The following is a 72,089-nucleotide window of genomic DNA, read 5'->3' on the forward strand; positions in this document are numbered from 1 at the left end:
TGATGACACAAACATAGGGTATCTACCCTTTTGGTGTGCTGGAGATCATGCCTTTGCAATATATGAACAGAACCATTTGGTCTGTTCATGATCATATGTATACCTCACTCCAGCTCCTAGAAATAGTGTACGTTGGTGTAGAGGATTGCTTCAGCAATGAATTGGTGCTTGCCCTGCTCCTCCTTGTGCTTGTGATCTTGGTTTGATTCTGTGGTGAATTTGGACAGATAGAACAGCAGTGCTGCTCTTCCTATTCTAGTGCTTTTGCTTTCTGGTGACTTACCCGGTGAAGATGCTTGGTCGATGACTGAGCTAGGTTTACTGTTGGAGAGGGTTTTATATGGTTGGCCTTTGTTTCCCTGGTCGACAGCTCCACCTTTCCCTTTGGTGACTCACTGTGTGTGTGCTGCATGCACACAGCCATGTGAGCAGGCTGTGTGTGTGTGTCTGCTGATGCTCTGCACTTGGCTGTGAGAGTGGATCAGATCGGCGGTCTTGATCATATCCTCTCCTGATTCAATATTTTTGCTAACCTGCCAATTGGCATTGCCACTTGGCACAATGTTCTATTTGTGTGGTTTGTATGCAGGGATCATGAAATTGATCAAGATGAAGATCTTCAAGCTCAAGATTAACTTGTAGCTTAGGATATATTTTTCTTACTTGTAATTTTCTTTTTCTTTTTTCTATTTAAGCAATTCTTGTAATGTGTTGTATTATTCATTTATTTTCTTTATGAATATTGTAATGACAATGTAAATTGTGTGATGATCAATAAAGCTCAAGGTTTTTTTCTGATGAGCTTTAATTATTATGTGTATTATTTATACTTTGTATCTTTAGTATTTACTTAATGAATTTCCTTATAATTAATTTATGAGATATTTATTTTTATGTTTGAATTTGAATTTCAAATTCAATTTTGAGTTGAATTCAATCATACAACTTAACTTTGAATTCAACCAAACAACTTAAGTTTGATGTGATCTCTCCCCCTCTCTTCTCAAAAACCTAATCTAGTTAAATGAGGTACAAGTTTGTCGCACTCTCGAAACCCTAACCCTGTAAGGTGTCGAGAGAGAAACTTGTCCCCCTTCGATGCAGTGTTTATTTAAAAGCGTGAAATTTCCCCAGAATTTGCAATGCAATGCACATCCCTTTCTAAAATCTACCCCTCGATCATCTCTAAACCTGGGACATTACAGCCTTTCCCCCTTAAAGAAAACTTCGTCCCGAAGTTGTGGTTGTAATACCTGAACAGCTCGGGGTATGTTTTCCTCAGGTCTTCTTCCTTTTCCCAGGTGGCTTCCCTCTCGGGATGATGCTTCCATTGTATCTGGCAGTACTTGATAGCCTTATTTCTGAGTTGTTGATACGTCTCCGACGTATCGATAATTTCTTGTGTTCCATGCCACATTATTGATGATATCTACATGTTTTATGCACACTTTATGTCATATTCGTGCATTTTCTGGAACTAACCTATTAACAAGATGCCGAAGTGCCGATTCTTTGTTTCTGCTATTTTTGGTTTCAGAAATCCTAGTAACGAAATATTCTCGGAATTGGACGAAATCAACGCCCAGGGTCCTATTTTGCCACGAAGCTTCCAGAAGACCGAAGAGGAGACGAAGTGGGGCCACGAGGTGGCCACACCCTAGGGCGGCGCGGCCTGGCCCTTGGCCGCGCCAACCTGTGGTGTGGGGCCCTCGTGTGGCCCCCTGACCTGCCCTTCCGCCTACTTAATGCCTCCGTCGCGAAACCCCCAGTACCGAGAGCCACGATACGGAAAACCTTCCAGAGACGCCGCCGCCGCCAATCCCATCTCGGGGGATTCAGGAGATCGCCTCCGGCACCCTGCCGGAGAGGGGAATCATCTCCCGGAGGACTCTACGCCGCCATGATCGCCTCCGGAGTGATGTGTGAGTAGTCTACCCCTGGACTATGGGTCCATAGCAGTAGCTAGATGGTTGTCTTCTCCTCATTGTGCTTAATTGTTGGATCTTGTGAGCTGCCGAACATGATCAAGATCATCTATCTGTAATTCTATATGTTGTGTTTGTTGGGATCCGATGAATAGAGAATACTTGTTATGTTGATTATCAATTTATATCTATGTGTTGTTTATGATCTTGCATGCTCTCCGTTACTAGTAGATGCTCTGGCCAAGTAGATGCTTGTAACTCCAAGAGGGAGTATTTATGCTCGATAGTGGGTTCATGTCTCCGTGAATCTGGGGAAGTGACAGAAATCTCTAAGATTATGGATGTGCTGTTGCCACTAGGGATAAAACATTGGTGCTATGTTCGAGGATGTAGTTACTGATTACATTACGCGCAATACTTAATGCAATTGTCTGTTGTTAGCAACTTAATACTGGAGGGGGTTCGGATGATAACCTGAAGGTGGACTTTTTAGGCATAGATGCATGCTGGATAGCGGTCTATGTACTTTGTCGTAATGCCCAATTAAATCTCACAATACTCATCATAATATGTATGTGCATGGTCATGCCCTCTTTATTTGTCAATTGCCCAACTGTAATTTGTTCACCCAACATGCTGTTTATCTTATGGGAGAGACACCTCTAGTGAACTATGGACCCCGGTCCAATTCTCTATACTGAAATACAATCTACTGCAATACTGTTCTACTGTTTTCTGCAAACAATCATCATCCACACTATACGTCTAATCCTTTGTTACAGCAAGCCGGTGAGATTGACAACCTCGCTGTTTCGTTGGGGCAAAGTTCTTGGTTTGTGTTGTGCAGGTTCCACGTTGGCGCCGGAATCCCTGGTGTTGCGCCACACTACATCCCGCCGCCATCAACCTTCAACGTGCTTCTTGACTCCTACTGGTTTGATTAAACCTTGGTTTCTTACTGAGGGAAACTTGCCGTTGTGCGCATCACACCTTCCTCTTGGGGTTCCCAACGGACGTGTCAACTACACGCATCAAGCAAATTTCTGGCGCCGTTGCCGGGGAGATCAAGACACGCTGCAAGGGGAGTCTCCACATCCCAATCTCTTTACTTTGTTTTTGTCTTGCTTTATTTTATTTACTACTTTGTTTGCTGCATTATATCAAAACACAAAAAAATTAGTTGCTAGTTTTACTTTATTTGCTATCTCGTTTGCTATATCAAAAACACAAAAAAATTAGTTACTTGCATATACTTTACTTGATTCATCATGTTTCCTTTTAATTTTACCACGAAAGACATACCGGTAGGACGTGGGTCTATAATTGGGAGAAATAATATAGAAGAATTTTTCAATCATGTCAGTACCGTCGAAGATTTTGAAGATAGACACCTGGTAGAACTTGCTCCTACTTATGAAATTGCCGCTGCTGCTTTAGTTCATATGATGGAAACTAAATTTGTTAATCTCAATCCTATAATCCAACACATGTTTCTTACACTCGGTGATATGGAAGAAGGGGAAAAGAAAGACTTTGTTTTAGAAACCCTTCTTAGAGAATTTGGTGGTATAGCAAGAGAGGCTAGAAAGTTCTTTGCTAAATATAATATGCTTGGTTCTTATACCAATTTTGTTAGTCTCCTTGAAAAGATGGATATGGATAGAATAAAGTACACTAATAATATTAATGATGGTGGGGAGATCAAAGCACCAATACCATGTAAGCTCCTAGCAATGAATGAAGCGTTAGAAAATAACTATGCTTGGCTTGTTCCTGAAAATTTGTTTGATGAGAGTAGCAAGCCCAAGACTAATGAAAAGGGAGCCTCTGAAACTTATGTATCCAATATACTATGCATGGTTGAGAAAACTCCAAACCCCGCTGAAAATTCACCGTCTCTCGATAATACTTGATTTACACTTTCTGCGCCTAGCTGAAAGGCGTTAAAGAAAAGCGCTTATGGGAGACAACCATGGTTTTTACTACAGTACTTTGTTTTTATTTTGTGTCTTGGAAGTTGTTTACTACTGTAGCAACCTCTCCTTATCTTAGTTTAGTGTTTTGTTGTGCCAAGTAAAGTCGTTGATAGTAAAGTTCATACTAGATTTGGATTACTGCACAGAAACAGATTTCTTTGCTGTCACGTATCTGGGCTGTTTTCTCTGTAGGTAACTCAGAAAATTATGCCAATTTACGTGAGTGATCCTCAGATATGTACGCAACTTTCATTCAATTTGAGCATTTTCATTTGAGCAAGTCTGGTGCCTCGATAAAATTCGTCAATACGAACTGTTCTGTTTTTGACAGATTCTGCCTTTTATTTCGCATTGCCTCTTTTGCTATGTTGGATGAATTTATTTGATCCATTAATGTCCAGTAGCTTTATGCAATGTCCAGAAGTGTTAAGAATGATTGTGTCACCTCTGAACATGTTAATTTTTATTGTCCACTAACCCTCTAATGAGTTGTTTCGAGTTTGGTGTGGAGGAAGTTTTCAAGGATCAAGAGAGGAGTATGATGCAATATGATCAAGGAGAGTGAAAGCTCTAAGCTTGGGGATGCCCCGGTGGTTCACCCCTGCATATTCTAAGAAGACTCAAGCGTCTAAGCTTGGGGCATCCCCTTCTTCATCGACAACATTATCAGGTTCCTCCCCTGAAACTATATTTTTATTCCATCACATCTTATGTGCTTTTCTTGGAGCGTCGGTTTGTTTTTGTTTTTGTTTTTGTTTGAATAAATGGATTCTAGCATTCACCTTGTGGGAGAGAGACACGCTCCGCTGTTGCATATGGACAAGTATGTCCTTAGGCTTTACTCATAATATTCGTGGCGAAGTTTCTTCTTCGTTAAATTGTTATATGGTTGGAATTGGAAAATGATACATGTAGTAAATTGCTATAATGTCTTGGATAATGTGATACTTGGCAATTGTTGTGCTCATGTTTAAGCTCTTGCATCATATACTTTGCACCCATTAATGAAGAAATACATAGAGCATGCTTAAATTTGGTTTGCATATTTGGTCTCTCTAAGGTCTAGATAATTTCTAGTATTGAGTTTGAACAAGAAGGAAGACGGTGTAGATTCTTATAATGTTTACAATATGTCTTTTATGTGAGTTTTGCTGCACCGGTTCATCCTTGTGTTTGTTTCAAATAACCTTGCTAGCCTAAACCTTGTATCGAGAGGGAATACTTCTCATGCATCCAAAATCTTTGAGCCAACCACTATGCCATTTGTGTCCACCATACCTACCTACTACATGGTATTTCTCCGCCATTCCAAAGTAAATTGCTTGAGTGCTACCTTTAAAATTCCATCATTCACCTTTGCAATATATAGCTCATGGGACAAATAGCTTAAAAACTATTGTGGTATTGAATATGTACTTATGCACTTTATCTCTTATTAAGTTGCTTGTTGTGCGATAACCATGTTTCTGGGGACGCCATCAACTATTCTTTGTTGAATATCATGTGAGTTGCTATGCATGTCCGTCTTGTCTGAAGTAAGAGAGATCTACCACCTTAATGGTTGGAGCATGCATATTGTTAGAGAAGAACATTGGGCCGCTAACTAAAGCCATGATTCATGGTGGAAGTTTCAGTTTTGGACATATATCCTCAATCTCATATGAGAAAATTAATTGTTGTTACATGCTTATGCATAAAAGAGGAGTCCATTATCTGTTGTCTATGTTGTCCCGGTATGGATGTCTAAGTTGAGAATAATCAATAGCGAGAAATCCGATGCGAGCTTTCTCCTTAGACCTTTGTACAGGCGGCATGGAGGTACCCCATTGTGACACTTGGTTAAAACATGTGTATTGCGATGATCCGGTAGTCCAAGCTAATTAGGACAAGGTGCGGGCACTATTAGTATACTATGCATGAGGCTTGCAACTTGTAAGATATAATTTACATAACTCATATGCTTTATTACTACCGTTGACAAAATTGTTTCATGTTTTCAAAATCAAAGCTCTAGGAAAAATATAGCAATCGATGCTTTCCTCTATGGAGGACCATTCTTTTACTTTTATTGTTGAGTCAGTTCACCTATTTCTCTCCACCTCAAGAAGCAAACACTTGTGTGAACTGTGCATTGATTCCTGCATACTTGCATATTGCACTTATTATATTACTCTATGTTGACAATATCCATGAGATATACATGTTACAAGTTGAAAGCAACCGCTGAAACTTAATCTTCCTTTGTGTTGCTTCAATGCTTTTACTATGAATTATTGCTTTATGAGTTAACTCTTATGCAAGACTTATTGATGCTTGTCTTGAAGTACTATTCATGAAAAGTCTTTGCTATATGATTCACTTGTTTACTCATGTCATATACATTGTTTTGATCGCTGCATTCACTACATATGCTTTACAAATAGTATGATCAAGGTTATGATGGCATGTCACTCCAGAAATTATCTTTGTTATCGTTTTACCTGCTCGGGACGAGCAGAACTAAGCTTGGGGATGCTGATACGTCTCCGACGTATCGATAATTTCTTGTGTTCCATGCCACATTATTGATGATATCTACATGTTTTATGCACACTTTATGTCATATTCGTGCATTTTCTGGAACTAACCTATTAACAAGATGCCGAAGTGCCAGTTGCTGTTTTCTACTGTTTTTGGTTTCAGAAATCCTAGTAACGAAATATTCTCGAAATTGGACGAAATCAACGCCCAGGGTCCTATTTTGCCACGAAGCTACCATAAGACCGAAGAGGAGGCGAAGTGGGGCCACGAGGCGGCCACACCCTAGGGCGGCGTGGCCTGGCCCTTGGCCGCGCCGACCTGTGGTGTGGGGCCCTCGTGTGGCCCCCTGACCTGCCCTTCCGCCTACTTAAAGCCTCCGTCGCGAAACCCCGGTGCCGAGAGCCACGATACGGAAAACCTTCCAGAGACGCCGCCGCCGCCAATCCCATCTCGGGGGATTCAGGAGATCGCCTCCGGCACCCTGCCGGAGAGGGGAATCATCTCCCGGAGGACTCTACGCCGCCATGATCGCCTCCGGAGTGATGTGTGAGTAGTCTACCCCTGGACTATGGGTCCATAGCAGTAGCTAGATGGTTGTCTTCTCCTCATTGTGCTTAATTGTTGGATCTTGTGAGCTGCCCAACATGATCAAGATCATCTATCTGTAATTCTATATGTTGTGTTTGTTGGGATCCGATGAATAGAGAATACTTGTTATGTTGATTATCAATTTATATCTATGTGTTGTTTATGATCTTGCATGCTCTCCATTACTAGTAGATGCTCTGGCCAAGTAGATGCTTGTAACTCCAAGAGGGAGTATTTATGCTCGATAGTGGGTTCATGTCTCCGTGAACTGCGGGAAGTGACAGAAATCTCTAAGATTATGGATGTCTTGTTGCCACTAGGGATAAAACATTGGTGCTATGTTCGAGGATGTAGTTACTGATTACATTACGCGCAATACTTAATGCAATTGTCTGTTGTTAGCAACTTAATACTGGAGGGGGTTCGGATGATAACCTGAAGGTGGACTTTTTAGGCATAGATGCATGCTGGATAGCGGTCTATGTACTTTGTCGTAATGCCCAATTAAATCTCACAATACTCATCATAATATGTATGTGCATGGTCATGCCCTCTTTATTTGTCAATTGCCCAACTGTAATTTGTTCACCCAACATGCTGTTTATCTTATGGGGGAGACACCTCTAGTGAACTGTGGACCCCGGTCCAATTCTCTATCTTGAAATACAATCTCTTGCAATCTTTGTTCTACTGTTTTCTGCAAACAATCATCATCCACACTATACGTCTAATCCTTTGTTACAGCAAGCCGGTGAGATTGACAACCTCGCTGTTTCATTGGGGCAAAGTACTTGGTTTGTGTTGTGCAGGTTCCACGTTGGCGCCGGAATCCCTGGTGTTGCGCCGCACTACATCCCGCCGCCATCAACCTTCAACGTGCTTCTTGACTCCTACTGGTTCGATTAAACCTTGGTTTCTTACTGAGGGAAACTTGCCGCTGTGCGCATCACACCTTCCTCTTGGGGTTCCCAACGGACGTGTCAACTACACGCATCATTTGTTTCCAGCTCTCCTCGAGAATCTTGGCTGGCTTCTCAATGTAAGTCAAATCTGGTTGTAACTCGAGCTCAGCATGTGATACTGGCTCATCTGGGGTCTTTAAGCATTTTTTGAGTTGTGACACATGGAATACATTGTGAACTTGAGCTAGCCTTCCCGGTAGATCCAATTCAAAGGCTAACCCTCGGGTTTGACTCAAAATCTTGAAAGGTCCGATGTATCTAGGACTGAGCTTTCCTTTTACTCCAAACCTCTGGAGTCCTTTCATCGGGCTTACCTTAAGATATACCATGTCTCCAACTCGTGGCTCCCATGTTCTCCTCTTCTGATCGGCGTAACTCTTCTGCCGACTTTGGGCTATTTTCAACCTATCTCTGATAATGTCAATTATTTGTTGCTTTTCCTTGACATAATCAGGGTTGAACTCTTTGCTTGCTCCGGCTTCATACCAACATATCGGTGATCTACACTTCCTTCCATACAAAGCTTCGAACGGTGCCATCTTTGATGCTGCTTTGATAGCTATTATTGTATGAAAACTCTGCTAGTGGCAAGTGCTCCTCCCATGATCCTCCGAAATCTAGGGCACAAGCCCTGAGCATATCCTCTAAGATCTGGTTGGTTCTCTCGGTTTGTCCACCTGTCTGGGGATGATAGGCGGTACTATAGTCCAACTTGGATCCTAAAGCTTCGTGTAGTTGCTTCCAGAATGCTGATGTGAACACGGATCCTCGATCCGACACTATCTTCTTGGGCACTCCATGCTTACTCACGATCTCTTTGATGTAAAGATCGATGAGTTTCTCTCCTTTGTCCTGATGATTTACCGCTAAAAAGTGTGCACTCTTCGTCAACCGGTCCACGCTTACCCATATCATGTCCTTCTTTTTATTAGTCATGGGTAGTCCGGTGATGAAATCCATCCCTATTTCCTCCCATTTCCATTCTGGAATAGGTAAAGGTTGTAACTTTCCTGCCGGACTCTGGTGTTCAGCCTTCACTCTCTGACAGGTATGGCATTCTGCCACATATTGTGCTATCTCTCTCTTCATATTATTCCACCAGAATAACTCCTTTAGGTCCATGTACATCTTTGTACTACCCGGATGAATGGAGTATGGTGTTTGATGGGCTTCCCGGAGTATTACTTCCTTAATTTCAGCAATATCCGGAACACAAATTCTTTTCTGGAACCATAATGATCCAGATTCTCCTCGGTGAAATTCTGATGGTCTTCCCTCATCTATTCTTCTCATCTCCTCCACGATGAATGGATCGTCCAGCTGACCCATCATGATCTCATTCTTCAGGTTAACATTTAACTCATCGGCTACTTGCAACGCCGATAATCCTTCATGGGCTTCCTTCTCCCAAAGTTGTATTTGGGCTTGACTTATTTCCTTTCTCAACTCCGGTGAGATTTCTTGTTCCACTCCTCCGGTGCTCTTCCTACTCAAGGCATCTGCTACAACATTGGCCTTTCCTGGAGTATAATTGATGGTTAAATCATAATCCTTGATCAATTCTAGCCATCTCTTCTGCCTCATGTTGAGTTCCTTCTGAGTGAAGAAATATTTGAGACTCTTATGATCTGTATAGAGCTCACACTTGGCTCCATAGAGAAAATGTCTCCAAGTTTTGAGTGCAAATACGACTGCTGCTAATTCCAAGTCATGTGTTGGATAGTTTACTTCATGAGGTCTGAGTTGCCTCGATCCATAAGATATCACTTTCCGATCTTGCATGAGTACGCAACCCAATCCATGCTTGGATGCGTCACAGTACACGGTGTAATCCTTGCCAACTTCCGGAACTGCTAACACCGGTGCCGTGGTGAGTTTCTCTTTTAGAGTTTGAAAACTCTTCTCACACTCCTCTGACCACACGAAAGATGTGTTCTTTCTTAACAGTTTCGTCATGGGTCCTGCTATCTTGGAGAATCCTTCAATGAATCTCCGATAATATCCTGCCATTCCTAGGAATCCTCGGATCTCCTTGACAGTCTTGGGTGCTTCCCATTCTAGAACTGCTGCTACCTTACTCGGGTTAACAGCTATTCCATCTTTACTAATAACATGACCAAGGAATTCCACTTGATCTAGCCAAAATTCACACTTGCTAAATTTGGCATAGAGTTGATGTTCCCTTAGTGTTTGCAACACTAACCTCAAATGTTCAGCATGTTCGGCCTTGTTCTTGGAATATATCAAGATATCATCGATGAATATGATGACAAACTTGTCTAGATATGGCATGAAAATCTTATTCATGAGATTCATGAATATTGCTGGGGCATTGGTTAATCCAAAAGGCACTACAAGGTATTCATGATGTCCATACCTTGAGACAAAGGCAGTTTTCGGAACGTCTTCCTTCTTGATCTTTATCTGGTGATAACCGGATCTTAGGTCAATCTTGGAAAAGACTCCCGCGCCTCTAACTTGATCAAATAGATCTTGTATTCTTGGAAGTGGATAATTGTTCTTGATTGTGACGTTGTTCAGATTCCTGTAGTCTCCGCACATCCTTCTTCCTCCATCTCTTTTATCCACGAAGATCACAGGTGATCCCCATGGTGAAACACTCTCTTGTATGAATCCCTTTTGTTCTAAGTCATCCAGTTGCTCCTTAAGTTCTTTCAACTCCTTGCGCCCCATCTTATATGGTGCCTTAGCAATCGGAGCTGTTCCTGGAATTAGGTCGATAGTGAATTCTATCTCCCTATCTGGTGGCATACCAGGTAATTCCGCAGGAAACACATCCTGGAATTCATTCACTACAGGTATATCTTCCAATTTCACTTCCTTCATGATGTTCAGCTGTAGCTCCACTTCAATCTGTGTATGTTTGTCGCCTTGGTAAATCATTCTACTTCCATCGGGGCTTTTCAAAGATACCGTCTTGTTCACACAGTCGATCAATGCTCCATTAGCTTCCAACCAGTTCATACCAAGAATGACATCAATGTCCTTCATCGGTAAAATGAACAGGTCCGCGTCAAACGTGCACTTATTGATTTTGTTTGGCATCAATGTTTTTGTTTGGCATGGGTTACTACTATCGTTCCCCCCGCAGAAAGTATGGTTATGGGTGTATCTAACTTAGTGCAACTAATCCCATGTTTGGTGATGAATTGTTGAGAAATGAATGATGTAGTTGCACCAGTATCGAAAAGTACTTTGCCAGGATGAGTGAGTATCTGGAGCGTACCTATCACCTCCTGATCGGAGTTGACCACCTCCTCCAGACTAGTGCAGTTCAGCTTGCCGAAGGGCTTCTTATTCTTCCAGTTCCCTCCTCGGCTTCCTCCTCCTCCTGACTGACCTCCTCCAGTATTTCTCTTGGGGCAGTCCTTCAGCATGTGCCCCTCCTGGCGACAACCAAAGCATATGATCTTTGGCTTCTTGCAATCCTTGGCAAAATGCCCTGTGAATCCACAGCTTCTGCAAACTATTTGATTTGCAGTCTGGAATGCTTGGTTCTTCCTACTACCATAGTAGTTGCTGTTGTTGTTGTTGTTGTTGTATCTTGGCTTGAAATTCAAGCTGGTGTTGGGCTTGTTATTGGAAAATCTTTTAGGCTCAAACTTGGCCTTCTTCCTCTTTTCCTCCTGCAGTTGCTTAAAATCATCTTCCAGAGTGATGGCTGCATCCACCAACTCTTGAAACTCGGTTGCCCTCATCATACAGAGCTGTACTTTGAACTGGGGACTTAACCCCCTCAGAAACCTCTTCTTCTTCTTGTCCTCAGTGTTGACTTCTTCAACCGCATACCGGGACAGCTTTGAAAATTCCCTGACATAAGTCAGGATGGCCTTGTCTTTCTGCTCGAGACTTTCAAACTCTCGACGCTTCAGTTCCACAATACTTTCAGGGACATTGGATTCCCTGAACTTCCTTGCGAACTCCTCCCAGGTAAATACCTTTCCAGCCGGATAAACGGCTACGATATTGTCCCACCATGATGCGGCAGGTCCACACAGCAGATGGGTAGCATAGCGAACCTTCTCTTGGTCGTTACATCCAACGGTATTGAGCTTTCGCTCAGTATCCATAAGCCAATCTTCCGCGTCCATTGGCTCGGGCGCGTATGCGAAAGATATAGGCTTGGTGTTTTGGAAGTCTGCTAAGGTGACTCCCGGATTCTCGGGTCTCTCCACCCTGTTCTGTTGCAGCAATTCTTGGAAGAATTTGTTCTGCTGCTCCAACGTTACACGTTGTCTTTCCTCCACCAGCTGCATGTACTGTACAAAATTCTGCTGCGTCATGGGTGGTGGTGGTGGTGGAAACTGATCTCTGGCTGCTCCCTCAGCCTCTTCCTTTTGTTTTGCTTCGCGCTCCATGCGCTGCGCTTCGGTCTCCTCTCCTAACGCTCCCGACATAACCCCCTAGTTCTGCAACACAAGATGATACTCATAATTACTCCATGCGCAAGTTTTCTGAGCTCAACTTTGTGCACAGAACTAGTCACGCAATGGAAATCAAGAAGCAAATCCAAATCATACAAAACATATACCATGTATATACATACTTAAGTGGTCTTATTACAATACTCAAGTCGATGTGAGTATGCAAACTCACTTATTAAAGTATATGTACAAATTTATACAAGTATTACATACTATAATACACGTGGTACTTGTGTATTATAGCCTCGCCTCCCTTGGTGGACTCTAGTCGATCTTCACTCCCGGTACATCCTAGGCTTCCATCCGGTCGAACGTGTCGTCCTCCTGATAGACCCAGGAACATAAGGTCTCCCCGTTGGCTGGTAGTTCGAATCAGATGATGATCCTAGGGAGAAATCAGTGTTCACAAACTGATCGTTAAGTGCATCATAGTCCACCCATCGGGTGTACTCCCCTGTAGCTCCACCATAAATGTTTCCAACACTGCGTGCAGACCCAACCTGTGTCGGATACCCTCCATCAACTCCTTCATTACTAGGATAACTCTGGTTCTGGGTTGTGGCGTCATCATTCATCTCCCCATCATAATACACATAAGTACTATGAGTTCCAGTATCAGATCCCCAACGCCAACCCGTGGAATTTTCTATAGGAGTCTCGGAACGCTGATTGTTTCTGGATTCCTCTCCGCCCTCATATCCCCCATAGGAACTTCCCAGATAGTTCCTAGGTGTAACATGTGTCGCTTCACGCTCAAGAGGATCAATACTAATGTAGTCACCAGCTGAGTAAACTGGTGTGTGTACCACATTCTCCATAGGTTCTTTCCCCCTAATCTCCTCCTTGGGTTCAGTAAACTCCTCTAGCATCGTATCAATTGCTCCAGTCAGGTGATGGTTCAACTGAAAGAGTAATGATATGAAGTTGCGACTATTGTCCATGTATTTTGCAGCTGCTATAGGTTTGCATTTTGCATATTTGTAGTGGTTAAGCATGGGATCCTCTTCCTCCTGATTATGAGGAATGTGGCCGAATTCAGAACCCATAAGATCTTTCGTCTTATGCTCCCGAATATCAGTTATGGCTCTCATAACAGCTATATGGTAGGCTGTGTTGATAGTCCTGGCTTCCCCTGCTGGCATGACTACGCTCATTCCCAGAGATTCGGGAAGTCGCAGTCCTACCCTACACTTGGCCAATACAGTACCATCATAGTACATGTATTTTTTTACTTGGATCTGGGGATCACACCCAAATTCAAGTAACATGGCTCGTAGAATATCTGCAAGTCCTCCTTCGTATTCACTCAGTGTGGAATCCATCACTTTCACGTTTCGTCCGGGACGTGAACTTCCCATGTTGGCTGTAGAAATAGAAAGATTATGAGATTAGTAATAATGCATCATAATAGAGATAATAAAGAATTATCGCACTAAAAGATATGATTGTTGTATTCTCAATTGAATATACACCATATTTTTAGAGAATTCTTTACTAGTCCTATTTGACTCCTAACGTTTTCGTCCCATTTACTAGGTTCCAACCTAAGGTCAAAGCTTTGGCTCTGATACCAACTGTGGTGACCCTGCATACCACTGCATGTTGTAGTATGCCAGTCATTGATATAACATTCACGAAGTACCATTCCGCAAATATTACATCCCTCAGAGTAGTACAACAGAACATAGCAGGTCCATAACTCATTCATTTATTATTACAAATATCATACACATGTCGTCTCGGAGCTCCTCTTGGGTCCTAAGAGGAATACTCCTGGGTTCGAGACGAACCCAACTAAACTTACAATATAAGAGTCTCATTAGGTTATACATTTATTTCCTCGAGCAGCTAAATACTAAGAGTTCGGGCTGCTCGGTTACTACTACTACTGGCTGTCTCTAGGCTTGATCTCCTCCGGAAGCCTCCCCGGATCCGTAGACGATGAGGTAGTCTACGCCTTCTATACCTCCAGAGAGGTCTGGTTCTTCATAGCCGATGATCTCGGCCCCTTCATTGTTGTCGTAGTCCTCCTCCAGACGATTCAGACAATCTAAGCATGGGATTTAAGAGTGGTATGAGTACGGGCGTACTCAACAAGTTCATTATAGATAAGAGGTGTTTAATGCACTAGCTACGATATTAGACCAGAAAGTCTAATACCAATGCAAGTTTTGATAAACATTTCTTCAAGAGATTGCTTTTATTCCAAAGAGCTATGTCTGTCAGCCTTCACCGGTTTACTAGAACTTCATGGAGCTCCTTTCCGGCCGCGTTCGCGATTCCTCATCCCGGAACAGGGAGTGACAGATCACAGTTCTTTACACTCTGCAGAGGTGTGTTGCTTTACCCATAAGAGATCTTAACCTTGGTGCCAACCGGGCAGCTTTCCCGTTCACACTTCCTTCAGTGTGAGGCCCGGTATAAGGTCATAGCCAATCATATTCCTCCGCTACCTCGCACACCCACCCGTTGTTGCAAACCCCGACCCTGGGTCCTCGTCGGTCCACTTACACCATTTAAGGACGGACCCCGACCACGACAACAGTCTGGGATCGAACCAAACTCCTTCGCCGGTAGCTGCAACCCATCATAGACCACATTACCGTGGGGAATTAGAGTGGGATCCCCACCCTCAAGTTGTTCCGCAAGCCGCAACCGCTACGGTATGCACAGCATAACCGTGGGGACTTAGAATGGGTTCCCCACCCACAAGTTGCTCCGCAAGATACAACTGCTACGGTAAGCGCATCCGTTGATGTACAAGAGGTGGAAATACGATTGACTAGTCCGTCCCATTTCAGATCTTATGGTTAACACGGTTATTACGGCACAAGAATCACTGGCGACATTTGTTGTTAAATCCTAGATGGATATAAACCCTTGCAATGGAACCTCCACCATATCAACACAATCCATGGTTCCATTGCCCACCACTTAGTCATATTCATAGTTATGAAAATAGTGGTTTTGGTTTTTATGCAATAGTGATAATCATAGTACTTTGCAAGTAATTTGATAAAAGTACTCAAATGACATGAGCAAGTGATGAACTTGCACGAACAACGCAAAGTGTTGCAGTTGGATGGTGTGGACTGACCCTTGTCCTCTGTTGCTGAAAAATAGCATCATTGTCCGATAAGGGCAATGGTTAAAGAAGCAATTATGCATGATTCAGCTTTTAGGGTTGTCCCCCCCTTTCTGGTGTTTTATTATTTTATGTGGAAGGTTAATACTAAGAACAATTTAGGGATACTCTGTTTAGGGTAAAATACAACCTTGAAATGTTGTCAAGGTGTTTTTATAGTCCAAAGGCATTATTGAACTAATTTTCATTATTGAAAATAATATGAGTGATTTAAATGATTATTTAAATCATCAAATTAAAACTTATTCTTAGTTGTCTTCAAAAATTCCCTTTGATATTTTATTCAGGTAGAGAATTTTATGCTGATCAATTTTCATATTTTTAATTATTTTTTTAGAGTTATTTAAATATTTATTGTGATTTACCAAAGTTTATGTAATTTAATTGAATTGTGAAATGGCAAAAATGCCCACAGGCCCACCTGTCGGTGCAACCCAGTGGGTTAGGTCGAACCGACCGGCCTGGTCCGGCTCGACCAGCCCCACTTCTCTCTCTCCCTCTCACGCGCGACCGAACCCTAACCCTAGCCCGCTCTGGCGACTCGCGTCGCCTCCGCCGTCGCCGCTCGATTCCGGCGAGATTCGCTGGACCTGGCCCCCGCCATGGTGCGCAATCGACGCGCCCCACGACGGCGGTCAATCCTATCCGCGTCGATCTGACGTGGGCGACCTGCTGCTCTCGGCCTCGACCCCTTCTGGTGCTAGGGTTACGGGATCCGCTCGATCCCGCCGTTCCTGGCGCTCCTGGTGCTTGGACTCCGCCCTGGCTTCGCCGCCGTGGTGCGGGTGGTGCCGTGGTGCCGCCATGGCCTGGCTTGGCTTGGCGCCGCCGCGCTCTGGCGTGTGCCGCCATGGCCGCCATGGTCGTGCCTATCTGCTCGACCACGGTAAGTGCGCCACTCCTTCTTCTCCTTTGTGTTCTATTTCTTCTCCTCCTAGCTTGAGATGCGGCTACTCCCCTTCATGGAGAGACCATCTCGTGCTACTGCTATTGCTCTACTAGCTGTTGTTGCTGTGCTTGCTGTTGCGATGCTTGCTGTTGCTGTGCGCATGCTGCTAGGCTTCTCGCTGCTATCCTGGATGCTAGCTACTGCTGCTCTACTGCTATGCATCTGCTGTTGTTGTGCAATTACCATGGCCACTGCTACTGTATCCACACTTGTGCTTGTGCTTGTGCTTCTCTGTGCCTCTGTTCTTGATGCTATTCTTGCCAATTACTCAAGTGTATTCATATGTATTGCCCTGACTTGATTGCAGTATGCAATCCTTGCAAGTTTGCAAGAGCCAGTGCCTTTTGGTGCGATTCAGTGTGCTACAATTCATAGACATGCTCCCTTGAGCATGCATGTGGGCTAAACAACACCATCCCTTGATGGTGTGCTTCTGCATATAATTATATGTCATGTTTATGATTATCTGCTTTGCCATTGTTCCTGTTCTGTGGCTAATTCACTTGTTTGACATGTGTTGGTGCTATAATTGATGTTTAGCATACTGTAGCATGCTCTTGCATGCTTCTGGTGGTCATATGATCACCAGTTGCTTGTAGAAACTGCTCTATGTTGTCTGTGCCTCACTGTGGTTCACTCTGGTGCTCATCCAGTGCTGTTTGTGCTACATACAGGCTTAGCCTGTGTGTGCTGTTGCTGGCTCAAGCATCATCTGATGCTTGCAGTGATCCTCTGGATCATTTGCCAAGCTCTGGTGTATTGACTTCTTGTATATTCATTTATCTGTGTTGTTTTGCTTGACCAAGTGGATAAATGATGTGAACTGCTAGCAGTTGTGATCATCTTACAGTTAAATTGAATGAGCTAGAGGGACGCCAACATCTGTTGGGTACCCTAGCTCTTACTGAACCCCCCTTGGGTGATGATGTGCTGGCTGGAAGTGTGGGCTGTGGGTTGAGGTGGCCTTGACAGCCACTTGGTGCTGTCATGGTAGCTCCCCCTTCTCAGGGACTTGCTGTGGTGGATTGTTGCTTACTGGCCTGACCATATTTGGTTGCCAGATTCTTTTGATGTTGACAAACCTAGATAGACACATGATAGTCTATCATGTCTGATGGCTTAACTAGCTCTAGGTTGTCAAGTGAACCTGGTAGCTAGCCAGGGTTTTGAATCCATGTTGGATTTCTCTGGTTGTGTCCCTGTGTGGACACAACCAATGTTCCCTGGATGATCTCTACTGGCTGTTCTCTATGTTTGCTTGAACCAAATGACTAGATAGCCATATGATGACACAAACATAGGGTATCTACCCTTTTGGTGTGCTGGAGATCATGCCTGTGCAATATATGAACAGAACCATTTGGTCTGTTCATGATCATATGTATACCTCACTCCAGCTCCTAGAAATAGTGTGTTGGTGTAGAGGATTGCTTCAGCAATGAATTGGTGCTTGCCCTGCTCCTCCTTGTGCTTGTGATCTTGGTTTGATTCTGTGGTGAATTTGGACAGATAGAACAGCAGCGGTCTTTGCTCTTCTGTTCTAGTGCTTTTGCTTTCTGGTGACTTACCCGGTGAAGATGCTTGGTCGATGACTGAGCTAGGTTTACTGTTGGAGAGGGTTTTATATGGTTGGCCTTTGTTTCCCTGGTCGACAGCTCCACCTTTCCCTTTGGTGACTCACTGTGTGTGTGTGCTGCATGCACACAGCCATGTGAGCAGGCTGTGTGTGTGTGTCTGCTGATGCTCTGCACTTGGCTGTGAGAGTGGATCAGATCGGCAGTCTTGATCATATCCTCTCCTGATTCAATATTTTTGCTAACCTGCCAATTGGCATTGCCACTTGGCACAATGTTCTATTTGTGTGCTTTGTATGCAGGGATCATGAAATTGATCAAGATGAAGATCTTCAAGCTCAAGATTAACTTGTAGCTTAGGATATATTTTTCTTACTTGTAATTTTCTTTTTCTTTTTTCTATTTAAGCAATTCTTGTAATGTGTTGTATTATTCATTTATTTTCTTTATGAATATTGTAATGACAATGTAAATTGTGTGATGATCAATAAAGCTCAAGGTTTTTTTCTGATGAGCTTTAATTATTATGTGTATTATTTATACTTTGTATCTTTAGTATTTACTTAATGAATTTCCTTATAATTAATTTATGAGATATTTATTTTTATGTTTGAATTTGAATTTCAAATTCAATTTTGAGTTGAATTCAATCATACAACTTAACTTTGAATTTAACCAAACAACTTAAGTTTGATGTGATCTCTCCCCCTCTCTTCTCAAAAACCTAATCTAGTTAAATGAGGTACAAGTTTGTCGCACTCTCGAAACCCTAACCCTGTAAGGTGTCGAGAGAGAAACTTGTCCCCCTTCGATGCAGTTTTTATTTAAAAGCGCGAAATTTCCCCAGAATTTGCAATGCAATGCACATCCCTTTCTAAAATCTACCCCTCGATCATCTCTAAACCTGGGACATTACAATCTATCACCGCGATCCTGCGGTTGGGGCATGGAAGCCGACGATGGTGTCGTCGGTGGAGGGTTGGATTGGCCAGCCCGGGATGGTCGCCGACGTGGGGGTCCGACCTGTTTAAAGGCGGCGGTCCTAGGGCCGCTCTTGCGTGAAGAGGAGGACCTACCGGAGGCCTGGACTCGTGATCTGGCCGGGGGGGTTGAGTTCCGGGAGACTCCGCCGGCGAATGTAACAGTGCTTTGCCTGGAGTTTGCTGGATCGGAGGTATTCGGTCTTGCGCACCCATGTTTTTATTCCGACCGATTGGTTCTGGAGGGAGCGACACGAAGCTCTTTTTCTGTATTGACATCAAGTGGCTATGGATCCATGATGAAAGTCGGAAGAAGAGAATTTCATGAAGGCCAGAGGGGAGGACTAGCTAAGGGAGGTTCAAATCTTCGCGCTGTTGAGAGACTTGATTGGTGTTCCGGGCTTCACAGCAGCGGTATGAAAGTGGGGGCGACAACATAGGTGAAGTGCAGAGTCCTACCTTTCAGGGTGAAAACCCAAGGTCTGACCTTAACTGGTTGTGCCTGGCAATGGCCTTGGTGGAGGCATTGTTTCAAGAGCGGGGACTATCTTCAGGGTGAAAACCTAAGATCTTTGATCGGTTGACGACGGTGTTTGAGCACTATTCTCTTCTTGGAGGCGTTGTTTTTTGGAGAGTCTGTAATTCAGGTATTGTCTTGGCGGTGGATGTATTGTTGTTGTTAGGCCCGAGATACTGTAGCGGGACTTTTGCTTCTTAGTTTTCTTTTCCTTTTTTTGACTGTGTGCATCCGTAGTGTCATTAGGATGGTGCGTTGTTGCAGAGCTGGGTGTAATTAGTATCTTATGATATTAATATATATTCCCTTTATCGAAAAAATGAGTCAATAGAAGCACAGCCATTTGCGCATGAACTAGCTAGTATCTCGAAGGTTTGGAGTCAATCTGCCTGGCTGAATGATCCACTAATATCTTTACTACCTTTATTATTTCATATGTAACTTGCATTCATAATAAGTTGTCAAAAAATCATGCCCTTAGATATTTTCTTTCAAATATTCTGTCACAACACAAGTAAGTTGCAAACAATAATTTAACCAAATGCAATTATTCAACTAAATAAATAACATTATTTAACCAAATTCAAACATAGAAATAGAATAACTAATGCAATACTTAAATAAATTAAAATGCGAGAAGTTTAAATAGGTCAAGACTCATGCGCTTTTTTCTCTCCTCACACACAAATGTTCCACTAGATCACATTGTAATTAGCTATGAATTTGTTTGTCGTGGATGTATTGATGCATGGCTCCAAACTCGGTTCGCACCTTATGATATGGCAATCAACTCCACTTCAGTATCGGCTTCATCTTTGCATCAACTGATGGATCATCATCTCGTAGGCTATTTATCGAACAACAAAACAATCAAATACAGAACAATATTGTTCCAAGAAAATAAATCTTCCAAAGTCATGTATACCTAGGCAAATAGCCAAATAGGGGTGGATCAAGATCCCACTGCCCGGTAGTGTGGGTGTGTCAACTTGCCACTTCTGCGACGACTAGGTGCAGGTCGCTTATTATGGTAATCAGATGGCGTTCGCGAGGAACTGGCCGGAGATCGTCCACATATACGATCTCCACTACAACGACATAGTGAAGTTCAAGATACAAGCCTTCATCATGAAGATGACAATTTACAAGGCCAAATGATCCACCGCCAAGCTCTACACCTGCCTTGATCACGGCTAGGCAACATCCGCCGATGTTTTATGTCTACGTGTTTGTCTAGTTGTCTACATGTCGTAGTTAAGTATGGTGGCTTTTGATCCGGGTTCGACCCTGATATTTTAGGCATTCTGCTTAGTAAATATGTTGTGATATAGTTACGTGTGGTTGGTAACGGCTATAAGCTTGGTGGTGGTAAGAGCCTACCAATCTTCCCTTACGATGAGTTATAGTGTTATACTTCCTAACAGCATCTCCACCGACGGCCTTCAAATAGGCGCCAGCACTGCCGTACAGGGGTCGCCGGCAGAGCATCCTCTATTTGGGGATGCTACTCCTACATCGGTGCCCCCGCCAGCCCCGATAGTTGAAACTTGGAATGACATTTAAAACCGGAATTCATACAAAATTTATACAAAAATTACTCGAATTTAAACCTAAATAAAACTTAAACTTAACCCTAATCTACTGGCCGTCGGTTGGACGCGCGATGGGCCTGCCTCGTCGTCGTTCTTCCCCTTTGTCGCCTGCGTCCGTGCCCACCTCTCGGCCCTTGCTTCGCGCATCTGGCTATGGAACATGGCGACCGGCGTCACAGGAGCTTGCCAGCGGCGCTGTCCCCGCGATGTCAGCCTTTGCCGAGAAGCCTCGTTATCAGCGCGCCTCGCTTGCTCGCAGGCGAATGCCTCGTAGTGGCGATGAGCCTTTGTCGCTCCGCCTCCATGAGGAGGCGTCCCGCCTCCTCCGTGGCCGCTCGCTGGCACGAGATCTCGAGGTTCGCGTCGTTGACGAACTCCCGCTCCTCCTCCTTCAACCTTCGAAAGCGATGCGCGTTCAACGACGCCAGGATCGCCGTCTGCTCCGGGTCAGTGGGGGCCTACAGCTGCTCGCCCCACTGCGCCGCCTCCTTCGCCGCCTCAGCTTCCGCGTCTGCGACATAGGCCTCGTGCCACACCGTGAACCATTGGTCCACTGCGTCGTCGGAGTTGTAGTCCTCGTCGGGCTGCGGCTCAGGCTGCGGTGGTGGTGGAGGCGATGCAGGCAGCGAGCGGTCGTTGAGGCCAAGCATGGAGTACGTCGTTTTAAGAAGGCGCGACATTTTTGAGTTGGAGAAGACAGATTGGCGCGGCGGTGGTGGTGGAGATGAGAGGATAGCACCGCTGCGGTGGACGGCGTACGCACTAATAGGGGTGCCAACTACCCGCATTTGCGGCGGCATAGGTGAGTGGACCCCGCGCGGCCAGTCGACGCCCTCATCGCCGCCTTGGTTTCCGCGTGGGAGACCATTAAGCACCGACGACTAACCTTCCTGCATCTTTTCCGATGCGAACCATCACGTCCTCTCACTGACAAGGCGCCCCCACCGCGAAAATCATCGTGTCGTGAGGGGTCCTTCGTGAAGGGGCCAACATGGGGTTGCCGGGGCTTCTATTGGACTCGAAAAATCATCGGCGCTATTTGGAGCGCGCTAGTGCGAGCCCATTTTCGATGCTAGCCCCCAAAAAGCTGTCGGGGCCGCTATCGAGGCCGCCGATGGAGATGCTCTAAGTACATCTAAATTCCTCCTATAAAAGCTCCAAGACTACCTGGCCAACCAGGCCATCTGAGAGGGGCAAACCAATCTGGGTCGTCCAATCAGGTTGCAACAGTAAATCTCAAGTCCCACTTTTCACCACAGCCGTTCGATCGGTGGATATTTTTCTCACTTGTTCAGTTTCCGACTAAGTCAGTGACGCATGGGGCCAGCTACGTGCGGGGCCCGACTGCTGGAGACTGCGAAGCTGCTCTCGTTGGCGTCGCCTTCCGTCTCGAGCCGCGCGGAATGGTGAAAACCTAGATCGAGATTCACTCCCCAATCCCGTCCATCCTTTCCTCCCCAATCCTCGTCTCTCCTTCTCCCCAACCGTGGCGGCGCGCGTGGAGGAGCGGAAAGGGACGGCGGTGACCCGTGCGGCGCCAGCGGTGGTGGACTCGCCCTTCCCCGTGCGCGAGGAGACGAGATCGGGGGGCGGGCCTCGTCCTGCGCGAGTGGCGGCGTGCGGCTCCTGTCCTCTCGGCTGCGCGCCTAGCGACGGCGGCGGCTGGACGCGGCGGTGGCAGGCAGCGCGCGCGCAGGCGGCGGCGCGTCCACTGCCGGTGGAGCTCAAGATCTCCGGCCGCTGGACAAGGAGGGAAGGAGCATCGCCGCCTGGATTCGCGCCGCTTCCAGCTGGAATCGCGCCGTCGCCGGCCAGAATCGTGCCTCCTCCGCCTGGAATCGCGCCTCCTCAACCTGGATTCGTCCCTCCTCCACCTGGATTCGCCCTTCCCCAACGTCTGGCGTCGCCTCTGCTGCTGGTCTGCTGCCTCCCCAAGGTACTGCATCCGCCTCTGTTTCTTAGCACGTACCTGAGCTTGCTTGCTGCTGCTTGCTTGCTGCTCCCCCTTTGGTGGTGGTGCTGATGGTTTGACCCGATTGCTTGGCTGGCTAGGGAGTGATTGAGGGCAGTGGTGATCCTTCAGACTCAGTCATCAAGAAAAGGCAGAAAATGGGGCGGTTCTTCTATCTCATATCATGTATTTACTTTATTATGATTTTTTATTTATGATCTGTTATATTATTGCATTTATACTATACTTGCCGTATCGCCGTTTCGCTGTTTTTTGAAATCACCGTATGCCGTATCGCCGTATCCGTGTTGCCGTATCGGTGCTTCGTAGCCAGTATGTAATCTTGGTAGCAGAAAATAATTCAAACTTGACTTAGCTTGTTTTAAATATCTATTGTTCGTTGGCTGTCCGTTGTTACTTTCCAGCCGCGGATTCATACGAGTTGGATATCACCCTGTTTTAACGGTAGCATAAATTTTCTGTGGTGAATTTGTTAGATATCTATTGTAGCTAGGCATAATTATTGTTATTTTATATGAATATTTGCAGTAGGAACTTTTTTGATCATACAAAGTCATTCTTCTGAAAACTGGCTTGAACTTATACGTGGAAGCATGCCTATATATAAATTCCGAAAGATTATTTTCAGATTATCACCTTTGATCTCCCGCACTCCAAGCTTTTGCTTCTATGGTAAGACAATCCATCACTTAGTTGCTCTGAGGAAAAGGGCAAGATAGTTGTATGCTTGCCAACTGTGCAAGGCCTTACTTTACAAGTTTGTCAAACCAGGAATAAATGATGTAGAACGAGTGAACCAATTAATTATTCCATCTGTATATACAATTTCACATGCTTCGTAAATATGAATTTTGTAAGTGAAATTATATTGCCACTCTATATCAGTCTTTCACTTTCAGTGGTCAGGCACATTTTTTATGCATCCTGCTCATATCATGTCATGCTAATATGCTGTGTTCAGCAGATACACATATTTGTCCCTTGTTTCTGCCGTGCTGCAGGAAATTTTAAATCTTCATTATGCGTGATCGCAAGTGATGATATATTTCTTAGAAATTAAAATGTTGCTGGGCCCTACATGGCAACATCCTAATACTTACTTATGCATACAATGGGAAGTGTATTGCTTCTGGTCTGTGATGTCTTTAATTTTAGCTCCAGGTTATGCAAAGCTTATTTTGTATGTACCTAAAAGTTGTGTTTTGTAAATGTTGAAGATTTATAATTTCTGGAATGCGCCCTATTTTACACTAGCTTATTTGCAAATAATGGTTTTGTGATCTTTGGTATTAATTAGAGAGAATGCTAAAGTATATAGAAGAGTGGTATCTGTAATCATGGGATGTTGTGGTTTAAGCTTGCTTGAATCTTGTTCCAGCCGATGTGCATATCCATTGCCTCTTGTTTTGTTGATTGCTTTGCCGTCTTTCAGCACCTCAGTAAGGCTTTGATTTTTTTGGGAGAATAGAATCGGTGAATTGAGTCGTTGTGGCTATTCGGTTCATATTGCCCTATTTTATTCATTTGTTCATTTTTTTGATCATACAAAGTCGTTCTTCTGAAAACTGGCTTGAACTTATACGTGGAAGCATGCCTATATATAAATTCCGAAAGATTATTTTCAGATTATCACCTTTGATCTCCCGCACTCCAAGCTTTTGCTTCTATGGTAAGACAATCCATCACTTAGTTGCTCTGATGAAAAGGGCAAGATAGTTGTATGCTTGCCAACTGTGCAAGGCCTTACTTTACAAGTTTTTCAAACCAGGAATAAATGATGTAGAACGAGTGAACCAATTAATTATTCCATCTGTATATACAATTTCACATGCTTCGTAAATATGAATTTTGTAAGTGAAATTATATTGCCACTCTATATCAGTCTTTCACTTTCAGTGGTCAGGCACATTTTTTATGCATCCTGCTCATATCATGTCATGCTAATATGCTGTGTTCAGCAGATACACTGTAATATTTGTCCCTTGTTTCTTCCGTGCTGCAGGAAATTTTAAATCTTCATTATGCGTGATCGCAAGTGATGATATATTTCTTAGAAATTAAAATGTTGCTGGGCCCTACATGGCAACATCCTAATACTTACTTATGCATACAATGGGAAGTGTATTGCTTCTGGTCTGTGATGTCTTTAATTTTAGCTCCAGGTTATGCAAAGCTTATTTTGTATGTACCTAAAAGTTGTGTTTTGTAAATGTTGAAGATTTATAATTTCTGGAATGCGCCCTATTTTACACTAGCTTATTTGCAAATAATGGTTTCGTGATCTTTGGTATTAATTAGAGAGAATGCTAAAGTATATAGAAGAGAGGTATCTGTAATCATGGGATGTTGTGGTTTAAGCTTGCTTGAATCTTGTTCCAGCCGATGTGCATATCCATTGCCTCTTGTTTTGTTGATTGCTTTGCCGTCTTTCAGCACCTCAGAAAGGCTTTGATTTTTTTGGGAGAATAGAATCGGTGAATTGAGTCGTTGTGGCTATTCGGTTCATATTGCCCTATTTGATTCATTTGTTCATATTTTTTAAAATAATTTTATTTCGGACCAGCCATTTGACTAAAATAGATTGTTACTTTTTTAGATATGATGCCATTGGCCAGCATGCAGTTCCAGTACCTTATGGTTGTGGAAAAGTTATATAGAGATCTATCCAGATATGATGCCACTGCAACTGCTCATGTGCAAAATTTACTCTGTTTCACATTGCACTATCATCATTGTCACTCCATGGGGTACCACAGGTTGTCTCTTGTGTATAGTATTTCGTTCAGTAGCAAAATAGTCTGTACATGTTGGAATAAATGCACAGCTCATACTCCGGTTACTCATTAATTGCATTTTGCACACAGTATTAGTTGACGAAAGTGGGGTTCGGAACTCTAGCAGAGAAACTGAAGAAAAGTGGTGTTTCAGCTGATCGATATCCCCTTGCTCATTAATTACTTTGTCAAGTGAAATATGGTAAATTGGAGCTGCAAACTAGACAGAATCAATCCCCTTGCTCATTAGTCATTGTTGGTCATCCTTTGTTTACTGTTCTTATAATGCTATGCATTTACATTTATGGACAAAAATACGCAATCGGACATATATCTTAGCTGCGTTTACTTTTGGTTATCTCTGTCCTTTCCATCCTTTCTTTCTAGCCTGGATAATCTCTCTATAATCTAAAAGCAAAATCAGGGCTATGGCATTATGCTCAGTTTATCAAGGATCACTTGCATAAAAATTACATATGTTTACTATGCAAAGTACTATGAATGTTTGAACTCATTTTCTAATTCTCATATATTTTTATCTCATGATTCAAGATGATGTAAAAATATATAGTTTAGAATTTAAACAAGCAAATTTGCATGGGATTTCAGTCTAGCCATATGCTACGCGACTCCTGCTGATTCTAACTTGAGGAGGACATATTAGAGGTTATAATGTACTCCCTACGGTCCATAATTCTTACCATGGTTTTATTTCTGGATTTTGTTGCTTGATGATTATGTACGATTTTATTTCTGGATTTTGTTGCTTGATTATCATGTAAGGATTTTAATATTCATAATTACTTGATGATTATGTTTGAATGCTTGCAGATTCCGGTTTTAGTTAGCCTAGATTAATTATTGTCATGTCTTTCTGTCGGTTATCAGGATTAGTGCTTTTGGTGGTCCAATTTGGCAAGAACACGAAGAAGGCCGAGTTGGTGATGGCCCCTTATGAGAGTGGCACTGGTAACGGGAAGCTTCTATGACGTCGAAGAGGCTGCTGAGCAACCCACAGGTAATGTAGCTTACAGAACTGAATTATGAATGTGTTTAACTTAATTTTACATTCTTTGCGGGACCTAAATTATTTATTAACATGTATTTCCTGTCAACATTATTTGGTTTGCTGGTTCAGTTTATCAAGAATAATGTTGTATATTTTTCTACTTTAAAGTGCTAATTTTTTGCTGAAACTACTGTATTTTGCATAATGTCACGCTGAGCCATCATTAACAGGATAGTTAAAAACATGGAAATTGAAGAATTTCTAAGCTGTTTACTAATCTTCTAGATTTGACTAATTTGATGATTATGAAGTTTGAACTCCGCTAATTCGTCAAGGCCGATCAGAGTACAATATGATGTCAAGAAACCCTGCAATCTTATTGAACCAGTAGGAAGTTTCAATATGGTAAAAGGATTCCAATTCTGAATTCTGTTGCAACAGAAAACTTGATGCATCCTCTGTAGAATGTGCACTTATCATGTGTTATATATGTCCTACCTTGTTGGAATGAAGCTTTCTTAGATTGAGATTGCCTTTTAAACTCCACTTGAGTAAGAATCTTTTGTCGGTAACACTACAACTTTGTGTATATCACGGCTTTTCCACTAAATTGATAATGCAGTAACGTATTATCACTATCTCCATTGTATTTGACATTGTCTTCACCTCTCTGAATACAGTTCCCCTAGGATGATTTATCTTGCAGATGGACTTCCGTTATTAAGTGAGGTATCATATTTACTCACTGAACAATATGCACTACTTTACCATCATACAGTGTCTTCTCTGCAACTGGAAAAAAGTTGCTGTAATTTATACAGATGTTCTACTACTTTACCATCATATAGTATCTTTCTGCAACTGGAAAAAAGGTTGCTATAATTTATATAGATATTGTACAGCATATAGAGAAAGGTTCTACTAGAAATCTGATTTCTTCCGTTCACTTTACCAATCTTTAATTTGCCCTAGACAGGGGCCTTATTCCTAGATGTACCTGGAAGGCAGGACTTTGAAAGAAAAGAAGTTGTTTCACGTTTAAATCTGTACTGTCATTTATTAAAAATGGTAATCTTGATGGAGGTTTCAAACGTGAAGCATCAGTTTAAAAATACGTGTACATGCTATTTTTGTTCAGTCTCCATATCCTTAGAGCACTTGGTTTTGCCACAACATTAATTAATTTGGCTCGAGCTGTCTGTTTACCACGAGTGCATCATGAATATCTGTCTTTTTTAAATGCTAATTTGTGGTTTGCATCTGGCTGAACAGGTTTTGTATGTAATCCTTGCTCCACCAATGACAATATAAGCTTGCCATATTTTGGTAACTGAGTTCAAGCATATGCATAATAAATTTTAAATGGCATATCATTTTCCATTTCAAACTGTGTCCTAGAAATAATATTGATAACAGACCATGTAGAAGACCCAACAGTTTTACTAATTTTTTTCTAGGCCCGCTCATTGGTATTTCTGTGAGCTTCCGGTTTCAGTTTTCCAATAGTATTATTGATGCTTTAGGTTTGGTATCATCTGGTTCAAGCACTCACAAGAACGACACTTATTGTAGGTGCACAGTACAATACTTAAGTGCGATAAAATCACGATAAATCCAGAGCAAGGAGAAACTTTGCCATCCACAGTGATGGAATGCTATAACACATGTGTTGATCTGGAAGCACATGATTAGCAAATTTCTATGAAATCATCTGAGAGCTTCAACTGTTCCGTATAGGAGCTTCAACCCGATCTGATCATCTGATCATCTGATCATTTTATAGAGTGGTGTTGGCTGCAGGATGGTGTCGCTGCAGGATGACACATGATTAGCAAATTTCTATGAATATTACCACATGTGCAATTATCCCTCCTCCCAAAGTGGATTGTTTATTTCATTATGGAATCCATTTTCTCCATTATGTTTACTTGGCAACCATTTATTGATCGCCCCCCAAGTCAGATGACGACGAGCCCGTGAATCAATGGAGGAGGAGGCCATGGAAGAGAGAAAGGATGCGTGAAGATGTTGTGTTTACCGACGGAGCGCTAGCTGTGGGCGACGACCGGGCTAGGCAAGTTCATCTCATCCCTCTCCTCTGAGTCTCTCTCTCCTGCGCGGTAGTGCAGACTCATGGCGTGTGGTAGTATCTGGTGGCGCGTGCGGCAACACTCACCCAGATCGACTCGATTCTTTTACCTTCGTAGCAGCAGTAAACAAGGCATGCTATTTTTATAGATTAGCTACTTTTTTTCTTGGTATAAATTTTTGAAGTGTTAGGGAGTTGCAGATTCTGTGATCGCGCATTTGATTTTTTGAGAGTCCAACACTCTGGTTCCTAATTAATAATTAATGCGTTTTCTAAACATGGTGTGTGCCGGATATCGAGGTAGTCTGGGTGAGGCCGGTTCAGCCCTGACCCATGACCTCCTTCATGCTCCAGACCAAGTGGGACATGCTAAATTTCAGATGCTTTGTTCACCATTATCAGAGGTCATCATGTACTTTGAGGCACATAATATGTTCCTTGGCAGTTTCAAATGGAATTGACATCAATTCTCTCGTTTCACAGGTCAGAAGCAGGCATGGAGATCTGCACCATAGTGCAAGGGGAGAGGGGGATTTTTCATTTTATTGTCAGTTATCTAGGGTACGTATGCAACCATGGGAATATACCTAATGCCAAGGGAACTTTTGTGGTTGCTGGATATGTCTATTTACATTAAAATTCATGTTTGGTGGCCGATATTGACATCAGGTCTGAGAAATAGAGGTGGATGGGGAGCACGCGCTTTAAATTTATATGTGTAACCTTATTTTGAACGTTTTGGATGCACATGAATGATGTTGTATTTCATCTTGTACGGAGAATTGGCTTGCTCTTCTTTTGGATGCTCCTCTGCAAGCTTCTGATAATACTTTTGAACGTTTTTCATTATTGTAGCCTGGTGAGTAGCGCGAGGGCTGGCACGGGGAGCCATTGGGGTCGCGCGCCCTCTGCCTCCTCGGCACCGGCGCGCCTGCCGCTAAGTGCCGGCCATGGCGCCGATCGCCGGAGCACATCGTCGTCTCGTTGATCGCCTGGCCTACCTCCCCGTGTAAGTTCTTCCTTTCCACTTTTTTTAATTATAATTTACTATTTTGCACAGCTGTGGAGGTGGATCTGCCCAGCCTTGGAGGTGAGCAGAGAACACCATAGCCATCTCTAACTAATTTTGTGTTGTTCCATCCTCATTTGGGAGGACGATCCTGATGAACATGCTGAAGAAACACGCATGCTCTCCATCAGGAGAACACTTATAGGTATGCATTTTTATAAAGAAGAGATATATAGTGCTGGTCAGATGGTTATTGCAATTCCTTTCGTTTGACGGAATTAGAAATATTCTTCATTGGAAACAATTCCTATCACGATTCAGGTGTCGACTTGCTCCAGCATGGAAATGAGGTGATCGATAGCTCTGCCTATTAATGGAAGAGCACACGGAGGTATTCCTCAGCCTAATGGTGCAATTCTCGTATATATTGTTCATTTATGCTTCATTATTGTTAGGATATGTATTTTGTAAATATGCACGCGGAGGTGTTCCTCACCCGCTTCAAGTATTTTTTTTGGGTGCATGCTTTGGTATTTTTAATGAGGTACCTTCTTCCTGCAATTGGACCTCCAGCATGCCTTGTTTGCCTCTATCTCGCAGAGTTCGTCAACTGTTGCTGCTAGCGGGGCGGCTCGTTGGGATACTGCTTTAGTTTGTGTCTCCGTTTTTGCGTGGTTGATCTTGAGGTTGTACTTCTTAAGATAGCAGGATTATTTTAGTTTGATTGTTTGTTATTCAGTGTCCAGCTTGATATTTTTTCAGACATTCTGTTGCTGAATACCTTAGCTTAAGACATAAAAGAAGCTTGTAGGTTGAGGATAGTGTTGCTCTTTTCATGTCTAATAATGCATTAGTTGTTTAGGAGCAATGCGGTCTTAGGATTGATGTGCTTAATAAAGAAGTATATAAAAAATGTTTGTTGCGATGATATTCGAACTCTATGAAAAATAAAAAGTATATCACAGTGGTAACATTGATGTTCAAGCTATATCATAGGTGGGCTTGCAATATTTGATCAAATTGTGTCTAGCTATTTTCAATTCTGGACCAAAGGCCCTTCTGAAAATCCAGTGGTTGGGAAGCGTGATCCATTTTCAAAGAACTTCATCATTAATTAAAGTAGGAAATCCAGGTGATACTACATTCATAATTCTGCCATTTATGCTGGCAAGGTATGTTTCTCCTTCATGTGCCCATTATGTATGATGCATTTTTCATTTCATTGATTCTCTTGTGTGTACCCCAATACTCATCATAGATTTGATCATGTGGCAATAACAAGAAGGGGTTATTGAAATACCTATTGCAAAGGATGGACCTGAAGCTTGGGTCTTCAGGCTTGTGTTAGCTCAATTTGCACAACGGACAGTGGATAGAGAGGTGGTACCAGAGGTGGCAGGTACCAGGGAGTAGTGGTCCTGTAGGTTTTTGCGGCGGATATGAGTGTGGCTTGATAGCCATTGTAATCACTCTGTCTCTCTCTCTAAGCTACCACGCTACCATGTTTTAGTTCTGTCCAATGTACTTAACCCTACTTTGCTACCATTGCCTTCTTGATGAATCTGATGACCAAGCAATGTATAAGCTATATCATATAAGCTTCTTCGATCAACCTCATGTACAATAAATTGTATCACCGTGTTGCCTTATTTTTGATTTCATGTAACTCTAAATGTACATGTGAGGGCTCTATGTGTTAATACATCGTCATCTTCTAAGGGAAGGCTTATGATTTTGGAATGGCTAGCTTCAGCTTTTGTGTCGAGGTGCACCGGGTTAGCCGTAAAATTTAAAGGGATAATAAATAAGCGTTATAAAAGATGTGTATAGCAAGTAAAGATGTAAGTATGGAAATAAATTAATTGTTAAATTATCATCCTATAAATGGTAGCATCAATTGGCATATTAACATGTTTTTGTTGGCACTGATTTAGCCGTTTCTTGCTTTGGAAGCACATGGTTAGTAGTTATGAATTGATTCTGCCATAGCCGTTTCTTGCTTTGGAAGCATGTGACTTCTTATTTCGTTTTGCCCTTGTTAGTATATTTTAGTATAGTTTTTTCTATTTTTGAAAACCGGTTTGGAAACATACTATGTGTGATAAGGAGTAGACCGGCAGGGATTGAGCAAATTCTTAAAAATTTGACTTTAATATATTTAATTTAGAGAACACACACATCCGTCCTCCTCTCCTCCCGCTCCACCAATTAATTCTTGGTTAGATCCCAGCAAATCTGCAGCGAGGGCGTGACTTGTCTTGGCACTGCAGCTTCCTACAGCGGTAGGCGCCTATGCGGCGTAGAGGTACGCAGCGAGTGTCAGGCACCACCAACGAGAATCAAGCTGTGCAGAGGACTAAGGAGAGATGATTGGGTCATGTGGTTGAGACACGGTGGAACAAGGGATTGGGACCGGTGGAGTCGGTCCAAGGTGGCCGGGGAGAGAAATTGGCGGGCATAGCCGCAACACATTGGAGAATTTGGTGGGGGACAAGACGAGACCACCGAAGAAGAAAGGGGAAGGTCAGTGACCGGACAATTGTGTGACGTGTTTATTCCTTTTAATTTTCAGATAAGAGACAAAACATGTAGACTCTTAGCAATTAGCTTATTTCAACCACAGTAAAGTGTGTGTAAAATTTTAGACGATAGCATGTGGATAGTATCCCGACTCTTTGTTGTTGATAAAATATTTAAGTCTTAGTTTTATTTTTGAAGTCTTTGCTTCAGTTGAATGTGCGTGCATTGGTACGGCCTTTATTATTTTTGTTGATTTATTTTTAGGGTTTTCAAACAACATTATGTGTTTTCTTAGTTTTTTTTTGAAATGTTGAGACTACCTTTTTTTATTTTGACCAAAATTAATGAGTTAGTCTTTTAATTTGGTCATATAGAACATGTATAAAAAAAGAAACACAACTTATTTGATTGTGTATAACCCATTTTCATTTTTTATTTCACTTTCTTTCCTCAAAATTATAGCAACCGCAGAGCATGGAAAACAAAACTTTTGGCTTAAGTATTGACGGTTGCGCCAAGTGACTTATTAGTTGGAAACAAAATAAAATATATTGTTGCAGATAAGTACATATGTCAAACAATCGTAATACTGAATGGCTATTGAGATAAGGCCCGTGCTTTAGCAGTTCTACGTGCCCCGCGACGAGTGCTTCAACCACGTCAAGAAGGCCGACTTCACCTCCTACCTCCTTAAGGCAATCAGCGCCGGCATCCTCCCCCTCGCGACAAGATTGGGAGGAGACGAGCGTAGGCCGAAGGTCGGAGGCCCCACTCAAGGAGGCCGTCGGGGTGGCGGCAGCAGCAGCTGTGGCAGGGGCAGGGCATGCGGCGGCGGGCCGAGCGCGAGGTGCGGCAGGAGTTCCTGTTGTTGTTGCCTGCCGCGGCAGACAAACTACCAGAATTCCTGCCGTGGCAGCCTGCCGCGGCAGAGAAAACGCCGAATTCTCTGCCGCGGCAGAGGACCCCGCTGGGCGAGGCGGTGTCGAGGCGGGGGCACTCGAGGCCGGGGCTGGCGCACTTGGGGCCGGCGCTAGGGTGCGTGGGGCCAGTGCAAGAGCTCGCGTTGGCGGCACGGGCGGCGTGCCGAAGAGGTCGTCGAGTCCGCGCGCATCGAAGACAACATGTCACGAGACGAGTATTCTTCCAGTGACAGGGTTAAAGCAGCGGTAACTCAGATGGTTAGAGGGATACCCAAGAAAGACACATGCCATGGAACGAGCACTAAGCTTATGTGGAGCGGTGGACGCGATTTTAGGATAACAAAGACAACCGAAGACACGAAGATCAATGTATGAGGGAGGATGACCGTGGAGGCATGTGTACGGAACATGGGACTTTATGGTTGTACTAGGACAACGATTAAGCAGGTATGTGGCAGCAGCCAGAGCATCGGCCCAGAGAGGAGCTGGAATGTGAGCCTGGAACATAAGGGTGCGCATGTAGGGATTCATTGCATAAAAAACAAAAAATTTCCTACCGCGAACACGCAATCCAAGCCAAGATGCAATCTAGAAGACGGGAGCAACGAGGGGATGATCAAGACTAACCCTTGAAGATTTCCAAAGCCTATAAGAGTAGGCTCTTATTGCTGCGGTAGATGATCACTTGCCGCTTGCAAAAGCGCGTAGAAGATCTTGATCACGGTGCCACGATCGGGCAGCACCTCCGTACTCGGTCACACGTTCGGTGTTGATGAAGATGACGTCCTTCTCCCCGTTCCAGCGGGCAGCGGAAGTAGTAGCTCCTCCTTGAATCCGGCAGCACGACGGCGTGGTGGTGGTGGCGATGGAGAACTCCGGCGGAGCTTCGCTAAGCGTGCGGGAGAGGTGGAGGAGAGAGGGGGCGGCTAGGGTTTGGGAGAGGGGATGGCCGGCTCAAGGGGTGCGGCGAAGCTATGGCTCTGTGGTGGCTGTCCCCCTCCCCTATGCCCCTCATTATATAGGTGGAAGCCCCAAGAGTTGTAGTCCAAGTCTTCGAATAAGACCCAGACACCAAAACTTCCCAAAGGTGGGAAACCTACTCAAGGAGGGAGTCCTACCCAAGGTGGGACTCCCACCTTTTCCTTAGGTGGGGTGGCCGGCCACCTCAGGTGGAGCCCACCTGGGACTCTTCCCTTAGGGTTTGGCCGGCCAAGCTTGTGGAGTCCCTCCGGGACTCCACTTTCCATAGTGCCTTTCTTCCGGACTTTTCTAGAACCTTCTAGAACCTGCCATAAATGCACCGGATCATTTCCAAACTTGGAATATGACTTCCTATATATGAATCTTATTCTCCGGACCATTCCGGAACTCCTCGTGATGTCCGGGATCTCATCCGGGACTTCGAACAAAACTTCGAACTCCATTCCGTATTCAAGTTCTACCATTTCAACATCAAACCTTAAGTGTGTCACCCTACGGTTCGCGAACTATGCGGACATGGTTGAGTACTCTCTCCGACCAATAACCAATAGCGGGATCTGGAGATCCATAATGGCTCCCACATATTCAACGATGACTTCAGTGATCGAATGAACCATTCACATACGATACCAATTCCCGTTGTCACGCGATATTTTACTTGTCCGAGGTTTGATCATCGGTATCACTCTATACCTTGTTCAACCTCGTCTCCTGACAAGTACTCTTTACTCGTACCGTGGTATGTTGTCTCTTATGAACTTATTCATATGCTTGCAAGACATTTAGACGACATTCCACAGAGAGGGCCCAGAGTATATCTATCTGTCATCGGGATGGACAAATCCCACTGTTGATCCATATGCCTCAACTCATACTTTCCGGATACTTAATCCCATCTTTATAACCACCCATTTACGCAGTGGCGTTTGATGTAATCAAAGTACCTTTCCGGTATAAGTGATTTACATAATCTCATGGTCATAAGGACTAGGTAACTATGTATCGAAAGCTTATAGCAAATAACTTAATGACGTGATCTTATGCTACGCTTAATTGGGTGTGTCCATTATATCATTCACATAATGACATAACCTTGTTATTAATAACATCCAATGTTCATGATCATGAAACGATGATCATCTATTAATCAACAAGCTAGTTATACAAGAGGCTTACTAGGGACTCCTTGTTGTTCACATAACACACATGTATCAATGTTTCGGTTAATACAATTATAGCATGGTATGTAAACATTATCATAAACTTAAAGATATTATAATAACCATTTTATTATTGTCTCTTGGGCATATCTCCAACAGTTTCCCACTTGCACTAGAGTCAATAATCTAGTTTACATTTGTAAAGATATAACACCTTGGCCTTCCGGTGCTTTATCATGTTTTGCTCACGGGAGAGGTTTTAGTCAACGGATCTGACATGCTCAGAATCGTATGTATTTTGTAATTCATTTGCGTCTTAACGCATCACTCATTTCCAAATGAGTCGGCATTAAATATGTTTGGTCTTCTGGTGGAACCTTAATTCTGTGGTCTGAAATATGTAACTAATATTGTCACACACAATATAGCTTCAAAGTTCTGACTCTGTCGGAACTACACCAAGTTCTAAAAGAACATCTTGACTTAACATCCTTTGTCATTGTCAAAACAATGACATACTCTGCCTTCTTTTGTAGAATCCGTCACAATATTTAGAACTCTTCTAAATCTAGCATAGACAACTTCTAGCTCATTGTGCTACCTTTTAAACAACACTTAGTCTAATTTGAAATTGAAATTTTATTTTCATATGTGACAAAACAAATATCGGTGCAACACTTTACAGCGATTTGTTTGTCATTTCTTCATACAAAAACTATATATATATTCTTGGTTCTTCTTAAGTACTCAAGAATATTCTTACTGTTTTTCAATGATCATCACATGAATCATTCTGGTATATGCTCCTAACCTTTTAGAGCACAAGATATCTGATTATGTACATATTATTCATGATTTAAAATCACTCATGTGTTTTTACTCATCGAGTGTCAGATACACTCAAGTCTTGTTAAACCTTCACATGACAAGAACATTTTCTTAATATTTCTATATTGAACTACTTCAATATCCATTCTATGTACTTTGACTTAAACTTATTATGTGTTTCAATCTATCTTCATAGATCTTGACACTAAATTTGTTTCGGTCCATATCCTTTCATTGAAGTTAATTTCTCAATGAAACCTTTTTAATCAAGTATATAATTACATCATTTATAACCAACTATATGTCATCTACATAAAGTATTATAAATATGTCTCAGCGCTCCCACTTAATTTCTTGCAAATGCAAGCCTCTTCATCGTTTCTGATGAAATCAAAAACTCTTTGACTATTTCATCTGGTGAAGATTCCAACTCCGTGATACTCACTTCATCCAATTGAAGTTCGTACACCTATCTAGTATTCTACGGACTAGCAAAACAATTGGTTGTATCTTGTATACACCTTTACACACTTCTGTTAAGTAGTGTATTTTGCCATCCTACTAGCATATCTCATAAAAGAAATATGTAGTGATTACTAGAATAATCCAAATAGACTATAAGCATTGCTACAGAAGATCTAATCTTATTGTATTCAACTCTTTGAACTTTATCGCAAACAACTTTTCGACAAGTTGAGCTTCTTCAAGGATGTTTCATCCAAGTCCATTAATTTTATAGATCTATTTACTTTCAAAAAGTATTTATCTATCTTGGATTTCATGGCGTATAGCCATTTTAACGGAGTCAGGGCCCATCATAACTTCTTTGTTTGTAGTTGGTTTATCATTGTTCAAAATCAATGCTTTGTCCACAAATCATTTATTTGATCACAAAGTAAACCATACCTACAAGGTTCAATATGTACTTCGATCTCCATGGCTAAAACTCTTTGTAGTCATGGGAGCCATGATCGTCGTGGCCGCTTCCGGAACCAATTCCGATGCTACGCTATTCTGATCATTATGCTCAGGTTCATAAACCTTATCAAGTTCTATTGTCCTCCCACTCAAATACTTCGTTAGAAAACAATTTCTTGGAAATAAGAAACATTGACAAACACTTTTGTCTTTGTCTCGTGGGAAGAATTCCCAATCAAATTTCTGGGATAACCAATAAAGACATTTATCCGATTTTGGTTGTAAACTTATTTACTTATGCTATGCATACCAAAATTTTAAGAAAAGACTATCAGGGTTCATACCCATGCCATAACTCGTATGGTGTCATTTCAACGGATCATAATGATGCTCTATTCAGTGTAAAAGCGATAGTCTCTTAAGCATAATCTACAAAAAATATAATGGCGTCATTATTTTATCCCATCATTGACCCAACAAGGTTTGGATACATTTCTTGGATACATCATACTCACTATGATACTCCAAGAAACGTGAGTTGTAGAACAATTTCATAACTCTCTTAGATGTTCGCTAAAACTCGTAATTCAAATATTCCCACCATGATCCAATCATAGATATTTGACTTTTCTATTACGATGATTTCCATTTCATGCTGAAATTTATTTGAATCCATTCAAATGTTTCAAACTTCTTCCTTATCAAATATATCCACATATATATACTCAATTCATTGTTGGAAGTTTTCATGAAGTAGAAGAATCTCCCGCACACAACTATGCCCAGTGAACCACATACATCATCATGTATTTTTCCACTAAGTTTGTTGCCCGTTCAACTCTTGGCCTATGAACGGTATTTTAATCATTCTCTTTAGAAAAGATTTGCAAGCGCCAAATGATTCAAAAATCAAATGACTCAAAAAATCTATTTGCATGGAGTTCCTTCATGCGTTCCTTTCTAACATGACCTAAATGGCGGTTCCACAAATACGTGGAATTCAAATCATTTGCCTTATGGCATTTTAGCGTCAGTGTTATGTATGTGTGTTTCACCATTAAGATTTATAATAACTTATCCATCGTACATGGAGTAAAGTCATAATTTGAACAACTCATTGTTTTCATTTGCCTAGAGCAAAATAACAATTATTAAGTTCTTTATTATAAATTCTCAGGGCTAGATAGAATGCTAACGACGAACATAATAACACTTTATTTTCTTCCAGACGTGCATTCCTATCATATTCCTTGTCAGTCACTTAGGCCTTTGTATTCTTGTATTGCGTTGTTTTGTATGACACTTCATACCAACCAATATAGTACTAATACCCAAGAATTTTATTGTGTGACCTAACTAGGAATACAACCATAACATGTATATCATTTATATACACCTGAGCTAGACATTCTAGTCTTTTATTTCTTTCTGCCAATAATCTTTTGTAGTTTCTCTTTTAGCTTTCCTCATTATTCAGAAAAACACATCAACTTCAATAACTTCTCGGTTTGTTGGTCAAATACCAATAACCTTGAGGTTCTTACTTTGAAGTTGATCATCATATGACAAGTGTTCCGGATTTCACTATTAGTAACCTTGTAATATGATGAACAATTTCACTCATAATTTTATCCATTGTATCATGATGACTTTCTGAGATCATGTATGTTCATGCTAAGCTCATAAAGTTTAACCTTAGTATTCGCATGTGCAAACCTGGCTTGCACCCGTTGTATGCACACGTAGAATCTATAACACCCGATCATCACGTGATGCTTCGAAACGACGAGTCTTAGCAACGGTGCATACTAAGGACGATTACTTCATTGATATGCGAATATCGTTAGTGCCCCAATAGTTGGAGGATTGGGACGCCTTGCATCTTCAACCTTCGTACATTCCCATAAAACTTATGAGTTTATGTAGTCTCACCAAAATATATTCTATCATCTTGCAATAAGGTCTTAGATATCACATATATCTCATACCTTGATTATTTCTGAAAACTAAATTTTCAGCTCCTTACTTTTCAAACAGATTTGAACTTCAAGTTTCATGGAGACAAGATAACTTTAGGTACTAATTAAAACCATAGCTCATTGAATCAACAATATGAGGTTTACCAAAAAGTTTGCAATAGGACTTAATCAATTCTTGATTCTTTAACAATACGGTACCAATCCGTAAAGTTTCTTGTCAGATTTTAACAGTATTTCTATCTCAATAACAAGACTAGCGCATGGTAGAAAACGGATGCCAATACTACAAAAATTAATTCAACATACTACTCAGACTATGTTTATGATAATTAGTTCATGTTTTAATCTAATTACTAATGAACTCCCACTTAATACAACATCCCTCATAGTTGTTAAGTGGTACACGATCCAAATCCACTACACCAAAACCGATCATCACGTGAGATGATGTAGCTTCAATGGTGAACATCAACATGTTGATCATATCATCCATATGACTCGTGTTCAATCTTTCAGTTTCCGTTGTCCCGAGGCCATGTCTGTACATGCTAGGCTCGTCAAGCAAACCCAAGTATTCCGCGTGTGCAACATGGCTTACACCCATTGTATATGAACGTTGAATCTATCACATCCGATCATCACGAGATGCTTTGAAACGACGAACTTTGGCAACGGTGCATACGAGGGGAGAACACTTTATTATCTTGATATTAATGTGAGAGATCATCTTATAATGCTACCGCCGCGTTCTAAGCAAAATAAGATGCATAAAGGATTAACATCACATGCAATTCATATGTGATATGATATGGCCCTTTTTGTCTTTGCGCCTTCGATCTTCATCTCCAAAGCACGGACATGATCTCCATCATCAACGGGCATGGTCTCCATCATCGTCGGTGTAGCGTCAAGGTCCATGGCGCCGTCTTCATGGTTCTTCACCTCATGTAGCAACTATTACAACTACTTTGAAAAACTACTCAACATGAAAATTAAAGACAACCATAAGGCTCCTGCCGGTTGCCACAATACAATAATGATCATCTCATACATATTCATCATCACATTATGGCCATATCACATCACCAAACCCTGCAAAAACAAGTTAGACGTCTCTAATTTGGTTTGCATATTTTACGTGGTTTAGGGTTTTCGAGAGAGATCTAATCTACCTACGAACATGAACCACAACGGTGATACTAATGTGTTGGCGTCCGAAACCCACCGGCCAGCAACGGCTGGCAACACGTAGAGCCGGGAACAACTCAGAGCTGCGGCTGGCCCTAGTCCCTCGAGCGATGGCCCGCAAAGCCTCAGCACGCACGTCCGATGCTGGTGCAAGGGCGTGCCACCTGATCTATACCTGATCAGGAAGGTGATGGATTTGCTTCGCTTAGTTTCCTGCATGGCATACACGTAAACATTAAATACGAGCCTCGATCGGCTCTCAGGTTGTCCTGTGAATCGGCTCAGGGAGCCGATCCACCCATGGTTCGTATGAGGTCTACGATCACATGGTGGTCCTGCTTGATCGATATAAAGCTAAAACGACCTACGACGATTTAGGGTTTTCACCGCATAATCGGAACATCCTACGCGTGATTGAGCCTGGCAGCCACGCACGGTGATAATAAACCAGCCCTAGACAAGGCCTAAAAACCAACATGAAGTTGATCCACGGAACATCTTATCTAGGGCTAGCAAACTACACCCTACGTGCTACTGGATCCTTCAACCCGTTTGCAAGGCCTAACTACGCAGATATTAAACTAATCCTTGAAGAACAAGGAGCAATCATAACGGATCGGATCTACTAGATAATGATCAAGCAAGGTGCCGCCCTTACACCTAGGATAGGTGTAAGGGCGGCTAGACCTCTAAGGGTTGCATGGACGGAAGCATGTAACACGATAAAACAATGCTAACCCTAAACCATCTATGATAACTATGTTGCTCGCCATCAACAAGGCTTCAGCACGAGCAACGCATGAACAACGAATAAACGTGTACTGCCTAGATCGCAAGATGCGACCTAGGCAGCATGATGCTTACCCGGAAGAAACCCTCGAAACAAAGGGGTTGGCGATGCGCCTAGATTGGTTTGTGATGAACGTGATTGTTGTCTTTCTAAATAACCCTAGATACATATTTATAGTCCGTAGACTTTCTAACGTGGGAATAATCCCAACCGTGCACGAGCCAAATTCTATCTAACCAACACGTATCCTACTATATTTACAGATACAAGGGCAAACTAGCCCAAACTTCGTGTACAAGGCCGGTTCACGTATTTCTTCCATGTATATTCTTCAAGCCCAATCTTGATCGCGGCCCACCTCTGATCCAGTCAAATTCTGGTGATAACACATGCCCCCCTGGTTTTGGAATTGATAATTCCAAAATCACTCTGCTTTTTTGATGACCCACAAGTATAGGGGGTGTATCGTAGTATTTTTGATAAGTAAGAATGTCGATCCCAACGAGGAGCAGAAGGTGTTGACAAGCAGTTTCGATGAAGGATTCACTGTAAATGCTCACAGACAAGTATTCAGGGGGTTTAGATGTAACAGTTGAATGAAGTACGAGTAAATAAAGTGCAAGAGTAACAATTGCAGCGAGTGGCCCAATCCTTTTTAGCACAAAGGACAAGCCGGTTTGTTTACTTATAATGACCAAACGTTCTCGAGGACACACGGGATTTTAGTCTAGTGCTTTCGCTACATACGGCTAAATAATCTTCATTGTTATGATAAGTGTTGTGTGGGTGAACCTATGCTAATGCACCGCCCTTCCTAGGACTAATACATACTTGTGATTATACCCCTTGCAAGCATCCGCAACTACAAGAAAGTAATTAAGAATAAATCTAACCACAGCCTTAAACTCTGAGATCCTGCGATCCCTCCTGCATCGATATACCAACGGGGGTTTAGGTTTCTGTCACTTCGGCAACCCCGCAATTAGCAAACGAATACAAGATGCATTCCCCTAGGCCCATAAATGGTGAAGTGTCATGTAGTCGACGTTCACATGACACCACTAGAAGAATAACACCACAACTTAAATATCATACCATTGAATATTACTCAACCATAGTTCACTACTAACATTTAGACTTCACCCATGTCCTCAAGAACTAAACGAACTACTCACGAGACATCATATGGAACATGATCAGAGGTGATATGATGATGAATAACAATCTGAACATAAACTGGGTTCAATGGTTTCACTCAATAGCATCAACAACAAGTAGAGATCGATACCGGGAGAGTTTCCCCTATCAAACAATCAAGATCAAACCCAAATTGCTACGGTGATGATGGTGTCCAGCGGTGGAGACGGTGGTGATGATGGTGTAGATGATGATGATGGTGATGGAGATGATGTCCAGCTCGATGACGGTGACGATGGCGTCGATTTCCCCCTCCGGGAGGGAATTTCCCCGGCGGATTCCTGCCCGCCGGAGAGCTCTTTTCTCTCTGGTGTTCTCCGCCCCGCAGAGGCGGCTGTAACTCTTCGCGAGGTACCCTCTGTGGCTTAGGTTTTCGGGACGAAGGATTTCGCGAAGAAAAGGAGGCGAAAGGGGTCGTGGGCCCCCCAAACCACATGGCGGCGCGGCCAGGCCATGGGCCGTGCCGCCCTAGGGTGTGGGCCCACCCTGGGTCCTCCTGGCTCCTCCTTCTGGCTTCCTTCGTCATATTGAAAAATAGTATTTTTGGTATAATTTCCTTCCACAGTTGATCTTCCGAAATATTGCGTTCTGACGGTGCTTTTTCCAGCAGAATCCTGGCTCCGGTGCTTGATCCTCCAATAATGATGAAACATGCAAAATAGATGAAATAACATAAGTATTGTGTCCCAATATGAAATATATCAATGAATAACAGCAAATTATGATATAAAATAGTGATGCAAATTGGACGTATCAACTCCCCCCAAGCTTAGACTTCGCTTGTCCCCAAGCGAAACTGAACTCGATAGACAGGACCACATGTTTATGGAGTGAAGAGTCGATAAATAAAATACGGACAAGAAGCATCATATTCTTTCACACAAGACATTATAGTAAACAACCTCTTATAACTCAACTTGAAACAAGTATAAGGTAATCACAAGTAAAGGTGCATAAGAAATCATAATTGGTGATGGCAAACTTCGTTCTTGGTCAGAGAACAATTAACAGATTATATTTATCTCATTGAGCAGCGCTCTCATGTTAAAGTTTATAAGGCACAACTTGCATACTCAATCATAATGGTCTTTTCATAATCATTGATAACTTGCAAAGCTATATTCATTCAGATAAAACTTGTACTAAACAAGGAAGAATAAAAGACATGATGAAGCAAATCACAGTATAATGGTTTGATCACAACTACTCAAATGCTTGCTTGAGATGGAGGGAAATAGGTTTACTGACTCAACATAAAGTAAAAGACAGGCCCTTCGCAGAGGGAAGCAGGGATTAAATCATGTGCTAGAGCTTTTTCAGTTTTTGCAATCATATAAAGAGAATTAAAGTAACATTTTGAGAGGTGTTTGTTGTTGTCAACGACTGGTAGCGGGTACTCTAACCCCCTTGCCAAACAACCTCCAAAGAGCGGCTCCCATATTATTTTCATTTTACTTGGCACTCCTTCCAACCTTTTCTTTCACAAACCATGGCTAACCGAATCCTCGGGTGCCTGCCAACAATCTCATACCATGAAGGAGTGCCTTTTTATTTTGGTTTTATTATGATGATGACATTCCCCCCAACCTTTGCTTACACAAGCCATGGCTAACCGAATCCTTCGGGTGCCATCCATCAATCACATACCATGGAGGAGTGTCTATTTAGTTTAATTAATTTGGGACTGGGAATCCCATTGCCAGCTCTTTTTGCAAAATTATTGGATAAGCGGATGAAGCCACTAGTCCATTGGTGGAAGTTGCCCAACAAGATTGAAAGATAAAACACCACATACTTCCTCATGAGCTATGAAACATCGACACAAATAAGAGATACTAAGTTTTGAATTGTTTAAAGGTAGCACATGAAGTATTTACTTGGAATGGCGGAAAATACCATGTAGTAGGTAGGTATGGTGGACACAAATGACATAGGTTTGGGTTAAGGTTTGGATGCACGAGAAGTATTCCCTCTCAGTACAGGTCTTTGGCTAGCAAGGTTAATTAGCAAGCATAAGAGTCGAGGGAAACAAACAAATATACATATGATAGAAACAATCATGCATCTTCCTTGTAAGCACAAACAATTTTAACTTCAGAATAATAAGCTATGAGCTAACAAGAAAGACAATGAAACATCTACATGTATTTCTCTTTTCTACTTAAACCTCAAAGTGTTGTTGCTATTGACCAATGCTAAGTTTGCCAAAACCAAATAGATTTATTCAATGCTCCCAAAGTGATACCAATACTAACAACAAGGTAAATCATATGATAGAGATTGCAAACTAGAATAAGATGTGCAATATGTAAATGATAAGACTTCTCATTAATATTCCATAACGATAACTCACACCAAGGGATACATAGATAACCAACTAAAGGAGAGATACTTCCAACTGCAACCCATCTTATATGATAACTTCCCTACTCATGATATGACACTACTTGACAATAAAAGTAAAAGGTAGTGATAATGTGATACCGCGGCACTCCCCCAAGCTTGGAACAAACCAAGGGGATGCCAATACCGATGATGAATTACTCCTTTGGCGATGGTGGTGATGAATTCCTGACAAGCTTCTCAATAAGCTCCTGAAGCTCGTCAATCCTGTATATGAGATTGCGAATCATCTCTGAATTGTGCTCGACGCGGTTAAAGAGTCTGTCTGACGGCGAGTCCCAGCTCTTTGAGTTATTTCCCCACTCTTCAGCCTCAGGCTCCTTCTCTCTGCGAGTTGTTAGAGCGATCTATATCCCACTGGCTAGGCAATGCTGCCTTGGGAGTCCCTTCAATTTGATTATTGAAAATTAGATTGTGGAAGGGGTGATGAGTGCCTGATAGAGATGTTTTCGAAGCTAGGTAATGATGTGGAACCCCTCCTCCAGTGCGAATTCTTGCGCTCTTGTTTGCACTAAAAGGGTTGTCCACCACCTTGATGCTTGCGATAGTAGCACGCGGGTGTGTGCGCGAATCTTCCTCCACCTCTTCTTCATCCTCTTCCTTGACGTCCTTGTCTTTGGAGACCATGGTGCTTCTAAACTGAAAACAGATCCTGGCAGAAACAGCTCGAAACAAAACACGTCGAGAAAGCGATATACGGACCTCCAGGGGTCCGGGGGATTATATAGCAAAAATTTTCACGACAAACGGAAAGTACCAGATCGAACCAGAGTCGGAAAGGGGCGACGGGGCGGCCAAACCATAGGGCGGCGCGGGCCCTGGCTTGGCCGCGCCGGCCTATGGTGGCGCCCCCTCGTGCGTCCTTTCCACTCCGTTTCGAACTCGTAATTTTTCATATTTTCCAAAAACAGCAAAAATATTGTTCGAAAAGTAAATCGCGTACTTTTCATTACCAGTACTGTTACCTATTCAAAGTCGAGTTCTGGCGGACTGTCAATTTGTCCTTTAATGAAAGCCTCCGGTGTTTCCACTTGAATAATATCAACATCAACATTATAAGAATCACCCGAGATATAATGCTTGAGTCTTTGTCCATTCACCACTTGCGTAGCATTGCCTTGGAGAGAGCTAATTTTGATTGCTCCTGAACGATACACCTCCTCGACAACATACGGTCCTTCCCATTTCGAGAGTAATTTCCCTGCAAAGAATCTGAGACGAGACCGATACAATAGGACTTTATCCCCAATATTAAATTCTCTTTTGATGATCCTTCTATCATGCCATTTTTTAACTTTCTCTTTAAAGAGTTTAGCATTTTCATAAGCCTCACTTCTCCATTCATCTAGAGAACTTAATTGCAACAACCTCTTATCACCGGCAAGTTTAGGATCTTTATTTAATTCTCTAACAGCCCAATAAGCTTTGTGCTCTAGTTCTAAAGGTAAATGACAAGCTTTCCCATAAACCATTTTATAAGGTGATGATGACCCACAAGTATAGGGGATCGCGATAGTCTTCGAGGGTAGTATAACCCAATTTATTGATTCGACACAAGGGGAGGTAAAGAATACTTATAAGCCTTAACAACTGAGTTGTCAATTCAGCTGCACCTGGAAAAGCACTAGCAACAGGGGTGATGTGAAAGTAGCAGTAATATGAGAGCAATAGTAACAAGAATACAAAGAGCAGTAATAGCAATATGAGAGCAATGGCACGAGAAGATAGTTGATACTACTTCCAATGACATGTAGAACAAGTATATGATGATGAGAGATGGACCGGGGTTCCCAGCGATCTACACTAGTGGTAACTCTCCAATAACAAGTGTTGGGTGAACAAATTACAGTTGGGCAATTGATAGGAATCAAAGCATTAAGAAAGAACATCAGGCTTATTAATTATGTAGGCATGTTTTCCGTATATAGTCGTACGTGCTCGCAATGAGAAACTTGCACAACATCTTTTGTCCTACCAGCCGGTGGCAGCCGGGCCTCAAGGGAAACTACTGGATATTAAGGTACTCCTTTTAATAGAGTACCGGAGCAAAGCATTAACACTCCGTGAAAACATGTGATCCTCACATCACTACCATCCCCTCCGGTTGTCCCGATTTCTGTCACTTCGGGGCCATTGGTTCCGGACAGTGACATGTGCATACAACTTGTAGATACAATCTAAGCAACAATATAGAGCTTAAATCTAAGATCATGCCACTCGGGCCCTAGTGACAAGCATTAAGCATAACAAGATTGCAGCAACAATAACTTCACAAACTTTATAGATAGACTAATCATAATGTATCATCCATCGGATCCCAACAAACACAACACCGATTACATCAGATGAATCTCAATCATGTAAGGCAGCTCATGAGACCATTGTATTGAAGTACATGGGGGAGAGTATACCGACATAGCTACTGCTAGAACCCGTAGTCCATGGGGGAACTACTCACGGAGCATGATGGAGGCGGTGGCGTTGATGGAGATGGCTTCCGGGGGCACTTCCCCGTTCCGGCAGGGTGCCGGAACAGAGTTCTGTCCCCCGAATTGGAGTTTCGCGATGGCGGCGGCGCCCCTGGAGTCTTTCTGGAGTTTCGTCAATTGGTACGGTGTTTTTAGGTCGAAAGGACTTTTATAGGCGAAGAGGCGGCGCAGGGGGGGCACCTGGGGGCTCCACACCATAGGGTGGCGCGGGCCCAGGCCAGGCCGCGCCGCCCTATGGTCTGGTGGCCCTCTAGCCCCTCTCCGACTCTTCTTCGGTGTTCTGGAGCCTTCCGGGAAAAATAGGAGGTTTGGCGTTGATTTCGTCCAATTCCGAGAATATTGCCCGAACAGCCTTTCTGGAACCAAAACAGCAGAAAACAGGAACTGGCACTGTGGCATCTTGTTAATAGGTTAGTTCCGGAAAATGCATGAAATCATCATAAAGTGCAAGCAAAACATGTAAGTATTGTCATAAAACAAGCATGGAACATCAGAAATTATGGATACGTCGGGGACGTATCAGCATCCCCAAGCTTAGTTCCTGCTCATCCCGAGCAGGTAAACAATAAAAAGAATAATTTCTGTAGTGACATGCTACTTACATAACCTTGATCATACTATTACAAAGCATATGAAATGAATGAAGTGACTCAAGGCAATGATCTATAGTTGCTAACAAGTAGATAACATATAGCAAAACTTTTCATGGAGAGTACTTTCAAGACAAGCATCAAAATTCTTGCATAAGAGTTAACTCATAAAGCAATAAATTCAAAGTAAAGGCATCGAAGCAACACAAAGGAAGATATAAGTTTCAGCGGTTGCTTTCAACTTTCAACATGCATATCTCATGGATAATTGTCAACACAAAGTAATATGATGAATGCAAATATGCAAGTATGTAAGAATCAATGCACAGTTAACACAAGTGTTTGCTTCTAAGGTGGGAGGAAATGGGTAAACTGACTCAACATAAAGTAAAAGAATGGTCCTTCAAAGAGGAAAGCATCGATTGCTATATTTGTGCTAGAGCTTTGGTTTTGAAAACATATAGAGAGCATAAAAGTAAAATTTTGAGAGGTGTTTGTTGTTGTCAATGAATGGTAATGGGTACACTAACTACCTCGCCAACCGGACTTTCAAGAGCGGCTCCCATGAATTATTGCATATTTATTTTTGGGTGGCACTCCTTCCAACCTTTCTTTCACAAACCATGGCTAACCGAATCCTCGGGTGCCTGCCAACAATCTCATACCATGAAGGAGTGCCTTTTTATTTTAGTTTTATTATGATGATGACACTCCCCCCAACCTTTGCTTACACAAGCCATGGCTAACCGAATCCTTCGGGTGCCGTCCAACAATCACAAACCATGGAGGAGTGTCTAATTTTGTTAATTAATTCGGGACTGGGAATCCCATTGCCAGCTCTTTTTGCAAAATTATTGGATAAGCGGATGTGCCACTAGTCCATATGAGAGTCCGTCAAAAGTAAATGACAAGGTTGAAAGCTAAACACCACATACTTCCTCATGAGCTATAAAACATTGACACAAATCAGAGGTGATAAATTTTGAATTGTTTAAAGGTAGCACTCAAGCAATTTACTTTGGAATGGCAGGAAATACCACATAGTAGGTAGGTATGGTGGACACAATTGGCATAGTGGTTGGCTCAAGGATTTTGGATGCATGAGAAGTATTCCCTCTCAATACAAGGTTTAGGCTAGCAAGGTTGTTTGAAGCAAACACAAGTATGAACCGGTACAGCAAAACTTACATAAGAACATATTGCAAGCATTATAATACTCTACACTGTCTTCCTTGTTGCTCAAACACTTTTACTAGAAAATATCTAGACCTTAAGAGAGATCAATTACGCAAACCAATTTTAACAAGCTCTACAATAGTTCTCCACTAATAGGTTTAAACTACATGCAAAAACTTATGATCTACTTGAGAGCTCAAAACAATTGCCAAGTATCAAATTATCCAAGACATATGAGGCATTTTCTTTTTCCAACCAAAAGTATTGTAGCTTCCAACTTTTATCATTGAACATTAAAAGTAAAACGAAGAACAAGTGTTCATATGAAAAAGCGGAGCGTGTATCTCTCCCAATCAAGGATTGCTAGGATCCGATCTTATTCAAACAAACAAAACAAAAATAAACACACAGACGCTCCAAGTAAAGCACATAAGATGTGACTGAATAAAAATATAGTTTCAGGGGAGGAACCTGATAAGTTGATGAAGAAGGGAATGCCTTGGGCATCCCCAAGCTTAGACGCTTGAGTCTTCTTGAAATATGCAGGGATGAACCACGGGGGCATCCCCAAGCTTAGACTTTTCACTCTTCTTGATCATATATCATCCTCCTCTCTTGACCCTTGAAAACTTCCTTCACAACAAACTTCTCATAAACTTCATTAGAGGGGTTAGTACTCAAAAAATTTGAATCCACCTTGGTCCTGTAGTGGCACATTGCAAGAACTCAATAAAACATTAGCTACAGCTCTCTATGTCTAGAAAAGCTCGCTTAAAGTCCACAAGAGACAATGCAAAAAACAGAGACAGAATCTGCCAAAACAGAACAGCCAGTAAAGACGAATTTTAATAAAATACTTCCGTTGCTCAAATCAGAAAACTCAAAACTAATGAAAGTTGCGTACATATCTGAGGAACACGCACGTAAATTGGCATAATTTTCTGAGTTTCCTACAGAGAGTTGGACCAAGATTCGTGACAGATAGAAATCTGTTTCTGCGCAGAAATCCAAATATAGTATCAACCTTCGATTAGAGGCTTCACTTGGCACCACAAAACACAAAACTAAGATAAGGAGAGGTTGCTACAGTAGTAAACAACTTCCAAGACACAAATATAAGACAAAGTACTGTAGCAAAATAACACATGGGTTATCTCCCAAGAAGTTGCTTTCTTTATAGCCATTAAGATGGGCTCAGCAGTTTTGATGATGCACTCGCAAGAAATAGTATTTGAAGCAAAAGAGAGCATCAAGAGGCAAATTCAAAACACATTTAAGCCTAACATGCTTCCTATGCAAAGGAATCTTGTAAATAAACAAGTTCATGAAAAGCAAAGTAACAAGCATAGGAAGATAGAATAAGTATAACTTCAAAATTTTAAGCATATAGAGAGGCGTATTAGTACTATGCAAATTTCTACAACCATGTTTTCCTCTCTCATAATAATTTTCAGTAGCTTCATGAACAAACTCAACAATATAGCTATCACATGCAGCATACTTTTCATGATCCACAAACATATAATTTTTATCAAGTTCAAGAATAGTGGATTTAATGCTTTCAAACTTACTTTTATTAATAATATAACAAGGTAGTTGATCATTCTCAAGAGATATGGGACTCATAGAATAAGTCAAGAACTCTCCAATCCCATTTTCATTAGTAGCACAATTAATATTATCAAGTAACATAGGACCATCATCTAGAGATTTATCATAAACATTTGCCAAGCAAAATTCTTTAGTACCATGCATTTCGACATCAGGCACAAACAAAGCATTATCATAAGATTTATCAAAGTAGCATGGATTATCATAAATAACAGTAGCATAATTATTCTCACAAGTATTACTCATAGGTACTATTTCAAGAGAATCCACAGGAACATAACATTCAACCTCTTCCAGTAAGCATGGAGGACAATCAAATAGTGTAAGGGATAAAGAGTTACTCTCATTAGAAGGTTGGCATGGGTAGCTAATCCATTCTTCCTCCTTTTGTTCGTCGCTCTCCTCTTCTTTTTCATCCAATGAGCTTTCAGGTTCATCAATTTCCTCCTCTTTTTCATCCAATGAGCTTTCAGGTTCATCAATTTCTTCTTCCACCGATTCCTGCAAATTGTGAGTGCATTCTTGTGCATTAATGTGTCTCTCTTTATAATCAATGATATAAGGATTATTACCGAAGCATTCTATGCAACAATTAAGGATAGAAGAGACATAATCTTTAAGGTCCTTACAAACAACACAAGTTTCATAATTCTCAACCATGAAGGATTCGATCTCGGAGGCTCCCATAAACACGACAAATTGTTCTACCTCTTCGAACCCATAATGAATATAGCAATTCCGATTATAGTTCTTAATTAAAAATTCCTCACTAAAGCCACATTGAAATTTAAGATGTTTAGTATCCTGTTGAGAGCAACAGTTTATATCATGGCGTTTAAGCAAGATTTTAGCAATTGTATCCACTTTTTCTATCATAGCACTCATTATTTCACCAGCTCTTGATTTCCTATAATTATTATAACATTCTATGAGCTCCAAGTAGGTTGTTGGTTCTCCCATAACAGTAGTTTTTAATTTTTTGGTTTTTCAAATTTTCATGGATTTTTGGGTATATGAGACAAATAAAACAAGACAAAAATAAACTAAGCAAAAGTAAACTACGCAAACTAATACTAGACAGAAATAAACTAAGCACAAATAAACTAGACAAAAGTAAACTAAGCAAAACAAAAGAAAAAAAAAAAGAGAGAGAGGTAAAGTGTACTCCCAGGTGAACTTATGAGTAGAGCTATGCCTCCCGGCAACGGCGCCAGAAAACAGTCTTGATGACCCACAAGTATAGGGGATCGCGATAGTCTTCGAGGGTAGTATAACCCAATTTATTGATTCGACACAAGGGGAGGTAAAGAATACTTATAAGCCTTAACAACTGAGTTGTCAATTCAGCTGCACCTGGAAAAGCACTAGCAACAGGGGTGATGTGAAAGTAGCAGTAATATGAGAGCAATAGTAACAGAATACAAAGAAGATAATAGCAATATGAGAGCAATGGCACGAGAAGATAGTTGATACTACTTCCAATGACATGTAGAACAAGTATATGATGATGAGAGATGGACCGGGGTTCCCAGCGATCTACACTAGTGGTAACTCTCCAATAACAAGTGTTGGGTGAACAAATTACAGTTGGGCAATTGATAGGAATCAAAGCATTAAGAAAGAACATCAGGCTTATTAATTATGTAGGCATGTTTTCCGTATATAGTCGTACGTGCTCGCAATGAGAAACTTGCACAACATCTTTTGTCCTACCAGCCGGTGGCAGCCGGGCCTCAAGGGAAACTACTGGATATTAAGGTACTCCTTTTAATAGAGTACCGGAGCAAAGCATTAACACTCCGTGAAAACATGTGATCCTCACATCACTACCATCCCCTCCGGTTGTCCCGATTTCTGTCACTTCGGGGCCATTGGTTCCGGACAGTGACATGTGCATACAACTTGTAGATACAATCTAAGCAACAATATAGAGCTTAAATCTAAGATCATGCCACTCGGGCCCTAGTGACAAGCATTAAGCATAACAAGATTGCAGCAACAATAACTTCACAAACTTTATAGATAGACTAATCATAATGTATCATCCATCGGATCCCAACAAACACAACACCGATTACATCAGATGAATCTCAATCATGTAAGGCAGCTCATGAGACCATTGTATTGAAGTACATGGGGGAGAGTATACCGACATAGCTACTGCTAGAACCCGTAGTCCATGGGGGAACTACTCACGGAGCATGATGGAGGCGGTGGCGTTGATGGAGATGGCTTCCGGGGGCACTTCCCCGTTCCGGCAGGGTGCCGGAACAGAGTTCTGTCCCCCGGATTGGAGTTTCGCGATGGCGGCGGCGCCCCTGGAGTCTTTCTGGAGTTTCGTCAATTGGTACGGTGTTTTTAGGTCGAAAGGACTTTTATAGGCGAAGAGGCGGCGCAGGGGGGCACCTGGGGGCTCCACACCATAGGGTGGCGCGGGCCCAGGCCAGGCCGCGCCGCCCTATGGTCTGGTGGCCCTCTGGCCCCTCTCCGACTCTTCTTCGGTGTTCTGGAGCCTTCCGGGAAAAATAGGAGGTTTGGCGTTGATTTCGTCCAATTCCGAGAATATTGCCCGAACAGCCTTTCTGGAACCAAAAACAGCAGAAAACAGGAACTGGCACTGTGGCATCTTGTTAATAGGTTAGTTCCGGAAAATGCATGAAATCATCATAAAGTGCAAGCAAAACATGTAAGTATTGTCATAAAACAAGCATGGAACATCAGAAATTATGGATACGTCGGGGACGTATCAGGTGACATTCCCATGGGATTTTTATAAGCAGTTCTATAAGCCCATAGTGCATCCTTCAATTTACTAGCCCAATTCTTTCTAGTTTTATTAACAGTCTTTCCCAAAATAGATTTAACCTCTCTATTTGATAATTCTACCTGACCACTAGTTTGAGGATGATAAGCGGAAGCAATTCTATGATTAATACCATACTTAGCAAGAGTTTTTCTAAAACCTCCATGAATAAAATGAGAACCTCCATCAGTCATAATATATCTAGGTACTCCAAATCTAGGAAAAATAATATCTAAAAGCATTCTTAAAGAGGTCTCACCATCAGCACTTTTTGTAGGTATAGCTTCCACCCATTTAGTAACATAATCAACAGCAACAAGTATGTGAGTGTTACCTTCCGAAGACGGAAAAGGTCCCATGAAGTCAAATCCCCAACAATCAAACGGTTCAATAACAAGAGTATAATTCATTGGCATTTCATTACGCCTGGAGATATTACCAACCCTTTGGCATTCATCACAAGATAAAATAAACTTTCTCGCATCCTTGAAGAGAGTTGGCCAATAAAAACCTGATTGTAGAACCTTTTGCGCGGTTCTTTCTCCGGCGTGATGTCCTCCATAAGCACTACCATGACATTTACTCAATATCTCTTGTTGTTCATATTCGGGAACACATCTTTGCATAATACCATCCACTCCTTCTTTGTATAAGTGTGGGTCATCCCAGAAATAATGCCTCAAGTCATAAAAGAATTTCCTCCTTTGCTGAGCTGAAAAGGTTGGAGGCAAGTACTTGGAAACAATAAAGTTAGCATAATCAGCATACCAAGGACTGTCTCGCGAGCTCACCTTTATTACAGCCAATTGTTCATTTGGAAAACTATCATTAACAGGAACAGGATCATAAGCAATATTTTCCAATCTAGACAAATTATCAGCAACAGGATTATCAACACCTTTCCTATCCACAATATGTAAATCAAATTCTTGCAAAAGAAGTACCCATCTAATAAGCCTCGGCTTAGCATCTTTCTTTGTCATAAGGTATCTAATTGCAGCATGATCAGTATGAATAGTAACTTTTGAATCAACAATATAAGATCTAAATTTATCACAAGCAAAGACTACAGCTAATAATTCTTTTTCAGTTGTAGCATAATTTCTTTGAGCAGCATCAAGAGTTTTACTAGCATAATGAATAACATTCAGTTTTTTATCTACTCGTTGTCCAAGAACAGCGCCTACAGCAAAATCACTAGCATCACACATAATTTCAAATGGTAAGTTCCAATCAGGAGGTTCAACTATAGGAGCAGTTGTTAAGGCTTTCTTAAGAGTTTCAAAAGCTTCCTTACAATCATCATCAAAAACAAATGGTACATCTTTTTGAAGAAGATTAGTAAGAGGCTTTGAAATCTTGGAGAAATCTTTAATAAATCTCCTATAAACCCAAACATGACCAAGAACACTACGAATACCTTTAACATCCCTCGGATAGGGCATCTTCTCAATTGCTTCAACTTTAGCTCTATCAACTTCAATACCTCTCTCAGAAATTTTATGTCCCAATACAATTCCTTCATTAACCATAAAGTGGCATTTCTCCCAATTAAGAACAAGGTTAGTTTCTTCACATCTCTGCAAAACTTTATCAAGGTTTCGCAAGCAACTATCAAAAGAATTCCCATAGACGGAAAAATCATCCATGAATACCTCTACAATACTTTCACAAAAACCATGAAAAATAGCAGACATGCATCTTTGAAAAGTAGCAGGAGCATTACATAAACCAAAAGGCATGCGTCTATAAGCATAAGTTCCATAGGGACAAGTAAAAGTAGTTTTCTCTTGATCTTTAGCTTTAACAGCAATTTGTGAAAACCCAGAATAACCATCAAGAAAGCAAAAATGAGTATTTTTAGACAATCTTTCTAGCATTTGATCAATAAATGGTAAAGGGTAATGATCTTTCTTAGTAATTTTATTAACTTTTCGAAAATCAATGCACATTCTATACCCTACAACTACTCTTTGAGGGATGAGCTCATCATTATCATTAGGCACAACAGTCATTCCTCCTTTCTTGGGAACGCAATGCACAGGACTAACCCATCTACTATCAGCAATAGGATATATAATACCAGCTTCAAGAAGTCTTAATACCTCATTCCTTACCACTTCCTTCATCTTCGGAATTAGACGACGCTGATGTTCAACAACGAGCTTTGCATCATCTTCCATATTAATAGCATGTTGGCAAATAGAAGGAGAAATCCCTTTCAAATCATCAAGAGTGTAGCCAATAGCTCCTCGGTGCTTCTTCAATATTTCCAATAACCTTTCTTCCTCAATCCCTGAAAGCTTAGAACTAATAATAACAGGATATATTTTCTTATCATCAATATGAGCATATTTAAGATTATCAGGCAAAGGCTTTAAATCAAAAACAGGATCTTCCTTTGGTGGCGGTGTTGTACCCAGATCTTCCACCGGTAAATCATGCTTGAGAATAGGTTGGCGAAGAAAAATTTCCTCAAGCTCATCTCTTTCTTTCCTAAAAACTTCACTCTCGCTATCCTCCAAATGTTGCTGCAAAGGATTATTAGGAACAAGAACAATAGATGCACACTGCTCCATTTTAAAATCATTACTAGGCAAATCAGCTTTATAAGGAGTTTTAGTAAATTTAGAGAAGTTAAACTCATAAGATTCACCAGCAAATTTAGTCAAAATTTTCTCTTTCTTGCAATCTATAATAGCTCCACAAGTATTTAGAAAAGGTCTACCAAAAATAATAGGACAATAATCACTAGCAGCAGAACCAAGTACCAAAAAGTCAGCAGGATATTTAATCTTACCGCATAAAACTTCCACATCTCGAACAATACCAATTGGAGAAATAGTTTCTCTATTAGCCAGCTGAATAACCACATCAATATCTTCAAGTTCACAAGAATCAATTTCGTGCATAATCTCCGTGTAAAGCTCATAAGGAATGGCACTAACACTTGCACCAATATCACATAATCCATAATAGCAATGATCACCAATTCTAACAGATAGCATAGGAACACTAGCTTGTTTGGGTTTATTAGGATGTGAAACAATATTAGAAGCATCTTCACAGAAAATAATATGACCATCCTCTACATTTTCAATCACAAGATCTTTAACTATTGCAACAGCAGGTTCAACTTTTATTTGTTCTTCAGGTTCTACAGGTTTCTTTTCACTTTTATGAACCGCACTATTTATAACAGAGTACTCCTTCATTTTAGCAGGGAAAGGAGTTTTTTCAATATAAGCTTCAGGAATAATATGATCAGCAGTTTCAACTACAACGCATTTATTAATAGATGAATCAATTTTATCTTTATAAGGTTCATAATACTTATCAAAATTCTTCTTTGGCAATTCATAATGAGAGGCAAAAGCTTTATAAAGATTTACAGCAACTTGAGAATCAAGACCATATGTAGCACTCATATTACGAAATTTATCAGTATCCATAAAAGCTTCAATGCATTTATAATCATAAATTATACCTGATTCTCTATCCTTGTCGTTCTCCCATCCTTCAGTATTTTCTTGGATCCGATCAAGAAGGTCCCTCTTAAACTCTTCTTTGTTGCATGTAAATGATCCAGAACAAGAAGTATCCAGCAAGGTCTTGTCTTGAAAAGAAAGTCTTGCATAGAAATTATCAATAATAACATTACCAGGAAGCTCATGAATGGGGCATTTGAGCATTAAAGACTTCAATCTCCCCCAAGCTTGGGCAATACTCTCTCCATCATGAGGCCAAAAATTATATATGCGATTCCGATCCTTATGAATTTCACTTGGAGGATAGAACTTAGAATAAAACCGGGGCACAATATCATTCCATTCAAGAGAATCCCCATTATCCAGTAATTTATACCAATGCACTGCCTTACCAGACAGCGATAAAGAAAATAGTTTCTTCCTCACTTCATCCATAGCAATACCTGCACATTTGAATAACCCGCATAATTCATGCAAAAACAGTAAATGGTCACCGGGATGGACAGTTCCATCCCCTTCATAGCGGTTATCCATAACACGTTCAATAATTTTCATAGGTATTTTATATGGTATCACTTCCTCACCTGGCGCCTCATCTACTACCGTTGCAGTAGTAGTAGATTTTCCAAATAAAAATTGAAGAGAAGATCTCTCCATAATGACTTATAGCAGCAGGCAGAAATAAAATCAGCACAACAGTAAAAGTTTTCCTTACCAATTCCACTTACCAATAGCGCTTCACTCCCCGGCAACGGCGCCAGAAAATAGTCTTGATGACCCACAAGTATAGGGGGTGTATCGTAGTATTTTCGATAAGTAAGAATGTCGATCCCAACGAGGAGCAGAAGGTGTTGACAAGCAGTTTCGATGAAGGATTCACTGTAAATGCTCACAGACAAGTATTCAGGGGGTTTAGATGTAACAGTTGAATGAAGTACGAGTAAATAAAGTGCGAGAGTAACAATTGCAGCGAGTGGCCCAATCCTTTTTAGCACAAAGGACAAGCCGGTTTGTTTACTTATAATGACCAAACGTTCTCGAGGACACACGGGATTTTAGTCTAGTGCTTTCGCTACATACGGCTAAATAATCTTCATTGTTATGATAAGTGTTGTGTGGGTGAACCTATGCTAATGCACCGCCCTTCCTAGGACTAATACATACTTGTGATTATACCCCTTGCAAGCATCCGCAACTACAAGAAAGTAATTAAGAATAAATCTAACCACGGCCTTAAACTCTGAGATCCTGCGATCCCTCCTGCATCGATATACCAACGGGGGTTTAGGTTTCTGTCACTCCGGCAACCCCGCAATTAGCAAACGAATACAAGATGCATTCCCCTAGGCCCATAAATGGTGAAGTGTCATGTAGTCGACGTTCACATGACACCACTAGAAGAATAACACCACAACTTAAATATCATACCATTGAATATTACTCAACCATAGTTCACTACTAACATTTAGACTTCACCCATGTCCTCAAGAACTAAACGAACTACTCACGAGACATCATATGGAACATGATCAGAGGTGATATGATGATGAATAACAATCTGAACATAAACTTGGTTCAATGGTTTCACTCAATAGCATCAACAACAAGTAGAGATCGATACCGGGAGAGTTTCCCCTATCAAACAATCAAGATCAAACCCAAATTGCTACGGTGATGATGGTGTCCAGCGGTGGAGACGGTGGTGATGATGGTGTAGATGATGATGATGGTGATGGAGATGATGTCCAGCTCGATGACGGTGACGATGGCGTCGATTTCCCCCTCCGGGAGGGAATTTCCCAGGATTCCTGCCCGCCGGAGAGCTCTTTTCTCTCTGGTGTTCTCCGCCCCGCAGAGGCGGCTGTAACTCTTCACGAGGTACCCTCTGTGGCTTAGGTTTTCGGGACGAAGGATTTCGCGAAGAAAAGGAGGCGAAAGGGGTCGTGGGCCCCCCAAACCACATGGCGGCGCGGCCAGGCCATGGGCCGCGCCGCCCTAGGGTGTGGGCCCACCCTGGGTCCTCCTGGCTCCTCCTTCTGGCTTCCTTCGTCATATTGAAAAATAGGATTTTTGGTATAATTTCCTTCCACAGTTGATCTTCCGAAATATTGCGTTCTGACGGTGCTTTTTCCAGCAGAATCCTGGCTCCGGTGCTTGATCCTCCAATAATGATGAAACATGCAAAATAGATGAAATAACATAAGTATTGTGTCCCAATATGAAATATATCAATGAATAACAGCAAATTATGATATAAAATAGTGATGCAAATTGGACGTATCATTTTTCTTCGTCGGGTCATGTCGTGGCAGGGCAAAACCATCGCAGTATCCTTCATCATGATACCTTGCCTTCTCAACTTCTCCGCGTGATTTGACCGTTGTTTTTTTTTTGTTGGGGCACCACTTCCTCGGAAACTGCTGTGGCATTGAATTTCCACTATATCCCCTTTTATTTAACCGCTCCAAACAATTTCGCCACTTTATCCCCTTGCTCTGCCCTGGCCATCGGCACCAAGAAACCCCAATCTCAGAGCAATGTCTTCCTCCTCTTCCTCCTCCGCCTCGTCGGATCTCTCCTCCCAGTCCTTCTCCTCCTCCTCCTCCTCCTCCTCCCGCGAACCCACGCCAGAGTGGGATCCAATGGCGGCTCAGATGGCGGCGCAAGACGAGCGCGCCCCAGAGGAGTGGGACCAGGAGGACCACGCTTCCTCCGTCTGGTCCGAGGACGACAAGTCCTGGACCAGCGGAGAAGAAGAGCTCCAGTTCCTCGCCGATGGGGAACTGGAATCGGGGAGCGAGGACGACTCGTTCTCCTGGGACGATTACACCTCCTCCGAGGAAGAGGAGGAGGAAGACGACGACGACGACTCCCTCGAGGATTACCCGCCGGCGAAGCGGTTCCGCGCCGGGTCAAACGACGACGACGACGACGACGTCGACGATGAAGATGATGAGGCCCCCACTGGGGGCCGCTGGAGCAGTGACGAGGAGCCCGCCGGCAGCAGCGCCGACGAGAGCTCTGACGATGACGAGGGCAGCGACGGCCCGTAGACTAGGATCTACTAGTATAGGCCTAGTAGTAGTAGTAGATTGGCCAACAGGCCTTTCTTTTGTTCTTCCTCCCTTGAGCAATCGGCTCTTCCTTTGTAAGAAATCCTCTTATTAATGAAGAAAATATTTCCCTATTAACTTTGCTTTCTTGTTAATTTTGCCGATTGTCAAACGAAGTTGCTGCACAAAGAGCCAATGGCAGGGCATCGGCTTGCACCCTAAACACGATTCAAGGCCAAGCAGGTTGCCTATTCGCACGGTCAAACAGATCTCATCCGTGTCCACGCCATCCTCAAATTTCAAACGCACAGATTTAGCAAATCCAACGAGAGAATCATCTCAAATGCCATGGGCTCTGGCTCGAAACTGATCTGTTAACCTGCTCAATTGAGCTTGTTCTGTCTAGAGTCGATGGCAATGCATCGGCTTTTTTATTATTCTGAAGTCGATGTCCGTGCATCGGCTGTACTGGTATCCATATTTCTCAAGTCGATATCTGTGCATCGGCTGTGATTTGTATATATAAAAAATTTTACTGGCCGATTTTATGAATCGGCTCCCATGTTTCACTGTCCATCATCCCACATGCTTGGGAAATATTTCTTGAGGTGCTGACCATTGACAGCTGCTGGGAACTTGGCACCGTCCAGCTGCTCCAGCATGTATGCATTACCCTTCAAAACCTGGACGACTTTGTATGGACCGTGCCAATTAGGAGACCATTTGCCATATGCTTTATCCTTGGTTCCTAATGGCAACACTGCTTCCCATACTAGATCACCAACTTGGAACTCCTTTGGTCTCACCTTCTTATTGTATGCACGAGCTACCCTGGCTTTGTTCTCTTTAATCTTCTCCAACGACCAAAGTCTAAGTTCCGTTGCATCCTCAATAGTATCACTCATCAGAGCTGCATATTCTTCAGCTGTCAGGTCATTCTGAAACGTGACACGTCTCGATCCAGCCGTAATTTCCCAAGGCAATACGGCTTCCTGCCCATAGACGAGCTGGTATGGCGAAGTTTTTATAGCTCCATGGCATGACATGCGATAGGCCCACAAAGCTTCTAACAATGTTTCATGCCAAACCCTAGGGTTCTCGTCAATTTTCCTCTTAATCAGCTTGATCAGGCTCTGATTGGACGCTTCAGCTTGCCCGTTGGCTTGAGCATAGTATGGAGATGATCGGATCAGCTTAATTCCCATTTCATCACAGAACTTTCTGAATTCTTTAGAGATGAAGACCGAACCTCCATCGGTCGTGATGGTTTGAGGAATCCCGAACCTACGAATGACGTGTTCTTTCACAAATTTGATAACATCTTCTGATTTTACCTTCTTCATAGGGACGGCCTCCACCCATTTGGTGAAGTAATCTGTAATGGACAAGATCCACTCGTGGCCTTTGCTCGACGCAGGATGGATTTTGCCGATCATATCCATGCCCCAACCTCGAAATGGCCAAGGCTTGATGATGGGATTCATTGCTGATGCGGGTACCATCTGAATCTTCCCGAACATCTGACACGCTTGGCATCCCTTGTAGTACTTGAAGCAATCCTCAAGCATGGTGGGCCAATAAAATCCTGATCGCCTAATCAGCCATTTCATCTTATGAGCCGATTGGTGAGTTCCACAGGCACCTTCATGCACCTCATGTAAGAGCCGATTAGACTCAGTTGGTCCCAGGCACTTGAGCACTAACCCTTCCAACGTCCTGTAGAACATGTCATCTCCTATAAGGACATATTTCATGGCCTTGTATCTTATCCGTTTAGGTGCCCCCCGAGCCGAATCCTTCAAGTAATTGAAGATATCGGCTCTCCAGTCATCCTGTTCTAGGAACTGCACCTGAACTTCCGATCCATCTGGTATGTCCTTATAGCCGGACGCCATCTGTGCGAGATCGTTGGCTTCGGTATTTTGAGATCTTGGGACCCAATTGAAGTTGATGTACCGAAATTTTGTCATCAGCTCGCGGCATTCCATCCAATATGGGAAGAGTGACTCACTCTCGCACTTGTACTCATCCGTGAGCTGGGAGATCACCAACTTCGAGTCTCCAAAAAGTTCCACCGCCTCTACTCCGGCTTCCAAAAGCAACTCCATTCCCTTGCGTACTGCCTCATACTCAGCGACATTGTTAGTGCAAGAGGTAGATAGCCTGATGGAGAAGGAATAATTCGCCCCCCGAGGCGACACGAGCAAAATGCGGATGCCACAACCATCGTCACAAGCCGATCCATCGAAGAACATAGCCCACGCACGTACAGATAGTGCTGCTATATTAGTATTAATCCACTCAGCTATGAGATCGGCCAACACTTGTCCCTTGACTGCTTTCGCAGGCTGATACCGGAGATCGAATTCTGATAACGCAAACATCCACTTACCAAGTCGGCCTCAAAACAGGAGCTGACAGCATGTGCTTGACAACGTCTGACTTGCATATGACGATGATTTCTGCCGTCAAAAGGATGTGATGAAGCTTGGTGCATGTGAAGAACAGGCAGAGGCATAACTTCTCGACCTCGGGATACCTTGTCTCTGCATCCAACATCCTTCTGCTGAGGTAGAAAACGACCTTTTCAACACCCTCGTAGAGTTGCACCACCACTGAAGCAATGGACGTGTCAGCTACTGATAAGTAGATATAGAACGGCCTGTCTTGCTGAGGTGGAACTAGCACATGCGGCGTTGTCAGATACCGCTTAATCTCGTCAAACGCTTGCTGCTGTTCTGCCCCCCAGTGAAACTCGTCATCGGATTTAATCTTCACCAACGCCATGAACGGCTCAATTCGTCCTGACAGGTTAGAGATGAATCGTCGAACGAAGTTGATCTTGCCGACAAGACGTTGGAGCTCCTTCTTCGTGGTAGGCGGCTGCATGGTACGTACCGCCTCTTGACTTTCAGGCCGATCTCAATTCCTCGTTCATGGACCAGAAACCCTAGGAACTAACCGGCCGTCACACCAAAGGCACACTTCTTTGGATTCATTCTCAGTCCGAACTTCCGAGTTCGGTCTAGGATGCGTCGCAAATCATCCAAGTGTCCCTCCATGGAGACAGATTTGACCACCACGTCATCGATGTAGATTTCCACCAACTTGCCGATAAGATCATGAAAAATATAATTCATGGCTCGTTGGTACGTTGCACCGGCATTCTTCAGCACAAAAGTCATGACCACATATTCAAACAGGCCCACTGATCCTGGTACTCTGAATGCGGTCTTTTGTATATCTTCTGGAGCCATGAAGATTTGGTTGTAGCCGGCATTGCCATCCATGAAGCTTAACACCTTGTGGCCAGCAGTTGCATTGATCAATGTTTCTGCCACAGGCATTGGATATTCATCCTTTGGAGTGGCTCTGTTGAGATCTCGGGAATCTATTGCCACACGCCATCGGCCGTCCTTTTTCTCTACAGGTACGATACTGGAGATCCATTCAGCATACCTGCATGGCCTGATGAACCCAGCGGTCAACATTTTCTCGATCTCTTTCTTGACTACTCCGAGAATTTCGGCCTTCATTTGACGTGCTCGTTGTTGGAATGGCCGAAATCCTTTCTTGAGAGGGAGCCGATGCTCAATGATGCTCCTGTCTAACCCAGGCATCTCTGTGTAATCCCATGCAAAGCAATCTGGGTACTCTTTTAAAAGAGCTATCATCTAGCTCCTGAGATGTGGATCTAACTTTTTGCTGATGAAAGTTGGTCGTGGCTTATCCCCAGGACCAATGTCGACTTCTTCTAGCTCATCAGCCGATGTAAACCCATACCCTAGCTTTCTGTCACCTGTTAGATCGACACTGAACACAGGGAAAACGTGTGGTAAGGATAATATGGGCCGATTGCTGGAATCGGCCCCCATTTTGATTGCCTTGATCAATGAAGGTTTACATCGTGGTCTTGCTTTACTATGACTACGTGACATGCTTGAGACAAGATTATCACTTTTTATTTTTTGGGGCCGATCACAAGGATCGGCCTTGCCACGTACGTCCATAGCTTTCGCTCTTGTTACACGGTCAGGCCGGTGGATAAGACCAGCCTCACCCCGTTTTTTGTCACGTCGATGCGCTCGCAGTCGTCCAAAGTGATGCCTGAGAGTGGTTCTTGGCTTGCCGTCTCCCAAACGTTCATGCCAGCCGTTGAAATCTCGGCTGAGTCATCTGCGTGGACGACCTCTACTTCATCTCCATCCCACTGAATTAGACATTGGTGCATCGTGGATGGAATGCAACAGTTGGCGTGGATCCAATCTCTCCCTAGTAAGACAGCATAGGTACTCTTGCTGTCGACAATGAAGAACGTTGTAGGGATGGTTTTCCTCCCTACGGTCAGATCCACGTTCAGAACACCTTGTGCTTCAGATGCCTGACCGTTGAAATCGCTCAGTGTAACGTTGGTCTTGATCAGATCCGAGCTAGAGCGTCCCAACCGACGTAGCATGGAGTATGGCATGATGTTGACTGCCGCTCCGGTGTCCACCAGCATCTTGTTGACAGGCTGCCCATTGATGTAACCTCGCAAGTACAGGGCCTTCAGGTGCCTGTAGCTTCTTTCTCGTGGCTTCTCGAAGATAACTGGCCGTGGGCCGCAGTCAAGTTGTGCCACATGTGCTTCGTCTATTCCAGGAGCACAAAACTCTGCTGGAAGAATGAACACCATGTTTGTACCAGCCGATGTCTCATCATCGGCTTTCCTTTGCTTGGGGCGCCACTCCATCTTTTGTGGTCGACCCTCTTCGTCCAGGGTTCGTTGAATTTTCGCGGCCAGATCGGGCCGCGCCTTCCTTAACGTGTGCAGGTATAACCTTTCGGCTTCCTCCAAGCCACGTAGTCGCTGAACCCTACGCTTTTGGGAACGGCTGAGTCCATCAGGGCACCACCTTGGCCGGTGGTACTTATCTTCTTCTTCCTCATCGTCATCTTCTAACACCTCGAGATCTTCCACCCGAGAGGACTCAGCTTGCTTGTTCCGAGATGGGAGAGGTCCTAGACGCTTGAACACTGACACGTCTCATGTGCTCTTCTTTTTCTGTCTACATTCTGGGCAGTTGCCGATTGTAGGCAATCGGCTCATTCCTGAATCCCAGCAGTGTTTGAAGAAGGGACAGTCCCAGTGCTTGTCCATGTCGTCTGGCTCTCTTGTCTTGTCCTTGGCATGACGCTCATATCTCTCCTCGTCTCGATCATGCCGACGATGTCTCCTGGCGTCCCTGCTAGCCAGACGATCTCTTTCGTCACCGTCGTCGTGTCGTCGGCGTTGGTCGTACTGACTCACATATTTGTTGAGGAGATGATCAGAGAGAGGTCGTTGATATCGCACATTCTTCACTTCTCCCTCTGTGATGTAGCGCTTGCCATCGTGTCGGAGCCGATCGCGCGGAACGGCTTCCTCCTTGTCCTTGCTACGAGAGCGGCTGCCCTCGTCTCTGTCCTTACCAGAGTGGTGCCCAGGCCCTACCATGTTGATGCTGAACGAGAAACCTGGCTGGCACCTCCCAGGGTAAGTGCACTCCACCATGTTAACGGCGGGGAAGGGGTGAGTGTCAACTTTCATGGCGTACTGGCTGAAGATTAGACGCCCTTGCTCTATCGCCATTTGGATCTGCTGACGCCACACCCTGCAGTCGTTGGTGGTATGGGTGAACGTGTTATGCCATTTGCAGTATGGCTTTCCGTTCAACTCCTGTGCCGTGGGGGTTTTGAGGCCTTCGGGTAACTTTAGCTGCTTCTCCTTGAGTAAGAGGTCGAAAATTTGCTCAGCTTTGGTCACGTCGAAGTCGAACCCTTTTGGAGGACCTTGTGGCTTAACCCACTTGCAGGACACGGGGCTTGCCCCCCGAGTCCATTCAGCCACTGCTATCTCTTGATCTCCCGCAGAGCCTTCATCTTCTTCTGTCTCAACCAGGACTACCGCACGCTTGAATTTGTCCTGGTACAACTCTGGGTGGCGCTGTTCATATAACGACAGTTTCTGAACCATATGCGCCAGTGAAGGGTAATCTGCTTGGGAAGCCATGTCTTTGATCGGCGATGCGAGACCCACCACCGCCAACTCGACTGCCTCTTTTTCAGTCAAACGAGCCGAATAGCATCGGTTCCTGATGGCCCTGAAGCGCTGGATGTATTCTGACACTGTTTCTCCGCGCTTCTGCCATACTTGTGCTAGATCGGCAATGCCAGCCTCGGAAGCCTCTGAGTGATACTGCATGTGGAACTGCTCTTCCATCTGCTTCCAAGTCCGGATTGAATCTGGTGGCAGCGAGGTGTACCACCCGAAAGCCGATCCTGTGAGGGACTGTGCGAAGAACCTCACACGTAGCTCATCTGATGCTGAGATCGTGCCGAGCTGCGCCAAATGTCGGCTCACATGCTCGATTGAACTGGAGCCATCTGACCCACTAAACTTGGAGAATTCAGGGAGCTGATATTTGGGTGGTAGTGGGATCAAATCGTACTCGTTGGGGTACGGCTTGGAATAGCCGATTGCCCTCCTTTTCGGCACCATGCCGAACTGGTCTCTCAAGATTGTACTGATCTGATCCGCGGTGCTGGCTGCAGGAGTCGAGCTCTGAAGATTCGCTGGAGTGGCGTACTTAGCCAGCCACGCTTGCTTCTCAAGCTCCGAGCTAGCTGCAGGAGTTGAGCTTTGGAGGTTTGTTGGCGTGGTATACTTAGCTAGTCACGTCTGCTTCTCACGATCTGAGCCAGCTGCAGGAGTTGAGCTCTGGAGGTTCGTCGGAGTGGCATACTTAGCTAGCCACGTCTGCTTCTCAAGTTCTGATCCAGAAGCTCCTCCTGCCGTTCCGGAAGTCCCTGCCGTTGTAGTCTGGTTCGCGAGTGCCCAGCTACTGCAGTCTAGCACGTATGTGCACGTGTACCCGTGAGGGATCTCCTTGGGCGCCTCATACAAGAACTGGTAATCACTAGGGTCACCACCGATCTTGTGGACGACGAATGCCGGTGAACTCGGCAACTCTGGTGCTGCCAACGCGAACGGCAGCGGTGGTCGGGACTGGAGTGGTATCTCTCCTTGGTGAGTCCCTAGAGCAGGTCCTGACGGAGAGTACTGATGCCTCATGATTTCCTGGATCACCCGAAGGGCGACACGCTCCAACGTGTTCACTAGGTTCTCAGAATGGCGGTGTAGCGAATGCGCTACCATGAAATTAATCTCCTGACGCAGAGACCTGGTGCGTTCTTCTGAAGGGGTAGACAGGTCCACTCCATCGAGCGCGCCTTCAGGCGTGAACCCTTTCCACCTGATGCCGTGTGAGCGGGTCCTCTGGAAAGAGCCGACGAGGTCGGCTTCGAGGATAGCTTTGATCTCGTCATACTTCTTCTTGAGCTCCTCGGTCAGATCCTCGTACGTGACTGGAGTACCTTCCGCCATCTCAGATGTAGATGGCGATGCAGTTGATGTCGAAGACTGTCCCACCGGGCGTGCCAGAATGTGTTGGCGTCCGAAACCCACCGGCGAGCAACGGCTGGCAACACGTAGAGCCGGGAACAACTCAGAGCTGCGGCTGGCCCTGGTCCCTCGAGCGACGGCCCGCAAAGCCTCGGCACGCACGTCCGATGCTGGTGCAAGGGCGTGCCACCTGATCTATACCTGATCAGGAAGGTGATGGATTTGCTTCGCTTAGTTTCCTGCATGGCATACACGTAAACATTAAATACGAGCCTCGATCGGCTCTCAGGTTGTCCTGTGAATCGGCTCAGGGAGCCGATCCACCCATGGTTCGTATGAGGTCTACGATCACATGGTGGTCCTGCTTGATCGATATAAAGCTAAAACGACCTACGACGATTTAGGGTTTTCACCGCATAATCGGAACATCCTACGCGTGATTGAGCCTGGCAGCCACGCACAGTGATAATAAACCAGCCCTAGACAAGGCCTAAAAACCAACATGAAGTTGATCCCCGGAACATCTTATCTAGGGCTAGCAAACTACACCCTACGTGCTACTGGATCCTTCAACCCGTTTGCAAGGCCTAACTACGCAGATATTAAACTAATCCTTGAAGAACAAGGAGCAATCATAACGGATCGGATCTACTAGATAATGATCAAGCAAGGTGCTGCCCTTACACCTATGATAGGTGTAAGGGCGGCTAGACTTCTAAGGGTTGCATGGACGGAAGCATGTAACACGATGAAATAATGCTAACCCTAACACATCTATGATAACTACGTTGCTCGCCATCAACAAGGCTTCAGCACGAGCAACGCATGAACAACGAATAAACGTGTACTGCCTAGATCGCAAGATGCGATCTAGGCAGCATGATGCTTACCCGGAAGAAACCCTCGAAACAAAGGGGTTGGCGATGCGCCTAGATTGGTTTGTGATGAACGTGATTGTTGTCTTTCTCAATAACCCTAGATACATATTTATAGTCCGTAGACTTTCTAACGTGGGAATAATCCCAACCGTGCACGAGCCAAATTCTATCTAACCGACACGTATCCTACTATATTTACAGATACAAGGGCAAACTAGCCCAAACTTCGTGTACAAGGCCGGTTCACGTATTTCTTCCATGTATATTCTTCAAGCCCAATCTTGATCGCGGCCCACCTCTGATCCGGACAAATTCTGGTGATAACATAATGTTGTCAATAGAAGAGTAAATTGAATCTTCACTATAGTAGGAGAGACAGACACCCGCAAAGCCTCTTATGCAATACAAGTTGCATGTCGAACGAGGAACAAGTCTCATGAACGCGGTCATGTAAAGTTAGTCCGGGCCGCTTCATCCCACTATGCCACAAAGATGCAAAGTACTCAAACTAAAGACAACAAGAGCATCAACGTCCACAAAACCATTGTGTTCTACTCGTGCAACCATCTATGCATAGACACGGCTCTGATACCACTGTAGGGATTCGTTGCATAGAAAACAAAAAATTTCCTACCGCGAACACGCAATCCAAGCCAAGATGCAATCTAGAAGACGGGAGCAACGAGGGGATGATCAAGACTAACCCTTGAAGATTTCCAAAGCCTATAAGAGTAGGCTCTTATTTCTGCGGTAGACGATCACTTGCCGCTTGCAAAAGCGCGTAGAAGATCTTGATCACGGTGCCACGATCGGGCAGCACCTCCGTACTCGGTCACACGTTCGGTGTTGATGAAGATGAAGTCCTTCTCCCCGTTCCAGCGGGCAGCGGAAGTAGTAGCTCCTCCTTGAATCCGGCAGCACGACGGCGTGGTGGTGGCGGCGATGGAGAACTCCGGCGGAGCTTCGCTAAGCGTGCGGGAGAGGTAGAGGAGAGAGGGGGCGGCTAGGGTTTGGGAGAGGGGATGGCCGGCCTCAAGGGGTGCGGCCAAGCTATGGCTCTGTGGTGGCCGGCCCCCTCCCCTATGCCCCTCATTATATAGGTGGAAGCCCCAAGAGTTGTAGTCCAAGTCTTCGAATAAGACCCCAACACCAAAACTTCCCAAAGGTGGGAAACCTACTCAAGGAGGGAGTCCTACCCAAGGTGGGACTCCCACCTTTTCCTTAGGTGGGGTAGCCGGCCACCTCAGGTGGAGCCCACCTGGGACTCTTCCCTTAGGGTTTGGCCGGCCAAGCTTGTGGAGTCCCTCCAGGACTCCACTTTCCATAGTGCCTTTCTTCCGGACTTTTCTAGAACCTTCTAGAACCTGCCATAAATGCACCAGATCATTTCCAAACTTGGAATATGACTTCCTATATATGAATCCTATTCTCCGGACCATTCCAGAACTCCTCGTGATGTCCGGGATCTCATCCGGGACTTCGAACAAAACTTCGAACTCCATTCCATATTCAAGTTCTACCATTTCAACATCAAACCTTAAGTGTGTCACCCTACGGTTCGCGAACTATGCGGACATGGTTGAGTACTCTCTCCGACCAATAACCAATAGCGGGATCTGGAGATCCATAATGGCTCCCACTTATTCAACGATGACTTCAGTGATCGAATGAACCATTCACATACGATACCAATTCCCTTTGTCACGCGATATTTTACTTGTCCGAGGTTTGATCATCGGTATCACTCTATACCTTGTTCAACCTCGTCTCCTGACAAGTACTCTTTACTCGTACCGTGGTATGTGGTCTCTTATGAACTTATTCATATGCTTGCAAGACATTTAGACGACATTCCACCGAGAGGGCCCAGAGTATATCTATCCGTCATCGGGATGAACAAATCCCACTGTTGATCCATATGCCTCAACTCATACTTTCCGGATACTTAATCCCATCTTTATAACCACCCATTTACGCAGTGGCGTTTGATGTAATCAAAGTACCTTTCCGGTATAAGTGATTTACATAATCTCATGGTCATAAGGACTAGGTAACTATGTATCGAAAGCTTATAGCAAATAACTTAATGACGTGATCTTATGCTACGCTTAATTGGGTGTGTCCATTATATCATTCACATAATGACATAACCTTGTTATTAATAACATCCAATGTTCATGATCATGAAACGATGATCATCTATTAATCAACAAGCTAGTTATACAAGAGGCTTACTAGGGACTCCTTGTTGTTCACATAACACACATGTATCAATGTTTCGGTTAATACAATTATAGCATGGTATGTAAACATTATCATAAACTTAAAGATATTATAATAACCATTTTATTATTGCCTCTTGGGTATATCTCCAACAGCGCATAGTATCATTAATGGTACGAATGGCACGCTCGGCTTTAACGTTCTGCTGGGAAGTGCATGGGCATAATAGTCGCAGGGCGGTGCCGTGGGTGGTGAGGAGATTATCAACAGTCTTGTTGAGGAACTCGAAACCGTTATCTGTCTAGAGGGAGCAAATAGTGACACCAAACTGCATGCGCGTAAGCGAATTTTTTTTCCGAGAGTACGTGGGCAACTTATTAAAGCGGCGTCTATTCCTAGAAATTATTTCAAACTTATTAAAACGCCGTGCATAGGTACACTTAAACATTGCGATTTGAGACAAATGTGCAAGTAACGAAATAAGAAATCGCAGCCACTTTCCGGTGATGGCAACTGCATTGCCCAAAGGAAAGTGGAAGAGACATCGAGAGCATTACCCAAATGAGAGTACAAGGGTCGTCGAGGGCGTTTCCTCCAACTAAACACGCTGAATACTACTATAGCTCACCATGGGACGGCCATCGAAAGAGCTACACGCTCCCGAGCCTCCAGCATTGAAATAAACAAACGGTTACGATGAGAAACGCGGTAACACGCCCCGTCGGATACTATTGTACTCGATGCAAGAGCTCTGCTCCAACCCTCGGTACTAAAATAAGCCAAACCCTATGGTTAGCCTCCGCCATTTGCGCGATAGCGCAACGGGTATTATTTGAAAGTTATTAAAACGCCGTGCATAGGTACACTTAAACACTGCGATGAAAGACAAATGTGCAAGTGATGAAATAAGAAATCGCAGCCACTTAACCATAATACCCGTGATAGCAAGTGGATTACGCAAAGGAAAGTGGAAGAGATATCGAGAGCATTACCCACATGAAAGTACAAGGGTCGTCGAGCAATGCGATAACACACACGTCGGATACTATTGTACTCGATGGAAGAGCTCTACTCCAACCTTCAGTACTAAAATAAGCGAAACCCTATGATTAGCCTCCGTCATTGCGCGATAGTGCAACGGGTCATCTAGTTTTGATAAATCTCAAACAACCTTCATAGCAGGGAGGGAGTAGATTCCATCTAAATCTACATTAATATTTTTTTGAGAATATCTACAAACAATAGTTAAACAAGGTAGCCACATCTTCGATTTACACGTAACCAAACACCTTCAGTTTCCCTCTATAGCCAAGTTATATATAATCCACTAATGGGATAAACAATGATGAGCCAAAACTGCTTCAAAATATTTTGTTAGCAACCAAACAAAATACAGAAAAAAGCCCAAGCGGGCCCAAGCTCGGTTTTCACGCATGCAGGCCAAA

The 72,089-nt window shown here is 43.2% G+C and overlaps 2 long non-coding RNA genes across 4 annotated transcripts; both read left to right on the plus strand.

Annotated features, from left to right (window-relative positions):
- The first annotated feature begins 25,445 nt into the window (after window positions 1-25,445).
- Window positions 25,446-29,145, plus strand: LOC127311708 (uncharacterized). Of its 3 annotated transcripts, XR_011749605.1 has the most exons (5): window positions 25,446-26,585; window positions 26,808-26,937; window positions 27,609-27,657; window positions 28,729-28,785; window positions 28,891-29,145. It is a non-coding gene; the product is annotated as an uncharacterized lncRNA (long non-coding RNA). The 3 variants fall into 3 exon arrangements; XR_007857805.2 differs by lacking the exon at window positions 25,446-26,585 and having other exon boundaries at window positions 26,649-26,937; XR_011749604.1 differs by lacking the exons at window positions 25,446-26,585; window positions 28,729-28,785; window positions 28,891-29,145 and adding an exon at window positions 27,831-28,686 and having other exon boundaries at window positions 26,649-26,937.
- A 749-nt stretch (window positions 29,146-29,894) lies between these two features.
- On the plus strand, window positions 29,895-31,654 carry LOC139833221 (uncharacterized). Its single transcript, XR_011748575.1, has 3 exons — window positions 29,895-30,231; window positions 30,348-30,417; window positions 31,023-31,654. It is a non-coding gene; the product is annotated as an uncharacterized lncRNA (long non-coding RNA).
- The last annotated feature ends 40,435 nt before the right edge of the window (window positions 31,655-72,089 follow it).

The sequence above is a fragment of the Lolium perenne genome, chromosome 7 (genome assembly GCF_019359855.2).
Source record: "Lolium perenne isolate Kyuss_39 chromosome 7, Kyuss_2.0, whole genome shotgun sequence".
Lineage (NCBI taxonomy): Eukaryota > Viridiplantae > Streptophyta > Magnoliopsida > Poales > Poaceae > Lolium > Lolium perenne.